At 38.0% G+C, this 72,089-nt stretch overlaps 1 protein-coding gene and 1 pseudogene across 3 annotated transcripts; one reads left to right on the top strand and one right to left on the bottom strand.

Moving 5' to 3' along the window:
* Positions 1-9,566: 9,566 nt before the first annotated feature.
* On the top strand, positions 9,567-10,513 carry LOC121036480 (40S ribosomal protein S2-like; annotated as a pseudogene).
* A 28,085-nt stretch (positions 10,514-38,598) lies between these two features.
* CUNH21orf91 (chromosome unknown C21orf91 homolog) lies at positions 38,599-70,831 on the bottom strand. 3 transcript variants are annotated; one of them, XM_040484150.1, is made up of 5 exons: positions 70,725-70,831; positions 69,687-69,819; positions 45,555-46,091; positions 44,475-44,537; positions 38,599-43,296 (listed from the first exon to the last, which is right to left on the bottom strand). In XM_040484150.1, exons 2-5 carry the CDS (start codon positions 69,811-69,813, stop codon positions 43,130-43,132), a joined length of 894 nt encoding a protein of 297 aa, XP_040340084.1. In that variant the 5' UTR covers positions 69,814-69,819; positions 70,725-70,831; the 3' UTR covers positions 38,599-43,129. The 3 variants fall into 3 exon arrangements, with proteins under 3 accessions (XP_040340084.1, XP_040340083.1, XP_040340085.1); XM_040484149.1 differs by lacking the exon at positions 70,725-70,831 and adding an exon at positions 70,460-70,683; XM_040484151.1 differs by lacking the exon at positions 70,725-70,831 and adding an exon at positions 70,171-70,403.
* Between the last annotated feature and the right edge of the window lie 1,258 nt (positions 70,832-72,089).

The raw sequence follows: 72,089 nt of genomic DNA, 5'->3' as shown, positions 1-72,089 counted from the left end.
GGGCTGAGGGGGAGAAGAGCGGCTGGACGGGGAAAAGAGAGAGCAGAGAAAACAGGAAACAAAATATGAGAGAAGAAAAATATATAAGCAAAGTGGGGGAAAGAGACACCAGAATTATATGTAAAAGTGAGGATAAAGGGAAAAGAAAGCAAACCCAGAGGGAAGGAAGCCAGAAAGATAATCATTTCACATTCACTGAGATGATACGTTTGGAGACACTTTCTCCACAGTCTGGCGTGCGTTTGTCTACTTTCCCAGGAGCCTTTCGTTTTCAGTGTTTCTGCATATTTTCCCCACTCAGTCATTTCAATAAAGCTAGGCCAATATTAGCTCTGTTTTACATGTGAGAAGAGGAAAGCAGGTTTATTGTGAAGCAAATAAAGCTTAAGCTACAGGGCACTTCCCTAGCACAGGCTCTTTCCAAGGCTCTGGGAGGGGCCTTAACAATGTGATTATATCGTCATTGCAGGAGGAACCACAGTCCAGATTACTGTAGTCTTTTTTCCTTTCTGACTTCTCCATCAGGTTTCACCTCCTATCGGGTGACCTTGGAGTATTTTTGGCACCTGGCTGAGAGAAGTTGAGTGGAGGATGCATTTATGCGGTGTGGGATTTTTAGGTTATTTCCATGTGTGGGTAAGTTATTGCTAGCTGTTCTGGGGTAGGAGTAGCTTTTCAGACACATCCTATGGTGCCTTTCTTCTCCTGCTCAGTCTCCAATTCTGATAGCCCTTGGCTCTGTGCACAGTAGAGAAGAAAGAAGGCTTGAAATGAAGGGCGTCAGAAGCTAGTTTCGGGGGATGTTTTCCAGTCATCGGATGTGTAAGAAAGATTGCAGCAGACCATGAAAAGACCTGGAGGAAACTTAAATGGGTATTACTAAGTGAAAGAAGCCTATTTGAAAAGGCTACGTACTGTATGATTCCAACTATATGACATTCTGGAAAGGGCAAAATAGACCCAGTGAAAGATCAGTGGTTGCCAGGGGTTGTGTATGGGGGAGGAGGTGATTAGCCAGATTGCACAGAGGATTTTTAGGGCAGTGAAGATACTCTATGATATTATAATGATGGATATATGTCATTATACATTTGTTCAAACCCACATAATGTATACCACCAAGAGTGAACCCTAAAGTAAACTGTGGCCTTAGGATGATTATGTGTCAATATAGATTCATCCTTGAAATGAAAAGAAAAATGCAGCATTCTGGTGACTGATGTTGGTAATGGGGGAAGGCTCTGTATGTGTGGGGGTGGGGGAAAAAAGGGAAATCTCTTCTCTTTCTCTCAATTTCGTTGTAATTTTAAACTGCTTTAAAAATGTGTTAAAATTGGAAACCCAGCAAAAATACAAAAATTGCAAAAAAAAAAAAAAAGTAAGCAGAGGGGATTCAGTTGTTTTTAAAGCCTAGTCGAAGTGGAGATTCCTTCTGGTCAGGAATATACATGATAATGTGGAACATATACTTATAGGCTACCATTTTTCTTCCTTTTTGCTGGGAATCCCACAAAATAGAGTTTATTATAATGGCTGTGTTTGTAAGGCAAAAACCAATACAAATAGCAAGTACAGCTAAGTGTGAGGTTGCTTTTTTATTTTATTATTATTATTATGAAATGTTTATTTTTGAGAGAGAGAGAGCATGCAGGTATGGGTGAGTGGGGGAGGGCAGAGAGAGAGGGAGAGAATCCCAAGAATCTTGCACTGTCAGCACAGAGCGATGCAGGGCTTGAACCCACAAACCATGAGACCATGACTTCAGCCGAAATTGAGTCGAATGCTTAACCAACTGAGCCACCCAGGCGCCCCGAAGTTGCTTTTTAAAAATGGATGCCAGCTGTCAATAGGAGAAAACAATTTGAATTAATCATGATAGAATTTTTTTTTCTTTTTGTCCCCTTTAAAAAATATTACAAAACAGGGCCACCTGGGTGTCTCAGTTGGTTAAGCATCCAACTCTTGATTTCGGCTCAAGTCGTGATCTCACAGATAAAGCTGTGCATCGCCTGCATTGGGCTCTGCACTGAGCATAGAGCCTGCTTGAGATTCTCTCTCTCTCCCTTTGCCCTTCCCTCCCTCCCTGTCTCTCTCTCTGTCTCTCTCAAAACAAACATTTTAAAAAATATTACAAAATTGTCATCATAGGAAAAGATTATCAAAGAGTATGCAGACAAAAATGTAGGGGGGAAAGTATTATAGCAGTGTGTGAGACAACATAAAAATATCTTATTATTCAGGATTTTGTGATATTTGTGGTATTTGTCAGCTTAACATTTTTTTTAGTTATTTTATTTCTCACTATAAATTTGTATTTTCATGCTTAAATTTGGATTATAATTGTATATTTTTCTTAAAGTATGTTTTGAAATCACATATAATCTTTAGTTCCACAAAACCTAGATTTGATCGTGGAGTAAAAAAAGGTCAAATAGATAGTTTTTCTGAGGTCACATGGCAACTGGCAAAATAGGCCATACAGCACAGAACAGCAGAGTTCTCTTCAGCCATCCGTCTATTTCTTTGGTCTTTCTCTAGTTTTAAGACAAAAGTGAAAGACAGCACTACCTTGAATGTGCAATCCAGAACACACACAAGCATTTAAATTGATGTCACCAAAAATAGAAACATCACAAGAATGTGACCCGGAAGGAAATGACTAATAAGTCATTGATTTTATTAAGGGGTAAATTTAGTTACAAAAATATATATATTAAAAGGTAAAACAAAGTATTAACTGAATTTTTTTAGTTGTTTTCCTTTTATATAGAGATGAATAGAGAGTACAGATGTGTATTCAGTAGGCAATAGGAATAGTGCCAAACTTGAAAACAGGAAACCTTGATTAAAGACCCTATTCTCCTTGTAATGAGCCTGGTAATCATGGCAGATTTTGTTAATTGTCCCCAAAATTCTTTCCCATGTTCTTCTGTGTAGTACCCGTTGCTCAGGTATAGCCTCCCAGCTAGACAACATCCCCTAGTCTTCCTGTAACTTAAGTGCAGTTGTATGACTAAGTGTTAACAATGGATTGCAAGTAAAAATGTTTTTTTTTTTTTACTTGCAATTCTGTATAATGCTCTTATACAGTTCTTATAATATTCAAGAAGAGGTTGTCTGCTCCCGTTCATTTTTGTTTCTTCCCCTGAGCTGGAATGCAATATTAGTGAGCCCATGTTCACCTGTAAGGGCAGAACCCAAGAGGGCAACAACATAGAAAGACCCTAGATGCTCAGACAATTCTGGACTGTGACATGAGAGAGAAATAAGTAGTTAATTTTTTTTTTTTTGAAGAGATGTTAGCTAATGCTACAGTGGTAATGGTATTGCAATATAAAATGTATCAAATCAGCAAGTGCATCCTAAACTTATATGCTACACGTCAATTATATCTCCATTTTTAGAAAAGATTTTTTTCTGAGCCACTGTATTTTTGAAGTCTCCTTGCAAAAATAGCTTGTAAAAATGGTTTGCAGCCTAACCAACACTGAACTAGGAGCAAGTTACCACCTCTCAAAGCTTCCGTTTCCTCAAGTGTAAAGTGGGGACCATAATACCAATTCTGGCCATGCATGCAGCTGCTCTGAGTATTAAATTAAATAATGTAAATCAGAGATGAATACATTACATTGTATAATATAAAATATTATTTATGTTTGGGTGTTACCACTAGTGGGGGAAGAAGATGAAATGAGGTTTTATTTATTTATTTATTTATTTATTTATTTATTAAAATTTTTTTAAATGTTTATTCATTTTTGAGAGAGAGAGAGAGAGAGAGAGACAGACAGAGACAGAGTGCAAAAGGGGGAGGGGCAGAGAGAGAGGGAGACAGGAAATCTGAAGCAGGCTACAGGCTCTGAGCTGTCAGCACAGAGCCTGATGTGGGGTTCAAACCCATGAACTGTGAGATCAAGACCTGAGCCGAAGTTGGGCACTTAATGAACTGAGCCCCCCAGGTGCCCCTGAAGGTTTTATTTTTTATTTTCTTAACAAATTTTTTGTTTTGGAATAAGCTTAGATTAAGAAAGTAAGTGCATAACTTTAGTATACCTTTAGCCAGCACCCCCAATGTTAATGTTTTACATTCCCACAGCACATTTTTCAAAGCTAAAAAATCAGCATTGGTCCATTACTGTAAATCCAGACTTTATTTGGATTTTACTAGTTTTTCCACTAAAGACCTTAAATTTTTCTCCCAGAATCCCATTTATGAGACAACATTGCATTAATTGCCATATTTCTTGATCCCTCTGGTCTGGACATTTTCTGTTTTTTTCTTATTTTTCATGACCTTTAGAGTTCTCCCCCCCACCCCCTTTTTTTAATCACCAAAACAGTTTTAAGTGATATTGACTGGATATTCTGTGGAAAGTTCCTCCAGTTGGGTTTTTCTGATGTTGTTTTCATGGTTTAACAGTAATGATGGTTTGGGGGACTTTATTTTATTTTATTTATTTATTTTTTAAAATGTTTTATTTATTTTTTGAGAGCGAACGACAGAGTGTGAATAGGGGAGGGGCAGAGAGAGAGGGGGACACAGAATTCAAAGCAGGCTCCAGGCTCCGAGCTGTCAGCACAGAGCCGGATGCGGGGCTCGAACCCATGAACTGTGAGATCATGACCTGAGCCGAAGTCTGATGCTTAACCGTCGAGCCACCCGGCACCCCTGGGGGTTTTTATTTTTAATGAAAAAAGTTATGTAGGATAGAAGGGATAAGGGGTAAAAAAAAAAAAAAAAAGCAAGAGAGAGCACACAAGCGAAAATAATCACTCTATTTCAATTTGATTGCTTAATTAGCTCTAACTATTGTCCTAGTTAGCATGCCCCTGTGGCAGAGTAGAATTTTGTACATTAGCCTTATAAGGTACCTTTGAGAATGGCAAGAAGGTATCAGCTTCCTTCTCTCTCCTTATACCTCTGAATGGGCCTAGGTTGTCCATTTACTGTCCCTTCCTTCATTCTGGAAAAGTATCTAAAAAGCATAAGGTTATGATTCTGGAACTTGATGGCAGATGGGTATCCAGTGGCATGAGCATCTTGTCTCGTGGAACAGAAAATAGTCTTTTTTTTTTTTTTTTTTTTTTTTTTATTTAATAAAAAATTTTAACTTAAAACCTAAAAGCCACAGTGGACTGGTTCGCAAACCCTTAGCATATTGAGAAGCCTTTTTTTTTTTTTTTTTAATTTTATTTTAAGAGAGAGGAGGGAAAGGCGGAGGGAGAGAGGAACATTACAAAGGCAAATATCAATTATAGACAAGAAAAAAGATAAGACTTAGTGAATTTAAGATCTTGAAGAAAAGTTTCAATGAACAACAAGGCTAAAATCTTTCCTTGGATGCTGAACTGTAGTCTGACTCCCCTCACATTATAAAGGGAAAGCAATATTTTGATTAGGACAGGAATTAACCTACATACTTCATTTTGTATTTACTTTTTAACTTGATCACATCCTGGGCAAGAACCTGCTAGGCAATATTGTTTTATTTTTATTTTTTTAATTTTTTTTTAACGTTTATTTATTTTTGAGACAGAGAGAGACAGAACATGAACGGGGGAGGGTCAGAGAGAGAGAGGGAGACACAGAATCTGAAACAGGCTCCAGGCTCTGAGCTGTCATTACAGAGCCTGACGTGGGGCTTGAACTCACGAACCGCAAGATCATGACCTGAGCCGAAGTCGGACGCTTAACCGACTGAGCCACCCAGGCGCCCCAGCAATATTGTTTTTAATATTTTAAGTAAAGATATCCATCTTGACTGCCATTAGAATTATTAAAAAAGGTTTACTATGTCATTTCTTCTCTGGCTATATAAAGTCTTGAGTATACAAATTATCATCAGCACACACACACACACACACCTATACTTAAAAAAAAAAAACAAAAAACAAAAAAACCCCCAAAAAACAAACAAACAAAAAACCCTAAAAAGATAAAACTGACTGGGAAGGATCTAATTTTAATTAAATTCCAGAGTCCATTCTTTGAAGAGATCTTTTGGCTAAATCCAATCCAATCCATGGATAGCTCTGTACTGTTATCTTTCATCTTTTTTTTTTTTTTATATGAAATGTATTGTCAAATTGGTTTCTATAAAACACCCAGTGCTCATCTCAACAGGTGCCTTCCTCAATGCCCATTACCCACTTTCCCCTCCCCCCACCCCCATCAACCCTCAGTTTGTTCTCAGTATTTAAGAATCTCTTATGGTTTGCTTCTTTCCCTCTCTGTAACTTTTTTTTCCCCCTTCTCCTCCCCCCTGGTCTTCTGTTGAGTGTCTCAGGATCCACATATGAGTGAAAATATATGGTATCTGTCTTTCTCTGCCTGACTTATTTCACTTAGCATAACACTCTCCAGTTCCATCCACGTTGCTACAAATGGGCAGATTTCATTCTTTCTCATTGCCAAGTAGTATTCCATTGTATATATAAACCACATCTTCTTTATCCATTCGTATCTTTCATCTAAGATCCATTCCTGGAAATCTTGTCTGGACTCAAAAGGCAACACCTCAGAGAATACTTGATGTATATGATCTTTGTCAGCATCCACTTTTCTCTGTCTATACGTGGCTTCCCTCTGACCATTAATCTCCTGTTAAGCACTATTTCCCTATATCCCCATTTCCTCCCCCACCTAATTCCCTCCTTCTTCAAACTCATGTCCCAGTTTTCACCATGTCCTGCTGAGTCTGCTTCTTAAATGCATCTCAATTCCATCCATGTCTTTCTTTCTCTACTATTCGGGTCTAACACTACCACTTTTCTGGTGTGACCCTCTACTACCATTTTTCTTTCTTTTTTTAAAAGTGTATGTATGTATGTATGTATTATGTAATCTCCACATGCAGCATGGGGCTTGAACTCATAGCACCAAGATCAAAAGCCATGCTCTTTGGACTGAGCCAGCCAGGCGCTCCTGTACTACTACTCTTCTTCTGGACTAATGCACAGTCTCCAGTGCAGCGGCAGTGATATTTCTGAGACGTAATTCTCTTTGTATTGGTTCCACATGTGGCTTTTAAGTGGCTTCATCCCCCGACCCGAGTAAGGAAAAAAAAGTCAAAATTCCTGAAAAATACTGATAATAGATCTAGTCTTGCCAGATCTGGTCTACCCATATTTTCCCAGCCAGATGTTTGGCATTTCCACCTTGTTGTTCTTATTCACCATCTCTCTCCTGCTTTCCTCCCTTATCTTGCTCATTTCTCTCCCCACCATTGACCCCTTGGCCATTTCTTTCCGTCCCTAAAAGATGCCCTACTTCCCCCCTGACTCCCCAAGACCTTCACTCACTCTCCAAATCCCTTTTCTCTCATCCTTCAGGATTGCATGCCCCCACTCAGCCCCCAGGAGAATCTCCCTGCCCCTTCTTTTCTATTAGTTTAGGTTGGGGTTCTCAACTATGCATCCCAGACATCCTCATCTTCTTCTTTAATAAACCATCCTCTTTTGTAATCGTGAGCTTGTTAAATATTTTGTAAATAAATACATTTCTTAACTATTTCAAAGAAATACATACATCCTAAAACCCTCATGGACCACATTATAGAGGAGTAGAAGATTCATCAGATTTGCAAAAATATGGCAAGTAAATGGTAGCAGGGTCTAATACCTATCCCTTCTCAGTGCAAAAGTTTTCTTTTACTATACAGATATTATTGAGAACTATTTTGCATTGCACTCTAAACCTGTGGGAAATTTTCTTCTTAATTAGTATGCTCTGAATTTAATTTTCTGTACTTTCCTTTCCTATCCTAAGTGAGAGTCCATTTAGGAGCTCTCAGTAGGAGGAACTGGATAATGTAGTTGAACATGTTATAATTCTAATGGAGAGAGTCAAGCATGCCTGGGATTACTCACAGAAAGTCCTGGCTATATCTGATAACAACCTTGGTTTTGTTACGTGCCTGCATATGCATAGTTACATTCTTAAACTGATATCCAAACACAGTTAACTATAATAACTGTTGTGTGCTTCTAGAGGATGTAAATATATCATGAAACAAAAAATGTAATTGTGGATGGTAGGTAGCAATTCCAAAAAGACTCATAATCACTGATCTATTTCTTCTCTTTTAAACCCTTTTGTGTTTAAGCTTCTAACGTATCTCTACATAACATATTCCCCCACCCTCCACTTTGATAAATATGTTTGATGAACACTTTGAAAACATATGTATTTTTCCTTGATTATTTCTAGAAGAACAGTTTTCAGATTTTTAGTTATTAAAAAACAGCTTTAGTTTAATTCTGAAAAATTTGCTTTTGTAGCAAGACATCTAGGTGTGTTCCTTGGAAGCTACTGAACACAACTCACAACTTTCTGTCATCTGTATCTATTCACAGTGAGAGAAAAAGTGCCTTTAGATCTATATATAGTGTTATGTCACTAGAGATCCTGTATTTTATTCCAACCGAACATAGTAGACTGTGGAAAAACAGACAGGAATATCTTGGTATTTTCATTATGACTGTGATTGACTTGCTGTGGTATTCCATCCTCCTAATGAATATAAAATCATTGCTGAAATGTCCCCATTCAGCAGAAATACATAAACAATGAAGGAAAAGTAATTTAATTTTAGCTTATATTTGACTGAATGGTTACCAGTTTGGGGTAGCAGCCACAAAAAGCCAAGCAAATTCCAATGCTGTCAGGCAGTGTCTGGCAATAAGAAGCAATTACAGTTTTCTTCTTAGAAAAGTCCCCAGATATTTCATCAAAAGTACCTAAGGTCAAATAAAGCATATATTGTCTTGCTTATGAACATGCATTCTAGAAACATCCTCCATGTGCTCTTTCTGGTTTGTGGCTGCTGTCGAGTTCCTTCTTTCCCCATTTTCAGGGACTTGCTTGCTCCACTTGACAAAATCCTCTGGTCATTCATACCCCGCCCTGCACGGACCTGCCACCTCGGCCTTCCTAGCCCCACTGCCAGTACTAACCCATCTTGTCACTCCTCTTCTTGATGCCAGGGGAGAGTTGAGTTTCACAACTCTGGGAATATAATGTACTTGGTATAGTCTCAAATGGAACTCTAAATGTGTTTCCCTTTAGGAATTACATGGTGGAATTCCTCCACACGTGGTGAATACATTCTCCCCAGTGCCTTGGAACCTAATCGTCACATGATAATGGTTGCATAGAAAGTATGTTGAACAACTGACTTGGGGGTGATTTGGGGAAAATTGTAATTGCCTGGACTTCTGGCACTATTCATATTCCTATACTATTTATATTCACTTAGTATCAAAATAAATGGTGATTTTAAGAAATATAGCAGTTTTGAAACAAAATAGACTACTGTTACAGGCGTGGTATAGCCATCAAGTCAAAAGTGAATGGCGAAGTACAGAAGACTGACCTCCGAGTGTGGCCTTCATCCCACATTTACAAAGTATTGTAATTCTAGAATTTCACCAAAAGATAACTGTGTGAAACCTGTGAAATCAAGGTAACTAGGAATAATTTTGACTTTTATTTTTCACCACTCCTGCCCCTAAAACTCAATGTATATTAGAAAGCAGATTTAGCTTCTTCTCTGGGAAAACACCAAATGGTGGATGACACTGGTGGGGCCCTGGAATGGGAGGCCACAGGGGGGCCAGGGCATCTGGGGCCAGGGCAGGCCAGGGTGGGAGTCGGGTGGGGAGGTGGCCTGGTCCGGGGCTGGGGTGGGGTTGGGGTGGGTCTGGGGTTGGGGCGGGGCCGCGGAGCTAGTGGAGGCAAAGCCTAAGGTGAGGAGTGGATCCCGGTCACCAAGCTGGCCACCTGGTCAAGAACATGAAGATCAAGTCTTTGGAGGAGATCTATCCCCATCAAGGAATCTGAGATCATTGACTTTTTCCTGGGGGCATCCCTCAAGGATGAGATTTTGAAGATTATGCCCCTGCAAAAGCAGACCCATTCTAGCCAGTGGACCAGGTTCAAGGCATTTGTTGCCATCAGGGATTACAATAGACACGTCGGTCTGGGTGCTAAGTGCTCCAAGGAGGTAGCTGCTGCCATCCATGGGGCCATCGTCCTGGCCAAGCTTTCCATCATCCTGGTTCAGCGAGGCTACTGGGGGAACAAGATTGGCAAGTCCCACACTGTCCCATGAAAGGTGACCGCCCCTGTGGCTCTATGCTGGTGCACCTCATCCCTGCCCCCAGAGGCACTGGCATTATCTCAGCCCCTGTACCCAAGAAGCTACTGATGATGGCTGGTATGGATGACTGCCACACCTTGGCCAGGGCCTGCACTGCCACCCTGGGCAACTTTTGATGCCAGTTTTGATGCCATTTCCAAGACCTACAGCTATCTCACCCCTGACCTTTGGAAAGAGACTGTGTTCACTAACTCTCCTTATCAGGAATTCACTGACCATCTTGTAAAGACCCACACCTGAGTCTCGTGCAGAGGACCCAAGCAGATTTAGAAGTATACTGTGTTTTATTAGGTTATTTATAAAAATGTATTTTGGTATTTTATTAATTTAAATAAATTTTTAATTCCAATTCATTAATATAGAGTGTTATATTAGTTTCAGGTGTACAATAATTCTAGGTTATTTATGTTTTTTAGAAATTCTTCCTAAAGGAAATGTTGTCTATTGAACTGCTATTGAACTGTCTATTCACTGCTGTCCTTTGGGGGTTAGTGAGAAATAAATGGGTGATAAAGAAAAGAAGTTGTTGTACTGTTGAAATTGAATGTACAGGTTAGAAAAGTTCTGTGGCTTCAAGATTGGCGATGGATTTCATTAATTACAATTAAAAACTTGCAGTGGAAACCACCTAGGAAATAAATCTTTAGAGTAAAGTGCGAACAGCTTTTCAGAAAGGAATTAAGTGATTAAGTGGCCCCAAATGGTCTATCACATAATTGTATAATCATATGGATATTTTCTTTGATGAAAGAAAGACAGATAATTTGAGGACTATAAATAGGGAAGCAGACTGGGACAAATAAGCCAGATATAGGAAGGTCTTTTCTTCTTCAGCCAAAATCTTCCTATTGATGCATTACCATTTTTAATGGATGGTGGAAATTAAGTTTTCTCTAAAAATGAAGTCTCTAGTGTATGAGTTACATCTTTTACTATTCTATTTTTGCAATCTAAATTTTTGCCTTTCTAAAGGCAACTTTATAGAAAGATACTTTCAAAAGTATCAGGCAAATTATGAATAAAAAGCGGTTGGGACAAGCTGAGAAGAACAAGGATGAACACCCAGCTCCTTGGAACTCCCTATCTGCTAAAATGTGATGCCACCCCATTCAAGAATCATTTGATAACATTACTTTGATCTTTAAATGTACTCAGTTGAGTTTTGTTTTTTAACACTAGAGAGAAGGCAGGGTTCAGAGTCCAGGAGACTAGGTATGGGTTTAATGGGTTTGATATCCAAAGATTCAGGTCCATTTTAAGAGACTCACAAAGAAAAAGATCCAAGAACATTAGCCAGAGTTCCAGGCCCTCAGAGATCAGTTGAAATCTGGGTTTGTGGGTGTCCAGGGGCTTTAGCGACAGGAAGACAAAAGGGGTAGGATGTGTGTAGGCAAGAGCAGGCAATGATATGAATGGGTTTCTAATATTTTACAATACAAGAAATGAGTCCTATAAATGTACACAAAAACCTGGCTTTAAAAAAGGTAAAATTAGGTTTATCCAATGATGTTACAGAGAAGTATTCCTGATGATTGGAGGAGACAGGAAACTGAACAAATGGTGTTCACAATACCAACCTGTGGGAGTTCCTTGAGGAATGGACTTGCCTTTGTCACCTCTGGGTCTTTAGGACCTAGAGCTTGGAGCTGAATTGTGGCTTAATGTATAGGACTCTAAAAGTCTTCTAAAGTGACCTTAGGGGAGCAGAAAGAGATTTGAGTAAATTAAAATGGGCTCTAGGTATAGTGAATTGTAGAGTATCAAAGTATTAGTTGAGATGCTGAATTCAGCCTATAGGCTTATGATATATATATATTCTTTTCCTTTGGCTTAATTAGCTCAGATTTTTAAAAAGCAATGAATTTTGATTTCCTGGCAGGGAGATGCACCCTCCAGTTTGCCTTGTTTATTCTATGACACAATTGTTTTACCAGGCTCATACCTGAAGCCCTTTGAGTTTGACCCTTTGTCACTACCTGGGAAACAAAGAAGCACAGTGAGCTGAGTGAGCTGATGTTAGTGAGCTGATGTGATAAACAAAATTTCACAAGTTCAACTAGGATGTTTCCAAACTCACATCACTACCTCAAAACTAGAAGCAGATGGCTACATCCTCTTATTCAGTTAGTGTCTTCAGCACCCACTTGCCTATCAATAGAAGCCTAGAACCTCTTTTTTAAGGACGCACCCAATTGGTTGAAGGACTACAGCCAGGTTGATCATATTTGCAAACAAGAGACTTTGCAAATAGCATCTGATACTGATGATACAGTTGGCACGGTTTTCTTGGTGGTACTCACAGGCTTAAGTGCTCGTTAACTGCTGAGGCTGGGTTTGCTAGTTGCCCACTGTGCTCAAACTAGCACTTCCTCCTCTAACAAACTTCTGGTGCTTCACCTTAGGTCCTCAGTCAGACTGACTCTCCTTTCCAGGTAACAGTCTCCAAGGCCACCCTGGTTCACCCAGTTTTTCCACTTTCAGGGCTCTGTGAGCAGAGTTCGACAATGGATACCTTCTCTCCTAGAAGACTCTGGATTTTTTTTTTTTTAAAGTTTATTTATTTATTTTGAGAGAGACAGAGACAGCACGAGTAGGAGAGGGGCGGTGGGGGGGTGGGACACAGAGAATCCCAAGCAGGCTCCACACTGTCAGCACAGAGCCCAATGTGGGGCTTGAACTCATGAAATCATGAGATGATGACCTAAGCAAACCAAGAGTCAGCCGCTCAATCTACTGAGCCACCCGGGCATCCTGACTCTGGATTCTTTATGTAAAAAGATTCATCCTTCCCCACCCCACCCCACCAAGTGACAGCTTTGCTATCTGCCTTTTCCTCTAACAATAAAATCTTGTTTGGAAAAGAAAAACTACTTTTTCATTCTGTGGAGTCCTTCACTCACCCTATGTGGGTCTGTTGCCCTTGAGGGATTTACTAACTAAGGAAGACCAAAACTTCCTAAAACAGAGATAATTTCCTTTTTCATAACTTTCTCTAATTTATTTTCAAACCACATCAACCTGTTTGTCCCAGGCATAGGCATCCTACTGCATTCATATTTTTCATATAAAGCTTTGCATTGATTCAGAAAACAAAAACTCAGGTATAACAACATTAATGTGGAAAGACGATTAGATTTAGTAATCTGAACAAATTCGGTGAAATACTTACCTGAATTACAAATTATGTGAGTGAGGCTGTGGAAATTCAATTCTTAGAAGGCTCTTTTTAACCAAATATAATAATTAGGTCAATTGCCATAACTTTGTAGATGTTGAGGGCTTTCCAACAGGGTCTTATATATGCTCCCTTCTATTTTATACATAATTTAAAAATCTCAAAGAAATTACCCTGGGAAGACTATAAATGGGAGCGATCAAATCCTAGCCAATTAATTTTTTTTTCTTTTTTTAAATCAGTTTTACCAATGTGATTCCATCTGGCTGAATTGAGAAGGTAATTTATTGCATTTGGTAAAAGGGCAGCCCTTTTACTAAATTATAAATATGTTAACTAAATGGAAATATCATCTAAATTACATGCCTGTTCCCTTCCTGATGAACTGCAAGTCTGAGCTTCCCAGAGAAGCATTCAATAAATAGGCTTTAGACATAGGGCTTCTACTACTGGCCATCAAAATAATTAGGTATAGAAATGTTTTAGAAAAATACAGACATTTATGATTTTAATTTACTTTTTTTTAGCTTTGACTCTAAAAGCAGACTTAATTATGGCCTAATTTACATGTGCTTAATAGAGATCATGTTTAAAAATGTATGAATTTTTTTTAAAAGTTCATTTATTTATTTTGAGAGAGAGAGAGAGAAACAGAGAGGGAGAGACAGAGTGAGAGGGAGAGAGAGAATCCCAAGCAGGCTTTCCACTATCAGAACCGAGCTCAATGCAGGGCTAGAACCCATGAACCATGAGATCATGACCTGAGACAAAATTAAGAGCTGGATGCTTAACTGACTGAGCCACCCAAGTGCCCCATTAATTGTTATTTTATTTATTTAAAAAAAAATTTTTTTTAACATTTATTTGTTATTGAGAGACAGAGAGAGACAGAGCATGAGCAGGGGAAGGGCAGAGAGAGAGAGGGACACACAGAATTCGAAGCAGGCTCCAGGCTCCGAGCTGCCAGCGCAGAGCCTGATGCGGGCCTCGAACTCACAAACCGTGAGATCATGACCCAAGACGAAGTCGGACTCTTAACCGACTGAGCCATCCAGGTGCCCCAATTGTTATTTTAAAAATAACAACAGATCTGTTGATTAAAAATACCTATGCAATTCTGTACACTGAGAAGGCTCTTTTCCACCCAATCCTCCCTTGGTTTCCCTTTCCTGATTTTCCTTCTCTTGTTTACCCTCCTTCCATAAAGATAACCACATTTATTTCATTAATCCTGAAATTTTCTTTTTTCTTTTTTTTTTTATCCTGAAATTTTCATTGCATTTTAATGGGGGAGATGGGGAAGGAGACAAATGAGAATTAACTTTATAATACATAAATAAATACAAATGTTATTCTCTGCCCCTTTTTACATAAATGGCAGGCAGCATACTGTACAAATTGTTCTACATCTTTTTATTCATATTTATTAATATATTTGCCAGATAATTATATAAGAGTACATGAGTAGCTTCCTCTTTCTTTTTATAGCTGCATTATATTATGTTGGATTGTTTTCAGTTTTATGCTGTTACAAAAAATACATCTGTGAGTAACTGTGTACATCTACCACTTTACATATGTGCAAGTATTTCTGTAGAATAAAATGTTAGAATTGGCATTGTTGATTCCAAGAGTATATTATGAATTTGTTGTTCTTGGAGATGTTGTCCAATTACATCCATGAGGGGTTGTACCAAGTTATACCCCACCAATTTATGAGAGTGCCAATTTTTCCACAATGTATTTTCAACACTGTGTATTATCAAACTTTTAATTTGTTAAATCCATCCAACAGATAACACGGACAGTTTTAATCTGTATTCCTTATATTACAAGGGATATTACACATCATTTTCATATATTTGAGGCCCACTTATGTTTCCTTTTTGGTGAATTATCTATTTATATCCTTTATCCATTTGTATTGCTTTTTTTCTTGTTTGCTGAAACACACTTTATATTTTAGGAATATTAGGTCTTTGTCCACAGTACATTGCAAATATACTTACCAATTTGTCATTTGTCTTAACTTCGCTTATGGGCTTTTTGTTTTTGATTCTCTGGTTTGTTTTATCACACAGAACTTTTGATTATGTGGCTGAATTTATCAATCTTTTTTCTTTTAAGACTTCTGGAGGTTGGAGTCATTGTCAGAAAGATCTTTCCTTGTTTTCTTCTAGTACATTTATAGCTTTATTTTTTTACTTCATTTTTTGATTCGTTAAGAATTTTTTCTGAGTTTCACTGTGAAATTTGAGTTCTATGTTAATTTTCCCCCTAGATGGGTACCCACTTGTCCCAACAGCACATATTAAATAGCTTGTCTTTTCCTCTACTGATCTAAATTGCTATCCTTAATCCTATTATGTATTTTTATCTGTTTTTTAGACATTTTATTCTGTGACTTGGTCTGTTTATTCATGGGCCAGATAACAGTATTCTAACTGTTAAAGCTTTGTATTTCAATGTCTAGAAGTTCCAGTCCTCCTACATTGCTCTTCATTGTCAGTTTTCTGTCTGTTTTTGCCTATTTTTAAAAATGTACTTCGGCATTATCTTATCTAGTTTTAAAAAAGGTCATTATTTATTGTATTAAAAGAATAAAAAAACTTACAGATAAATGTCATTTATATGATGTTGAGTTTTTCTCATATTAAAAGTATGCCTTTCCTTTTGATCAGTTCTTTTGTGTTCTTCAGAGGGTTTTACATTTTTCTACTTTTAGTTTTTATTTCTTAAGATAATTCCTAGGTGTTCTGCAGTTTTTGTTGGTATTGTAAATGAGATCATCCCTTCAAAGTTATTGACACGCGTAAGGACAAATACAGATTAAAAGTAAGAGGTTTAATTCTTCCCATTGAAAATAAGGGAAGAGGTTTTCCTCCCCTTCTTTTTCTTAAAGCATTTCTTTTAGAAACCTCTAATTGGAAATGCTTCCTTTTCTCTTTGAACTGTATATAAATTCTTATGAAAACTGGATAGGCCTGTTGTCAGCTTTTCAACTCGGGGAATGCCTTTCTCAAGAACTCAGGAACCATCTGTTTTCCACGTAAACATCCAAGGAAGATAGCACCCTATTTCCAAGTTTCAGCAGAAGGGTAGGAGCCTAACTGGAGCTGACCTGGCTCCCAGTTGTAAAACTACCTCCTATCACAAAAATATGAGAAGTTTGTTTTTCCTTTGTCAGTTAAGTAACACAGATTAGCACTTCAGTTGCCAGGTAAATGTAGGATGAACTATGTGAAATAGAACGTTGCTGTCAAGTCTGATGGCTTAAGGACTAGTTATTGTTTATCTTGAGAATGTGTGCATAATGAGTTGTATCTGCCTATGTGGCTGAAGGGTGGAATTTCTCTCTGCCTCTGCAGTCTCCTATCAGGTTCCCTGTAATGTGTATCATATTCCAGTTTAATGCTTATTCAATAATAAAATTGTTTTCTTTTTCTACTGCCTTCGTGGAGAGGATTTCTGGACTGGAAGAAGATTTTGTTTTTCATTCTCTTTCCTCACATGCAGTGGAGTTGTGTCCTTCTCCTTCTCCCTCTTCATATTTGGGCATGTTGGCAGAAGCTGTGGCTATCTTGGATTCTGCAGGTGCCCTTGAAGATGGAAGCCTCCCTAAGATGGCTAAAGTGTTGAGGAAAGAGGAGAATTTTGGAGCCTGATGATGATGGAGCTTCTGTACCAGCCCCGAATTGTTTAGCTTTAGATTTCTCTCATGTGAGAGAGAAATAAAATTTTCTTGTCTCAGCCACTGTTATTTTGGTTGTTCTGTTAAGTGAGGCTGAATCAGTTATTCTAACTGATCCACTGCCAGAAAGAATAACTTCAGATAAAATAAAGCCAAATCAGCTTTCTTATTTAAGCATCCTTTAACATTTAACTGTTTTTGTTGTTGTTGTTGTTGTTGTTTGGTTTTTGGTTTTTGGTTTTTTTGCTTACACCCATGTACTGCAAGTCAACTGACTTAGTTATCAAGACATGCATTTTGCAACCAGTTTATTTTTGGTCTTTACCATGAAGCCATTTGGTCAAATTTCAATGTCCTCTGGGTGCTTTTCTGGCTTTAAAAAAATGACTAAGACGGACTTTTGATAATACATAACTTTATCTCTTACAGATAAAAATACTAAACTTTGGTCACATTTTGAGCCTCCATCCACCATTAATGCATATGTTGAAATGGGCCTAAAATGTTCTTTAAGGGGAATCTTAACCCTCTTATAGGCTCACTTCTGTGGATAGTAGCTAAATCTTCTGTTTCCACATGGGGCTGGAAGTGCCTTCAGCTTCTGTTAAAGGATGTTAATTCAGTTCTGGCGTTGCTGATGATTAAAACCCATCATTCTGTCCTACAGCAGCACCAGAGAATATCTCCAGGCACTTGTCAGGAAGTATAACATTAAATTCACAGCCACTCAGTATGAAGCAAAAGCCCTCTGAGAAGAGTAATATTTATGGAGGACAGCTTGAAGAATATGCAGTCCTTCCCTTCTTCAGATGATCTGAAATCCATCCTTAACTTAAACAGATCCTCTCAGGGCTGTTTGTCTGGATTCCATAGTTTTGGTCCCTTGTACAATGACTTTTATATAATTATGTTTTGTTGTTATGACTTCTGCGTACATCTAAAGATATTATAAATAATAGCTACGTGAACTTATTTTAACTACGATAAGGCTATAGTTGACTCAGTTACTCATTTCATGGCGTGGTGGTTTCTTTATGAGGTCACATGCAATAACTTTCTCTGGTTTCATTACAAAACTGCATTCATTAAGTGACTGGTTACTTTTTATTGGTTTGTTTTGTAGATCATGTATTATTTTGTGTATTTTTGTGTGGTATATAGGGTACTAAGTCTGATGACATCTTTTTCTGTAACAGGGGCATCAAAATAAACCCTTGACTTAACGTAGCTTCTTGTTTCACATTTCCACAAATTGTCCTCCTTTTTCATGATCCCTATTCCTGTGACTTTTCCTCCTTGGCTCATCTCTTTGGTTTTGTGTCTGTGGATTAAGGATAAAGAAGGCTAGTTGGATTCATTCTGTTTTTCTTAGCAGTATAAAAAACAAACAAACAAAAACACTTTTTTTTGTTGTTGTTAGAGTGGAGTTTCATTGAGGTTTTTTTTTTTAATGTTTGTTTATTTTTTAGAAAGAAAGAGAGACAGAGTGCATGCAGGGGAGGGCAGAGAGGGAGACACAGAATCCGAAGCAGGCTCCAGGCTCTGAGCTGTCAGTACAGAGCCCGATATGGGGCTCAAACCCACAAACCATGAGATCATGACCAGAGCCAAAGTCAGACGCTTAACAGACTGAACCACCCAGGCACCCTGGAGTTTCATTGAGCTTTTAAGAAAAAGAGCTTCAAAGTTGACAGTCTTTTAGAATGACTGTTTTAAGAAAAATTGGAATTTTGGCTTTATTTTTCAGGCTAATAATTTAGTTATTTTTTAAACCTGTTTAGAATTCTTATTTTACTTAACTTTTTGAAAGTTGGTAATATAAGGGCACCCGGGTGGCTCAGTTAACTAAGCATCCAACTCTTGATTTCAGCTCAGCTCATGATCTCACGGTTTGTGAGATCGAGCCCACATCAGGCTCTGTGCTGACAATGTGGAGCCTACTTGGGATTCTCTTTCTCCCTCTCTCTCTGCCCCTCCCCCATTCATGCTATCTCTCTCAAAATGAATAAATAAACTTAAAAAAATTTATAATAAATGGGGTGCCTGAGTGGCTAAGTCAGTTGAGCATTCAACTCTTGATTTTGGCTCAGGTCATGATCCTAGGGTCATGGGATTGAGCCCTGTGTAGGGATCTGCACTGGGTGTGGAGCCTGCTTAAGATTCTTTCTCTCTCTCCACCTCTCTTCCTTTGCTCCTCTTCACTGCTCATGCTCTCTCTCTCTCTAAAACAAAATTTTAAAAAATGAAAAAAAAAATAAAAATTGATAATACATCCATACAGCTCTAAATGCAAAAGGAACAAAAAGTATAGAATGAAAACTCTTCTAGTCCCCAGTTCCTTTCCCTTAGAAGTTGCCAATACTATGATTCTTTTGTGTTATGTTTTTGGTATTTTCTTTTTTTTTATATAAGCAAACAAGTATATATAAACTATTTCTTCTGATTTTTTATGGTAACATATCCATCACATTGTGCTGCCTCCCCTTTTGTCAGAAATGGTATATACTAGAGCTTTCTCCATATCAGTACTAGAGTGCTTCCCTATTCTTTGTTCCAGTTGCCAAGTATTTTAGGGCTATACTTTATTTAACCACTTCTTTCTTCATGGTCCTTTTGGTTGTTTCTAATCTTTTAAAATATTATTAGTATGAACAGTATAACCTTGTACAGAACCAGTTTGCCTATTTGAGTTTATCTGTAAGATAGAGCCCTTAGAAGTATAACTTTCAGCTCACTTTGTACATGTATTTTAGGTTTTGATGGGCATTGCCAACTTGCTGTCCATAGAAGTAGCAGTAATTTACATTTCCCTAGCTATTTTTGTATTACTTCTTAAATGAGGATCTCAAAGCATCAAATTACTTTATATCATTTAAGTGCTGTATAGAATTAACCATAGATGGTCTTGGTCCTTAGGAACTAGCATTCAATAGAGATGTATTTTTTCCAAGTACATACATATTTTTTAATTGACTGTTCAGCTTTTTGTAATTTACTTGCCCCCATTTCTTTGTCTGGCTTTAGGAAAGTTGGGAAGAGTGAGCATGTGAAACTGGCAGAAACAGCTAGAAAGGTGGTTAACAAATGGTAGTCCTCCCTTGCCCCAGGGCCCATCATGTTGTCTTGGATGTCTCTTGCTCCTGGATTTAAAAAGGCCTGTGGCTGCAGGACAGGAGGGTGGGGAGAGATGAGCTGGAAGTCTGGTATCTAAAAGCGGAAGCTTAAACATAGCCTCGCTCAGGAAACTGTCCAAACTACAAATTACTCTTAAAAAAAAGAAGAAAGAAAGAAAGAAAGAAAGAAAGAAAGAAAGAAAGAAAGAAAGAAAGAAAAGAAAGAGCAAGCCCCAAACCATTCTCACGAACGATTCTGATGTGAAAGAATAAAAAAGCAATTTTCAAACAATGTCCTGTGCACTGGCTGACTACAGCCATGAAGAAATCTAGTTTCCCGGGGTGGTCCTGGCAAAACAGCTCTGTCTCCAAATGGTTCTAGACCTGTTTCTGCCCATCTCATTATACCTGTGAAATAAAAGGACAAATATGTCTTTCTCTTCAGTAAAATAGAGTCTCAGAGAGCTTGTTACAGCAAATACTCAAGAGCCCAGGAAGAGACAAGCCACACACAATTGGGGAATCAGGAAAAGACTGTTTATTGCACACCGGTGCTGGCCCAGCAGAGTCACCTCCAAAGGCTGAGCCCCAAACCCTGGCATTGGCCTCCTTTTATGGCTGGGATGGTAGGGGTTTGAGAGACAAAAGAAAAAGGGGAGAGGGCGCTTATCAGCGATGCTATCCGGGCAGTTGGTGGACAAGGGAGGCAAGCAAGATTATCAAAGCCAAAAGCATGCAAGGAGAATATCCAGCCTTGGACATCTGACTGTGCCCTTTATCTGGTTTTTGTAGCTTTTCTTCTCAAGCTTTGCACTGGGATCCCACAATGGAGATGTGGCCAGAGGAGCAAGAATTTTTTTTTTTTAATTTTTTTTTTCAACGTTTATTTATTTTTGGGACAGAGAGAGACAGAACATGAACGGGGGAGGGGCAGAGAGAGAGGGAGACACAGAATCGGAAACAGGCTCCAGGCTCTGAGCCATCAGCCCAGAGCCTGATGCGGGCTCGAACTCACGGACCGCGAGATCGTGACCTGGCTGAAGTCGGATGCTTAACCGACTGCGCCACCCAGGCGCCTCTAGAGGAGCAAGAATTTGAAACGGTTGTGCTGCCTGCCTCCCTACAGTCCTCACACCTCTGTTCGCAGTCTCATGAGAAGACAGAAGAACTCTGCCTCAAATTCAGGGCCCTCCCTCCAAAAGTAGTTCTCACACTATTCTGACTTATTCTCAGATTTATTCTTTTCACAGAAGCTGCACTCCTAACACACAGAATTATGTGCTCATCTGGTAACATACTCTGTTCTTTTCCATGTCATGTCATTATGCTTCTCCTGTGCCTGGAAGATTCTCTTCCCACTTACTACACATCAAAATTCTAGCTGCACTGTGCATTCATTAAGTGTTCTCTGACTTTGCTCTGACAAGCTCTATGTCATCTCTCCCTTGGCCAAATGCACGTTGCACTTTCTCATACTTCTCATCTGGCATTCTGGGCAGAGCATTCTGTTTATGAATTTGCCTCTTGTCTTCTCTTGCATTGGATTATAAGCCCTTTTATAGCACAAACCATTATCCTTCTATCCATTGCAGTGCCTGACTCACTTGAAGAGCTTAAACACACACACACATACACACACACACACACACACGTACACACACACACACATATACACACACACACGTGGATGTATTTAGCATATGCCTAAAGCAATTATGACTGAAGTGAATGAATGAATGAAGACGTGTAACTTTCTTCTTGTTAATTGAATGGTGGAAAGCATTTCTTACAATTGATGCAACCAGAAGATAATGTTTCCCCCATTTCTGATAAGCCAGTGGTTCTCAATGCCATCAGGATCATCTGCATAGATTGTTAAAACTCAGATTGCTGGGCCCCACCCCCAGACTTTGATGCAGTACATCTGAGATTGTATATTTCTAACAAATTCCCAGGTGATGCTGATGCAGCAGGTTCAGGCGCCACATTTTGAGACCTACTGTAATAAGCTATTAATTGTGTAAGTATCATAACATAATTATTCCTCAGTCACTTTTGTCCAATTAGCTCTGGTCTGTTTACTCAGGAGGGGATGTTTGATACATTCCAGAGACAGTTTGGACTGTGCCAGTGTGTCAGTAGACTGTGACCAATGAGACCAACCTTCGTGGCTGGCATTGTTTGGAAATTGTTGCTCCTTTGAACCTGTGAGGGAATCTAAAGAAATCCTTTTCCCCTGTTCCTTACCTCCCTGAGGAAGGACAGTAGACTTGAAGGTCAATCACTGTTTAAACTCAATACTCTGTTGTGATAATGCCTTTGGATGGTATACACCACTATTTAAACTCAATACTTTGCTGTGACCATGCCTTGGGATGGTATACAAAGAGCTACAGCATTGTACTGACATGGAACCTGTGTGGTCCTAATGCCTAGATTTTTAAAAGAATAAGTTAACAAGAATATAATCTGTGGGACCCAGCACAAAATGAAAATGAGGGGTCTTTCGATAAAGAATGATGATGAATTTCAAGGTGGCAACAGCAGAGGATAAAGCCAAGTGTGAGGCCCTTCTCAGTGTAGAGCCTGTGTGACTGCTCAGGTAGCGTTTCCATGAAGTTGGTCCTGATCTTGGCCGTGGAAGGGTTTCCAGCCATTTCTGGAAGAGAAAGCAAATGCCAGGGAAAGAGACAGGGCGAGGCAGAGGAATTGTACGATGCATGTGGAAATGGTGGAGCAGGAGGCTGGAGTTAGAGCTGACTTTCTAGGCCCTTCTTTCCCTCCACTTTGTTACTGTGCTGCTTTTCCCCCCTCAGAATACAGAGCACTGAAGGGATGGCGTGTCCCTCAGGAGATACGGCCCATGATGGGTTAAGAAAGAATGCCAAAGACACCACCAACCCGCCACCCCTTGCAGAGTGCAGTGAGGAGCCTGAGAAAATCCAGGTTGGCTGGGAGCAGTAGGTCAGTCACCCCAGGAGCCTACCTGAACTTAGAGTGGATGCAGTTCTCCCCTTTTAGTGTATCTTTTTCTTCCAGTGCTTCCTTTAAAAAAAAAAATTTGTTTTAATATTTATTTATTTATTTTGAGAGCAAGAGAGCATGAGAAGGGGAGGGGCAGAAAGAGAGGGGGAGGGAGAATCTCAAGCAGGCTCCGCACTGTCAGTGCAGAACCTAATATGCAGCCCCATCCCACAACCCTGGGATCATGACCTGAGCAAAAATCAAGAGTCAGATGCTTAACCAACAGAGCCACCCAGGTGACCTTTAAATTTTCTTCTAAAATGACATATATTATTTTTCTGTGGAAAATTTTTTTCTTGGAAAAAAACCTTGTATTTATTAAAAAAAAATAAAGGAATCCATAGGTTTTCCATTAAGCGTCTACTAGATGGCAAGCTCCTTGGAAGGCAGGATCTGCTCCACACGTCTTGGTGTCCTTGTTCTCAGCACAGCACTAGGCCCACAGACAAAGCGAGGTACAATTATGTTGAAAAATTGAACAGAATTGCTTCTGACATTTGCTCTAAAACTTCAGATGTTCTCCGTAGTGTCTAGCACAGTGTCATTGTTTAAATATTTTAAAAGAAGATAGCTAGTTTGAGGCACACATTTGGGTTATGAGTAAAGTTTTGCCAGCTTTATTATGGAATTTTTCTTTGTTATAATAAATTCCTTTGCTAGAATATGTGTGCAAAAAATTTAAGACCATTAAGATTTAATTTGACACAAAGTAGCTGTGTCATCTGTATAGCCAATTTATAAGTCTGGGCCTTCTTTTTCACATTCATTATTTGTCATTTAACTGAGCAATCAATTAATTAACATCCATTTATCGAGTCAGGCTTTGCTAATAAGCACAGGGGATCTTAACACACACAAATAGACATAAGTACTCATTCTTACCTTATCATCTGGTGATCATGGACATGTAAAGAAATAACAGTGTGGTTATGACGTGTGCCAAAATGGTAGTGGTAGTAAAAGGGCTCTGTGAACCTAGGAGAGGAGCCCCTGCCCTCTGCCTGCAGAGTTGAGATGAATTTCACAGAAAAGGTGCACCTGAGGAGTGTCTCCAGAAGTGGTGGATGGGCTCCCTGGAAATATCCTCAGACTTCTTCTAAGTATGTCAGCCAAAATGGAAGAATCCCTAACGTTCCTTGCAGAGGATTGAAGAGATGGCCTGAAAACGTTTGGGAGCAAGCGCATATTTCCACTGACCCTATTTGTTTCTTTCAGGCACTCAGCTGTTTGCAATTCCGACACATAACTCTTTTGACCACATGGTTCTGTTTGTTGTGGTGAGAAGACTGTCCTTTAATATTTTTATTAAGGAGCATAATTTCTGTCCTCACCACCCTCGTATACTGGTTTCTTCTTTGCTCCTTTTCTTTTTTCAAAGATCCTTGAAAAAGCCCTGTTTTACAGAACGCTCCTGAGGAAGAGCTAATTAGTTTTCTCAGCAAAATTAAAGGTGAATCATCTTTGAAACTCATAGACCTTTATACATTTCTTAATTCTTCAATTTCTAGTAAGAGTCCCCTATCTTCTGATGAAATTTCTTTTGCTGATGGTCATTTGTGATGCAAACAGATTCCTTAACTCTCTCTACAGAGGGTGAAAGAGAATCTGTTTCTAAAGAAACCATATAATACTGGGGCGCCTGGGTGGCGCAGTCGGTTAAGCGTCCGACTTCAGCCAGGTCACGATCTCGCGGTCCGTGAGTTCGAGCCCCGCGTCAGGCTCTGGGCTGATGGCTCAGAGCCTGGAGCCTGTTTCAGATTCTGTGTCTCCCTCTCTCTCTGCCCCTCCCCCGTTCATGCTCTGTCTCTCTCTGTCCCAAAAATAAATAAAAACGTTGGAAAAAAAAAACTTTAAAAAAAAAAAAAAGAAACCATATAATACTTAAGACTTTTATGGTTATATTAATTTGGGGAAACATTTTAATGGGACCCTTTTTAAAAGAAAAAGGGTATAATAAAGTTTCATCCCTCCAATTCTTCATAGTCTGAGGACTTGTTAAAAAGGGAGGTTCCTTAAGGCAGTTTTGACCTTGAACAGCAATTCTGCGTTCTCAAAATTGCTACAATGGAACTTTGGAAGTTTTGTGGGAATGAGGACAGTAACTTCTTAGTACCTGTCACTTCAGTTTTATTCCCTCAATGTTGTTTTGAATAATGGGAATGGGGGGCATGGATAGGTGGGGAACATACCACGTATGGGTTCTTTTTGTTTGATTTTATAGTGTAATACACACGAGTGTTTCATAAAGATATTTTGGTGATTGTGTTCATTATCGAAGGAAGCAGGGACTATTGAAGGAAGCATAGAGCTACTGAGTTTTGTGCTTCCCTATTTGGTGCAAAGATGCCTTGCTCTTCATCTCCCAAGTTCTGCTCCAACTTTGGGGGTGGAAGTGGGTTGAAAAAACTCACAGAAATAGGTTTCATGGGAGGCCAACACTCTCAGCCTTCCAGGAAGCTACCATTCTCCCTTCTGCTCCCCATGGTCTTTACGCAACTTAGGCAAAGAATGGTTTTGTCTATTTTATGGCATTGCTCTGTCTCCTCCTTTCCTCATCACTTCCCCCTGAAAAATCTGAAATCCATGAGCAAAAGATATTGCTACCTATACTCAGCAGTTTCAGGAAAGCTGAAAATGTTGAAATATTTGGGTTTCATTCTCTTCCTCTGCATATTTATCCATGGATTTAAAAGCACAGTCCTAAGAGTTATTGAAACAGGGTTTACTTGGTAAGTGTCACAACTGCTAGGGCACCAGTGTTCTCTCAGCTGACCTTCCTCCATGTAGCAACTTTCTTTTAAATATTGCTTCCACTGCTAAACTGAAGACAAAATAAAGATGAAGTATGATGACAAATCCCTAAGAAATGTTTCACAATTTGCTCATTCAGAGTAAGGTAGAGTCCGTCATTCACTTAAAAAACAAAAACCATCCTCCTCAGCAGAATTTGCTTTTGTTTTTCTCTCTGTAATTTACTGCCTGGTTAGGGTTTAATAACACAATATACTCTAGTTCACTGCCACCATAAAACTTGCAGGCAGAGAAGCAGCTACAGTTGAATACGTTCCCACTCTGAGTAAAGAAATGAAATCCCGAAGTTTAATCTTGGTGGCAGTGGAGCTGTGAAATGATAAGACAAATCAAGTTTACCAGACATTTTTGCTGAGATCAGGTTGCTAGATACTCAAGCACTGCAAACCTCCTGGGGGCCTATCTCATTCAGCGCACTCCACTGCTCTCACTTGGTTTAAGTTCTGAACATTTATTTGTGTTGATTGTTAGTATGAAAGTGATGTAATATTGCAAGAATTATGACCAAACCAAATAGTGCTTCCCGAGCTTTTCCAAACAGAAGACACTTTGGAGTACCAGAGGGGTGAAAGCTACAGAGATTTCAACATGGTTCTACTTTCCGGTTTTTTAAGAGAAGCATTTTTCACTGTTGGATTAAAGGGAATGCAGGATGTGATGAGGTGTAGATCACTGAATTGTAGGAGATGCCTGTGTATGTGTCTGTTACAAAATGGGAGCTTTTATGACCTAGGGATAGGTTTATGAATAGGAATGTGAATGCTGGCTGAAGAAATAGCATCTTTTATTAGTTGTCTCCTAGTATTTAAGCTAAAAGATCATCTATGATCTGGCCCATTTAATTAATATCACACAACTAATTGGATGTATACTATCTCCTTTCATACTCCTTAGGCGTGAGGGTTATTTGCAAGGCAGATCTGCTGATGCTTAAAAACCCAAACAAATGGGAAGAATCACAAAAGGATATAAGATAAGGATACTTTGTACATAGATACTAGAAATTACTAAATGTTGGAGCTAGCAGCTGAGCCCAGACCCTGTTAACCAGAATGTCTAGTCTCAAGTCCCAGCTTTACCACTTAGAACCTCATGATGTGGTCAACTCAGTCTTGTGCCTCAGTTTCCCATCTGTAAAGTAATAGTACCCAGGTTTGTTAAGAGGACTAATTCATTTACTGTGTGTAAATCATTAGAGCAATTTGTGGCACATGCTGTTCGTTGCTTTGTTATTATTTGCTATGATCATTTACTCCAAGTTCCTGATGTCTAGTTTAATGCTCTTTTATATGACTGCTGCCCAGAAAAGAACCTAATTTCTAGGTTCAAATGAGCTACATCATGCTGGTAAACACAGAAACTGGAAATATATGTGTATGTGTGTGCATGTGCATGTGTGTCTCAAATATAGCAGTCTATACTTCAAATCATGCTACAGCAGGGACCTTGAAAGAACTGTTTCTGTCTCCTTCCATTGAGGAAGGCCATCTAGAATATCGTAGGTGCCTCCTAAGTGATGTGTCCTTTAAAGGCCATCACTCTCACTGCCCTCCCCCTGAGTGGCCTTTCATACAAATGTTGAGCCTCCTCTTTTAGTGGAAGTTTTAAGGTCACCAGTGATGTTGTTAGCAGTTGACAAACCTCAAAGAAACATCTTGGCCCAAGAGCTTTTTCCAGGCTCTCTTTGCACAAGTCATCTGAATGGGACTTTGGAATTTGCAACTCATCAGTAGTAATAATAGTCCCAAATAACCAGCTCAAGACCAGGAACGTGCCTCCAAAAATTGTACATTTTTAGAAGCGGAACTAGGTTTTCATCACTGACCATAGTCAGCATTGGATTTACTGTTTTAGTTTGCAAGACTCTTGCTCTTTTCTGAAAACAAAAAAGTGCCTTTACCTTACGGGCAAAATGTAAATGTGTGACATGTGCTTTTCCCCAGGCAAGTGACTCACTGCAGATGTAATGACAAGCAATCCTTCAGTTTGATAGTAGATCAGTGAACTCGATGTAGAAGTGCAGGAAATGTGCAATGTTAGGAAATTGGATAAGCAAGTTTATCTCTAAAATAAGCCTCAACTTGTTAAAAGTACTACTGCAGCCAAAGTTAATGGCTATCAAAATTTAGAAAGAGTATATTCACAGATCCAATTCATTCCCTCAACATTAGTTTAATGAGCATTTACTACAAGTCTCTCTACTAGGGTCGAGGACACAAAGACAAGGAGATACTGTCTTTGCCCTTGGGGCATTTTGAGTCTTTGGCTGAAACTGATCCTAAATAAATGCTTTCCAAAATGGATCCATAAGTCTAGTGTTAAGGGAGCACAGAAATTTGGAGAAATATTTTCAGAAGATTAAACACTTAGAGTGGGTCTCAAAAGGGAAAAATAAATTTCTGGAGAGAATGGGGGAAGGACATTCCAGAAACAGCCAGAGAGCATGTATAGAGGCAGAGAGAAGGGGTTGCATAGGATGTGCTTGGGGACTTGGCTGGAGGGAACATTTCATTGAAAACTATAGGGAGAAGTAAAGTTAGTAATAGTAATTGGGTCCAAAGGTACAGAGCTTTGGATACCCTGGTGGGTTTAAAACCCAACCTAAGGCAACATACCATCACACTTTTTTAAGTATGAATGTGATGTGGATAAAGGTCTTTGAAAGCTGACTTGGGAGATAGGCTGGTGTATGGATTAGGATGGGGAAAGTCTGGACAGAGTGGGGGTATGTTGGTCAACTCAGGCTCTGTAACAAAAACCATAGACTGGGTGGTTTAAACAACTTATTTCTCACAGTTCTGGAGGCTGAGGAGTTCAAGATCAAGATACTGGGTGATTTGGTTCTTGGGGAGGGCTCTCTTCCTGGCTTACAAATGTATGCTTTCTCACTGGCTTCATAAGGCTGAGGGGGCTGAAGGAGGGAGGAGGTATATGTGTTGGGCGAGAGAACATTCTAGTCTCTCTACTTCTTAGGAGGACACTAATCCCATCATGACCTCATGTAAACCTAATTACCTCCCAAAGGCCTCACTGCCTAACAGGAACCTAATTTGTAGGTTCAGATGAGCTACGGCATGCTCCCATACTGTCACATTGGGAGTTAAGTCTTCAATACATGAGTTCTGGAGGCACGCAAACATTGAGCACGTAACAGAATTAGAAGGCTCCTTAATGACCAAGGCATTAAATAGCAGGGTTAGAATTAAGGTACCTCAGTTTTCTGATCTGTAGAGTGGGGAAATTAATTATACCTACCTCATAAAGAAATTTTGAAAGTTAAATGTCACAATGTGTATAAAGCAAGAGGAACAATGCTTGCTTTTTAGGAAGACTCCATACATGTCAGTATTTTATTATCTACAATGACGAATAATAGTACTCACTAACTTTTTGAATTGCTTTTTTCACATTGGTTAAATTTGAAACTCTAAGGATCAGGATTTGTATTTAGAGCCATTATATGATCCCCGCCCCCCCTTCGTTTCAAGTGCTTTGTTATCACAGAATAGTCTTTCTTTTAATTTTTAAAATTAAAAAAAGTTAACATATAGTGTAATAATGATTTCAGGAATAGAATTTAGTGATTCATCACTTACGTATAAACCCAATGCTCATCCCAACACGTGCCCTCAATGCTCATCACCCCACAGAATAGTCTTTTTTTTTTTTTATAATTTTTTTTTAAACGTTTATTTATTTTTGAGACAGAGAGAGACAGAGCATGAATGGGGGAGGGTCAGAGAGAGAGAGAGGGAGACACAGAATCTGAGACAGGCTCCAGGCTCTGAGCTGTCAGCACAGAGCCCGGCGCGGGGCTTGAACTCACGAACCGCGGACTGAGCCGAAGTCGGATGCTTAACCGGCTGAGCCACCCAGGCGCCCCAGAATAGTCTTAATTCATAAAATTTGTTGTTTCTTTTCTAGCTTTCAGTGAATAAGCCCTAAGAATAACAGCCAAAAATTTTTACCAAATGTTTTCCAATTTAATATTTTTATCAGTTTTACATTTATATCATTAAAAAAAAAATCAAACTGCATTTTCTTATGGTAAATAGCAGTCCCGTGCCTCTTCCCACCCCACCTTCACCCTCCATCACTTAATCACCTGATTAAGGTGGGGCCTTAAAGTTATTCTTTTCCACTTGTTAAGTCATAATTATTTAGGGGAGGTGTTTTGAGATTATGTAACTCCTCTATCTCTCACGACAAACTCAATTTATTCACTTTTTAAAATCAGTATGGATACCTATTTTCCCATTTATTCAAATGATTCACTAATTATTTTGATACTCAAACTGTTTCTGATTTAGCCAATGGAGTCCTGTTAATGTGGCTTCTGTGTTCTTTTGACATGCCCACATCATGTTTTAAACACTTTTGTACTTTTGGGAACAAAAAGACTCATCTTGTTCTTTTCCTGCCCTAGTCCTAAAGTCAATCATTTCCCCAAGGGGCCTGATTTAGTAAAGAATGGTTTGTAGAAATTAAGGTTTGGGTTCTAGGTGATGCTTATTGCTTTTGTCCAGGGTCAGTCTCCCAGCCCCTTTCAGTGGACAAGCACATATAAATGTGTTTACACATATGCACCTGTATTCCTCTATCTACTTAGCTATCATTTATCTATCTTAAAAATTATGAGTCCACTCTATTATCTTCAGTTCCAGTCAAGCCCATAGAGTTCATTCTAGTATTCTCCCTTTCCAATTTGTAACTCTTTCAGGAATGAGAAACCAGGCTCCCATTATCCTTAATATATTCATTTGATCAACCTCTGTGTATGTAACCAACTCTTCATCGCCACTCTTTCCCCCTTCTTCCTGCAGATGCCCTCTTCAGCCCACTGAGGCTCTAACACCCCACAGCCAGGCCTTCATCTCTCCTGATGCCCCCTTGGATGCCCTCCTTATCTCTCTGGCGGTCTGTCAGACTGCATCAGCTGCCTCCACCCCCCCAGCTCTAACACCTCGCACCAGCAGCACCCTCCACCCTCTGGACAGCTGGCTTATTTGTCTCACCTAGTAGTTCCTATGCTGAATTGGTCTAGAAGGAAAGGGGAAGAGGCAACACAAACTTCCTGAATTTTCTTAGGGCATTTTGCTGGTGCTATTTCTGGCATCTCCAGTAATGAGATTTCAGTGAAGTTGACTGCTCAGAACAATTTAGCACAGCCAGACATGTGGCCAAGCTGCAGGCTGCTTTCAGACATGAGTTCTTTCTTTATAGCAGTCTCTCATTCTCTTCCTGTCCATTAGCATGACAGGAAACCAAGCAGTGGGTAATGGGATAGGTCCTCATTTTACTTCTAATGAGCATTAAGTTAGTGGTAATGACTAAGAAGAGGGTTACTTAACTAACAGTCTCAGATCTTGTTCTAAAGTTTCTTTGTATCTGGCTACACATCTGTATCAAATTCACTTAGGTATGGGATTGGAATTTGGCTTACTGAGTTTTGCTGGTCCACCTACCTTAGCTTTCTTCTCACTGGTTCTAGAGTGTGGTACAGAAATATGTCATTTCTGCAAAAGAATTAATATAATATAATATAATATAATATAATATAATATAATATAAAATATAGAGTGGGACATTTGGGACTTTATACATGCTGTTGTCATTTTCTTCTGTTGTCAAGGAAATCCCACCCACATTGTGCATAGCCCTTTGAACATACAGCTACAATAATATAGGACTTTAGCACCTCTGTTTTGAAGAACCAGTTAGGAGCAATGGGCATATGTTTTCCTTTTTTTCTAGGTAATTGCAGTGGACATTTAGAAGCTTCCATATTCCCTAGGAATGAATTTTGCTAAAACTGGCTTTTTGATGTAAGGAAGGCACTTGCTGTCTTCAGGTTCTGATAGGAACTGTTCTTATAGCCTATCCTGGTTGCCCTCCCAGTGAGGACATCTAAGATACTCTCTGGATTCACTAGCAGTTGTCCTGGTTCCAACAAAGCCTTGCTTTAACTTAGCAGGGAAAACTTACCCTGTTTTTTTCTTTTCCCTGTGTTTTTCTCTTCTGGCTGTTTTTGTGGTCGATCAGAGTGTGAAGAAATATCCTACAATTCCATTAGATGGAACATCTTATATGATAGAGATAAAAACTAGAAGCCTGGATAGAGGTGGTATATCACAGGAATGCTGGAAATGGAATGGGGAGATTTGGGATTTGGTCCTTGCCTCTGTGGCTACTAAGAGCTGTAGAATGTTTGGAAGTTTCTTAAGCAATTTAAGCCACTTAAGGGGATGAGACTAGTTAAGCAGTTTCTTATAGGGCTTCGTAGATACCCAGGGCTATAGATCACTCAGAGCTGACCTACAGCTTTGGTGTAGGTGACAGTTTGGGGGACCTGGGGGTGGGGCAGTCACTAAGAAGGATGTGAAGGCAGTTTGTTCCAAGAATCTCCACTGTCTTTCATGCAGAGCAGTAACTCTACTTTCATACGTTACAATTTATGTTCTTAGAGGACTTTTTGTTTTGAAAGGCTCTCCTAAAATAAAACAAAATCAAGTCAAATAAAGGCTAAAGGACTCTTGAAGTCCCCTTTAGCACTACATATTTAGTGGTTTCCTATGATATTTATGTATCTCACATGCTGGTTCACTTTGTTCTCTGAGATGAGACCAGTCTGTGTCAATCTGGGACAGAAATCCCCTCCACACTTTGATGAAAAGCAGGGTAGCCCTGCAGGATGTGAACTTTCTGTTTGCTAGTGCTTTGTTCACACAGGTATGAAGATGAAAAGAAATGGAAGAAGCAAAGGAAATGTGGTTTTACATGTCACTAGCTCAACTCCGCCTACATTTTCTTTTCTGTTAAAGGAAACTCCCCGATCTTTCTTTCAGAAGGGCTTCAGCAGTGCACAAGGGCCCCACATTTCTTCTGGTGCTTTTCTGAGAGGCCGTGTGGCAGCAACTTAGCAGGGGGCCCAGATGCTGGATTTTCTAGTTTCAGAGCTATCTGATGAGAACAGAAAGGAACAAGTTCCCCACAGTGAGATAGCCAGAAACTTACTTACTCAGTTAATTGTGGGGAGCACCCAGGAGTAAGCAAATTTGTTTCAAGGATGTTGGCTTTGGGGTGATGGTGGTTAAGATTTAGTGGTATCTCTCTGGAGAATTATTTGTGTGGTAGAGGTAGGAGAGAGCAAAGATAATAAGAGATGTACAAACAATCAATATTCTAAAACCTTCAATAATTTATCTAAAATTATTGGGTAGTGATTTTAGTAGGGTTAATCATCTACATAAGCTTGTGGTTTTAATTTTTACCAAATAAGGACTCAAAATTTAAGAAATAAACCCAAATAAAAACCTACCGTCTACTATTACTATCACTTTATGAAAGAAAGAACAATTTTCCACTCCCATAATAGGAAAGATATAATCTCAGAATAAAGGTGAGATGTATTGATGGAATTATGTTCTACTACACAGATTACCATACTGCTTTACATTTTCATTTTCCATGCCCAGGTGGAAATGTCCAAGCCAGTTATTAGGGGCTGAGCTGTAGATGACCCAACTTCTGACTGTGTAACAGAATCATCCCATTGTTACTCCTAAGAGAAATACTTTTCCTTGATTAAAAAAAAAAAAAAAAAAAAATGTGGGACAGTAATAAGGTGTCAAGACTTAGTCTTTTTTTTCTTTCTACAGACAATACATAGAGAACTGTATAGCTGTTTATGAGCCAGGTTGATTCTGCTATCTTTTCTCTTCTGTCACAGATGATCATACAACTATCTTGCTGTAAAAGCACCTCACAGTTTCTTCTTAAATGAAACCACACTTCCTTTATATTCTTTTCAGCTCAGTTCTGCTGTTCATGCCGGGGCTAGGGAGATTTTCTATTGCAGGCTTCTTAAAATTCATGATCCTTTTAGGATATGAGCTGGCAGTTCCCCTGAAGATCACCGAGTTCAATGCCACCCTTTACAGATGAGAACACAGAGCCTAAGAGAGTTAGAGTGGTGCCCAGCAGTGACAGAAGAGGGTCAGAACCTAAGTTCTCGAATGTCAGTTTAGCAATCCTTCCTCATTACAACTTCCTCTTCTGCCTTTACCGCTTTCCATTCAGTTGCCTCTTTTTCCCTAGAAGAGCCCTTCTCCTTCACGTTGCCTTTTCTTGGCTTTGAAGTTGCAGATCTGAAACTGTGTTTAGCTAGGCCTTGGCTTTCCTCCACACTCTGTATCCCTACTAGCTTCTTCTAAACTGCTTTTTATCTAGGGTAGATACTTCCCACTTCTATGCTGAAGCTTGACACCAACCGACCTAGACAACAGAGTCTTAATCCACTCTTCAAACAAAAATAATTGCTTGAAAATGATTGCTTAAGTCAAAGCTACAGAGTTCATTTTTTCTGCTACACACTATTTGCAGTAACTTTTCAAATTTCTCATTTCCCCCCACGTTTGGAATTTTATCTAGTGGGTAGGGTTTTTGTGAATTTTGTTTTTGAGTCACAATGTTATCTGAGTTTCAGATTCTATTTTCAGCAGTGCTTTCAGCTGAGTTTATAATTGCAAAAATATTCCTACTCTGTATGTATTTACAGCAACAAAATCTGAATGCAAATTGAGAAATTCAATCAATGGCGAGTCATAGACCCCAGTTTCCACCTTTTCTAAACAGTCTGGCAACCTTGCCTCTGGTAGCCAGGATCTCTCTCACGCCTGAGAAAGCAGCTATTTAGCACTTCACCATTTCTCCTGAGCCTCTGACCCCATCATCTTTTTCTTTTCTCTCAGAGAAAACAGAATTGGCCACATAGGGGCTTTTTCAACTTACTCTTCAATGAATCTCCCTCGAACACGTGCATCTGCAGTTTTGTCTTCTCTCCGATGTGAAAGCCTGAGACGATCCTAAACTTCTTCAAAGACAACCTGTTCTAGATATGCTAGCCTGTTCTGCCTCTTCAGTACTCTACTCCTTTGATTATGGCTACTTCTCCATCTGTAGCCTTTCCACTAATCTGTCCTCTTAGTATTTACTCATGATAAAGTACTTCTCAACTTAAAAAGCACAACCACATTCTGACTTCACCTTCATTTATCGTTAAAATTCTTAGAGATCACACCCCAGTTCCACTATGCTACCGCTTTACCCACACTTCAATTCATCGTGCTCTACTTTTTTCTCCCATAGGTCCATTGAAACACTTCTTATTGAATTTTTGGTTGCTAAATCTGATGGACACTTTTCAGTCCTTATTGACTTAAACTTGGTGTGTAATCCTTTTCAGTTGACCAATAAAACCTTATTGGCTTTTGTATCCTTTGGACCCAAAGCCTACGGGGCGTGTTAGAATTCCTGGCACATAAAAGTCTCAGTTTGATGACAAAATTTAAATGGAAAATAGGCAGGAGCCAAGTGGTGAAGGCTTTTAATGCTGAGCTCTGAGGATTCGTTTTGATTACACGAGCAATGATAATCTAGAAAAGACTGCGCAGGGAAGTAGTAGTATTACATCTTGTGGGAAGTAAACTCTGGGGCAGTTGATGGTTTAGAGCAGTGGTTTGCAAAGTGCTCTGTAGACCAGCAGCATCAGCATCACCTGGGAGTTTGTTCGACAAAAATTCATAGGTCCCACCCCTGACCTATTGATTCAGAAGCACTGGAGGTGCAGCCGCATGATGTTATGTTCCATGAAACTCAGAACCAGCATTTTGGAGAAGAAATAGAGACAGAACGAATGTGAGTTATCAAAGTCCTGAAATAGTCATGAAGGTGTGAAAAGTGGGATACGAGGAGAGGTGTATTCAATCACTGGATGAATGCCTTAGGCATTGTTTTGGTAACTGATTTACCTCTAGAGGGCATGCAATCCTAGTGTTGCCTATGAAGTCTCATTCACTCATTCATTCTATAGATGCTTACTGGGCTAAAGGTCATTATTTCCAGGGAGAACACAGGCAAAGCCCTGAGCTAAAATTATGACCAACACTCTTTCTATTAGTTTCTATTTGATCACCTCTTCTTCCAAGATCCTGGTAGATACAAACCGTAAGCACTTTCAGTAATCAGTGGAGGGCAGTGAGAAGTTCTCCAAAGTCACTCCAAGTGCGAACAATGAAAATGTTTAATTGGAAATGACACCCACATTACCAAAAGGTTTACTTTCTCTTCAAAATTTTCCCATCAGATTCAGCTAACCCAGCAGGCAGACCTTGTGGTCCTGAAGGCTTTCAGTTCACTTTTAGAAACGAATGTTGTTAAGATTTCAGAGCAGAACATTGGACATGGACCCAGTGCATGAAGTGAGTAACTGAGTTCTCAGTTGCAAACCAGAGAAAGCAACCACTTCACTTAGGCTGAAAAGGAACTTATTCAATGGGCAGAGATCACGCAAAAGGCTTGGAAACCAGAAGGAACAAAATGTACAAGATTCATGACCAGATTTACACAGAGCAATGGCTACTCAACACCAGATGCCAGGAGCTTACCTGTTGCCCCCACTGGATACTGGATGTAGGATGTTTGTCCTCTTGAGGGACATTGCTGCTCTCAACATGGACCTTTCCTACCCAGTTTCTTTGCTTTGCCAGTCAGAGTGGGGTGTCCCAGATGTAAGAGAGGTTGGGATTAAGTTTTTGCTTCTAGAAGTCAAGGTGGTTTGTGCCATTTGAACACTGGAATGGAATTCAAACGGAGCACGAATGAGAGAGAGAGAGAGAGAGAGAGATCCATTGATATAAACTTATGAGTCATGTGTAATTTAAGATAGTAATGATCTCAGACATGATCTAGATCAGATACCAAAAGTGAAACCTCTTACTAATACTCAGAATCCAATATATAAATGATATAGAAAGGATATTATTCTGATTGCTGCTCTCCCTCTGTTCTGTCCAACACATGCACACCTACTTGCTAGGCTCTAAATTACCTGCAAAGAATTCCAGGCCCTATCATGACATTTAAAGATGACGGAGAACAAATTTTATTAGTTTTAAAATTCCCAAGAAGGCTTGGCAACTGGGCAGGAACAAAGGTTGGAAAAGGGGCACTAAGCTTGCATTCTACCAACTATTTGCTCTAGCTTGGTGAATTCAGGCTTAGAAAAGTTAAGTGATGAATTTCCCTTAACATCACAAAGTAGTTAAAGCTAAAACAAGACAGCAATTTCACTTGTGGTCTCATGCTCTTTCCAGTATTTTCTCCAAACCAGACTCCATTGGTCTTCACTTGCCTCTTCTGGAAAACAAAGTGGTCTGACTTAGACTGTTAGACATTGAAAAGACCTTCAAGGATGATTACTATTCTCTTAGCAACCTGTTAAATGTTTCAGTTCTCAAACATCCCTTGTTTTGTATTCTGCCTCTGATCTTTTTTGTACAACTGTCCTTGTTTCCTAGTTTTAAATTACCACAAAAGCAGGGGCGCCTGGGTGACTCAGTCAGTTGGGTGTCTGACTTTGGCTCGGGTCATGATCTCACACTCTGTGAATTCAAGCCATGCATCGGGCTCTGTCCTGACGGCTCAGAGCCTGGAGCCTGTTTCAGATTCTGTGTCTCCCTCTCTCTCTGCCTCTCCCCTACTCACGCTCTGTCTCTCTCTCTCCTTCAAGAATAAACATTAAAATAAAAAAATTTAAAAATAAATAAATTATCACAAAAGCATATACATTACTTTAAAAATCATTTGTGGGGAAAAATTGTAATTTGTGAATATTTGGATTAATAATGCTAACCACAATTAATGACCTTGAATAATTTCTATTTTAATATTATTTTAAAAGCCAATTTAAAAATATTCACAACAGCTTTATTCATATTAATCCCATACTGGAAACAATTAAAATGTCCATTACAGGTGAATGGATAAACAATTTACAATACATTCATACAATAATAGAATACTGGTCAGAAGAAAAAAAAAAAAGAGGGTACAAATTAGTGATCTTTTTGTTAATATGGAAGAAATTTCAAAGCATCCGGTTGCATGAAAAAAGCCAAAGGCAAATGAGTACAGTACATCCTGTGTAACATTTATGTAAAGTCCTAATATAGCCAAATGCAAATTACAGTGATGGAAGTCAGAACAGTGGAGGGGAAATGGGGAGTTAAGACGACTGGAAAGGGTCACAAAGGTTGATGGTTACACAGTTGTGTACCTTTGCTAAAACTCAAATACCACTCTTAAAACCTGTGTATTTATTGTATGCAAAGTACACTCCAATTTAAAAAGTTGCACAGACACCCAGTAAGCCACAAGAATCTTATTTCCTGTTTCTGGGCTCTTGATACAGAGGGAATATTAACTCTCAAAGAGATTCTCACAAAAAATTAAGATAAATTGCTAGAAGATGATTGTTAAGTATAGACTCCCTAAGCCTGCAAAACAAAACGCTTCATATAGGTCATCCATTTAAGGAAAGAAAAAGAAAGTACACGTAAAAATATCCACTGGGTGGCTCAGTCGGTTAAACCTGACTCTTGATTTTGGCCTAGGTCATGATCTCATGGTTCAATTCATGGGGGATAGAGCCCCGCATTGGGCTCTGCACTGACAGCACGGAGCCTGCTTGGGATTTGCTCTCTCTCTTTCTCTCTCTGCCCCTCCCCTGTTTGCACTCTCTGTCTCTCTCAAAATAAATAAGTATTAAAAAAAATTCACTGAAGCTAACAGATAACAAAATATTTATTTTATTGTTGTAAAATTAAAAATAGACAAGCATATGCAGTTACAGTTCCAAAGCAGAACAATACAAATATATAAATTATTGCAGTTTTAAAAGAAAAAATAGCCAGTAATGTCTGAAACCCTCTTAAAACCAACTTGTTTTTTGCCAGTAGTTTCATTTTCTTTTCCCAAAGACCCTAGCACAATTTTGTAAAATAAATTTCTAACAGCAAAGAGAGATAACTTCAATGATCGTAGTATATGCTACTTTAAAACAAGGTTAACACACACATACGGACTATAAAAGTAGGGATGGCAGCATTTAAACAGAAGTCACTACTGAATACTTTGTAAAGTGCCTCTTTTGGAGGCAGCAGACGGAAATAAACATTCTACACAAGTTTGAAAAAAGAAACACACATTTGCTAAAATTCCCTTTGCTGTGTGTGCAGCTGAGGAAAGTTCAACTAACAATTTAGGGGGGTGGGGAATACTCATCTTCATGATTTTTTTGTTTTACTTTGGTAAGCTTAAAATTGTGTACTAATTCAGTATTACTAAAATGCATTTGTAGGCTGGACTCTTTTTAAACCAAAAAGAATAGGGAAAAGTAGGTTACAAGCTAGGTGCTAAAAAAAATCTAATGCTAGAGACTTGCTATGATTGGTTCATAGCAAGATGACCAAGTTGTGTAATACGTTAGACTAAATTCTATAATAAGGGCAATTAGGAAGGGATGAAGTGAATGGAAGGAAATACTGAGATGTGGGACTTATTCCACAGTACTAGAGCCCTCCTCCAAGGTACCTTTCCTTGTGCTGGAGCTCTATTACCTTATTATTCTGGTAAATAACCTCTTTCCCATGCTACCACCACAAAACTTAACATGGCAAGAATAACCTTTTGAAGATTTTATCTCTCACTGATTCTCACCACAAATTTCCTCCATAGTTATTCCCACCAACCTGAAGTTAATAACACAATTAAAATTAAAATTAAATCAAAAAAATTGTAGAGTACTAAACTTTTTATTAAGTACTTAAAAATACTCAGATATCTTACTTCAGTATAAGCAATATCTGTCAGTAAATCAGAAAAAAAGAAACACTATTAGACCTTTACACTGTCCCATTTGAAAACTTTTATGTCACAATTTTATGGTCACCAACTGAACCTCCTTCTAAGCGATACAAATAATTTATTCTTTAATAGTTCTTACTTAAATTTAGAGCGTATACATTTTAAATTGAATTTTATAACATTAATACAAAACAAAGTAAAAGCAAAACTGGTAAACATTAACACAAATAGATCCTCAAAAATTAATTAAAAAAATCCTAGCAAAAACTGAAAGTCTCAACAGTGTAAATGCCAAGGTAAAAAATATCTAAACGAGAAAATAAAGCACTTTAAACCATTTTCAGTGTTAAACAATGTGGTCAGATGAAAACCCTAGGAAATCTCAAGATGCCTGTCAAGACGCCAATAAAATATATTTTGACTATATTTTTGAAATCACTTCCCAACATGAACTTATTATTTTAAAAATAATTCTCAAGTGTATGTAAAAATGGGCACTTTGTGGTGAATTGCGCATAAATTTGAAAAACTAAGAACATTTCTTTGCTCCAACATTTAAGAACTACATAATGGAATGAAACACTATTTTGCTGTCTGTATCACCTAAGTGATGTCCTAAGTGCATACCTTTTTTTTCTTAAAAAAAAAAAGGAAAGACTAATTTGGATATTAGATGTTAGGGTCAAAGGGTGATAACCTCAAATTAAAATAGATTTTTACCTTAATTAAAAGTCTGAACAAATTTGAAAACTTTAATCTCTAATGTGAACAATCTCGTGTGGTCAAAATCACTTTGGACTTCAAGTTGATTTTTAAAACTCCATCCAATTTGTCTAAAATTATGAAATCTAACATGAAAAAAACAGTTTTATTTCACTCCCCTTAATAATATAAGCTCTGGAAATGTTAGATTGGCCGTCTTCTCCCTTTTGCCATTTTTGAAACTGATGGTATATATGAGATTTTCTTCTAAACTTCCTCAAAAAGTACTAACAACTGTACAGAAGAATAGCCAAGGATGGTAACAATATTTGTAGTATTTCATATTCTCTCAGAACTCAACTCTGTCCCTTCTCCTCCTTTTAGCATATACAGTAACTACATCTTCATTCAATCAAGAAAACTAACAAAGGAATCAAAGTTTACCAAATGGTTGGATAAACTATTGTGCAAAGTCCTTCAAGAAAAATTCTTTCACTACAGTATTCATTCAAATAAAGGACTAATATGAGTACCAGCACCGCAGATTGTTTACAGCATCTTTCCTTTGAAGAGCTTAGGTAGAAATATCTAAATGAAATAAATCGGAATCCTCAGTTAAGACCTTACTTAGTACATGCACAATCCCACCCAATTGTTCCAAACTCATTAGTAAAGCTACATATTTGCCAAAAACAAAGCAAACACTTTTCTTTGGATTAACACTGTTGCATTTAGGACCGCACCATATGGCTCAACCTCTGGAAATAGGCTACTACTGATATCAAATGCAACACATCCCAAACTTTTATGACTGTCCCTAAGTGATCTAAATAGAAGCACAAATGTGTGCAAGCACACTGGCTGGAAACATTCTTGATGAATTATGCCAAAAAAGAGTAAAGTCAAATTTTAAAAATGTGACCTAACAACTAAGCACTTACTAAGGTATTTACTGGCATCATCAGGAAATGTCTTTATTTGACTTGTAAATTTATAAAGATTTTGATATTGCACACGTTCAGTTTAAAGCTTATCAAAACTAAGGCAATGTATCCCCACACTCCCTGGATTTCAAATTCATTTTGGATGCCTCGAAAAACTGAGAAATTCAAAGTATTTTTCAAAAGCTCCCTCTGAAAAGCAGTTATGTCAGACTTAAAAGAAAACAAAATGAAATCAATTGAGATATCAATTAATACTCTCAGGCAAATTTAACACGTTAGTATTACAAAAAATTGTTTTCTACTAGACTGAGGCGTTTCTTTGCTTAGTCAAATACTGTTTGTGTTCAGACTAAACTGACCCAAGCCAGAGCAGGCTGCCAAATTTAAAATAGAAGTCATTCATATCTTTATGCATGAAGCCGCCAAGTTAATGGGCTTTTCTGTAGATTCTTTCAAGCAAAGATTTTACCTCATAAATATATTCTAAGCACCAACACAAAACAGAATTTAGAGCCCATTTTAATTCTGTATTGGTTATAGCTTTTACTATATAACACATTGTTATAAAACTTACCTAGCTGTCTGAGACGACATACTAGTTCAGAATTCTTTGGAAACATCAGAGGTAACTTACAAGAATATCCTTTTAAAATGGGCTTATTTTTTTGAATTAGAGTTTTGCTTTCCTGTGTCAAGCAGTCTTCTCTTTCTCTTTAAGTTCTAAAGTTTAGAAAAACACCTCATAATGCTTTTTTCAGGTCAGTAATATTGACAAGAGAATTTGGACAGTTTAAGGATTCTTGAACCTATGTCTGAAGTAGCACACAGAAGAATTTTTCAGTTTTTTTTTAAAGATAGGACAACAATTTCGCAGCATATTCAATTTGACAGATGTTACACTGGACTTGGAAGTGAGGCGTGACTTACTCTGTCCAAATTCTAACACATCAAAGTCATTAGAATGGAAGTAATAATGAAATATAACAGGCTTTTACTTTTATAGAGACAAGCTGACATATGAAAACTAGATTAGCATTTTCTTTCTGAACAAACTCAGAACTGCTTTTGTTAGAAAAAAATAATGTACTTTTTTTCTTGGATATTTGCTTTAAAAAGTTATTAATTCCTCTTTCCTAAGAGTTATTAGAAGTCAAAACAATTCAACTAGATAGATTTCTACTTCAAAATACATTTATCTTTGGAAAACAATAGTAAAAAGAGTATATTAAGAGAATAAAATGCAGTGATCTGAAATATGAGTGAACGTATTCACACAGGAAAAGTGTAAATATAATATACAGAGGCATTCAAATACACATTTATAAAGAGAATGGAAAGGTACCTAAAATAGCATTTATATATATAAAACTTTCATATTAAAATATTGCTCATAATAAATAAGAGGTGTATTATGAATTCCACTTCCCTCTTAAAAGTTATCTTTAGTAGTTCAGACTAATCTAAGGAGTTTAATTTTCTATTGTTTTGACAGGTGAATTGCATTAAAATGTTTAATCAAGTCACACTGTAACAGTAGTCACATGTGGTAAGTTAGGGAGGGCCATTTAGTAATAATGGGAAGAAAGATTCCCAAAATGAACCAAAATGATTAATCCTAGAAGACTAGAGTGTAACGATCTGCTTTATTTGACAAAGATGTTAAATACTGCCTTCAGCTTTGCAAATTTAAGGACCATAAAAAAATGGGACCAATAACTTTCTTCAACTTCTTTAAAGTTATCATGCCTGGCAGACCAGTACATGGTAGGGGCAGGAGGGCCAAGGAAGGAAATGTTAAGTCTGGTTTAGTTGTTTATGGGTAGGTGTGACTTTGTTCCTGTTCGCCCCACTTGCAGACATGGTAACTTGGAATAGTTCTTGAGGAGCTGTTCGATGGCAACGTGGCGGACGTGGAGCTCTGAGGCCAAAGAATCTTTTTCTTGCACTTGGTGTGTTAACTCTTCAAAAACTTCTGTAAAGATTTAAAAGGTGGATGAATATATAAATAGGTTCATTTATGACTTATGGGACAGGAAGTGACCATTAATACTCAGGTCTGGAAATACCTCTTAAGAGGTTTTGGATTCAGACTACCTACATTTTTGAATTCTTGTTCCTACACTTTTATAAGTCTCAGGCAAGTGACTAAAACTACACGCTTTAATTTCCTCTTATGTATAATCTTGGTATCAATACTAAGCAATTCACAGGGCTACTGTGAGGATTAAATGAGGTCATATTATAAAGTACATTCCACAGAATAAGCACTTGATAAACAGAAGTTGCTATTACTATTATTATTGTTACTATTTTATTATTCTCAGCTGATGTGTGATTAAGACCACTGGCCATGGAGTTAAGGCAGGGGTTATATAATCCTTAATCTGTTACTAACTGAACGCATGATCTTTGTAAGCAACTTAATGTCTCTGAAATGTAATTTCCTCACCAAAATGAAAATCAGTTGTTTAAAAAAAAAAAGGGAACAACAGGGGAATATCAACATTAACTGTTGTTAGTGTTAGCGTTGTATTTGATGATGTTTAAAGAATTACTAGCTATTGTTGTTGTTTTTTTTTAGGTGTGATAATGAGGTTGTGATTACCTTTAAAAGAAATTATCTTTTAGAGAAAATCCTGGAGTATTTGTAGACAAAACAATTTGTCTGGGATCTGTGTCAAATAATCCATGTTGGGCATGGGGTGAAAGGAATGGGTATGAGCAGAGATGAGGGGAAATTAGCTATGCTTTTGATAATAGTTGAAGCTGGTGAAGATGGGTCAAGGGGTTCACTAAACTATTGTCACCACTTTTGTGTTTGACATTGTTTATAATTTAAAAAACTCCACAAAACAGGGCTAATACAACTTTAAGGAACTGTTAGGAAGCACACTCATACAGTGTCTGGCATAATAATATGCTAGGAAGAGATATGGGTTTAGTTGTCTCCATTTTTACTTAAAAAAGAAAAACTTATTTCCCCTTTATTTCATAAAGAAGTCGTTTTCTTAATCTTTTGCTCTGGAAGTTCCAATGGGTTCTAATCCCCTTTCCGAATTTAAATGCAGATAAAGTTAAGAATGTCCTGTCATGAGGGATTTTCTGTATCAAAATTTTCACATGCATAAAACATTGACACTGAGTCTTTACCCTGTATTTCCTGTCGGAGCTTTGCATTCAGTTGCTTTACCTCACCAAGAGTCATCGAATTCACTGAAACATGAAAATATGTGAATTATTACTACAGTAACCTGGAAAAATAAATTGTCTACATCACTAATACAATATTCTATTTAAAAAAATATTCACTTAACTGCCATTATAGTATTCACCCGTCCTCCAGGATTTATTCATTAACTCCTACAGTGTGGAGGATATTTTCAAATTCTAACTACAGCTCACAGCAAGAAACATATTTTACATCACTTCCAGTACACCTCCACCTGAATCAAAAGTTTTGCCAAAGAATACTTGGTAAACTGCTAGAAGCCACTACTCATCAAGCTGATTATGCTTAAGCACTACATAGTTTATGATCCACAGTTGGGAAAACACTAAAGTACTGTGGAAATAGTCTGAAAAACTGATCTATCTCGTTATATAACCTTAGATAACTCATGTGTAGAATTTAGAAGTTGCATTAAAGATACACCAATGTCCCTTCTAGTTCTAAAATCACTTGACTTAAAGTCAATTAGAATTATCTCAGTTTCTGTGAGTTTTTGTGGAAGTAAATGAAAACTGAACGGGTCACTTTTCCCAACTTTAAAATAAGTGCACACATTACCTTTGTCCTTTAGTGAAATGTCAGCTTTTTGCTTTTGAAATGCCACCCCCAGTAGATTAATCTTGTAGCGATGAGCAACGCGACAATGTATGTTAGCCAATGGTTGAAGATGTACTTCTAAACTACATGAACTTCAAACTTCCAATTGTTTGTCAATTCCATTTAGTTTAATACATTTAATTTATTAAATTTATTTATTTTAAATTTATTAAAAAAGATGATGGGACTGAATTCAAATGCTTTAGGACATACTAAGAAGTATTTGAGAGAACTGATGGAGAATTTAAGACACCTCATTTTTGCTAGGGTGAACCTGTCATTTAAATACTCTATAAAATCCATAATTCTAGAACAAAATTCTTGACATATCACATATGTAAAAATGTAAAAAAAAGAAAAGCCAACAAAACTGCAACCTTTACTTTTCTCCCCATTTTACTTACATTCCTCTCTGCTGTAATGTGGATGCTGGGCCTGGACGTTAGCATCTGGATCAGAGATTATTTCTTCTTTTTTCTGTGCCTGGTTGTGACTATGAGGCCACAATACACTACTGTGGCATAAAGTGGCACCTGAATCTTGCAACACCGCAAGCTCAAAGTCTGTATTTTCCCGCTGCTCCAATATTCTTTGTGAACAGTTTGAGAGGCCGCCTGCGCTTGCATCTATCCACTTTGCAGAATACTTTGGTACTTGAGAGTCAAACTGTGGGAGTAACTTTTTATCTGGCTTATGCCTGCAATTTAACAGGTGATGCTGGGTATTTTTAGAACATTCAGAATCTGAATCCAGATCCTTATTTTGTGCATACTGTACAATCCAGTTTATCTTCTTACTCAAAAGAGTTTTAACTTCTTCGTAAGTACTTTTTGAAAGTTTAGATCGGGGACAATCCTGGTTTGCAATCAAATGGTATTTTTCAAAGCAGTCTTTATGGCCCCTTAATGATCTGGTGTGCAAGAGATTAGATTTTGGTACTCCTATAGAGAAAAAAAAAAAAACAAAAGACAACATTTTGTTTTTTTAAAAGCTGCGATAAGAGTATATACAGATCTTAGTAAAACATGGATCTCAGTCATCAGGTTTGTAAATTAGAGGAAAGATGCTAAAGAATATGGGTGTTAATAACATAAAATATGGTCTAATAATTTCTGCTTCAGTTTAACTATATAGTTCAGTAATATTAAATTCTTATGAATAATAAAGCCTTTCCAAGGACTTGATTCATTTTAAACCTTGCTCCAGAGGGAGGTTATTGCATATAATATAAAAAAGTAGTACCAAACTAGCAATTTACATTTACAAAATGTTGGCCTTTATAGTGTAGTGCTTTCTTTGCTAATCCTCCTGAAGTACACACTTGCAAAAATTTCTACTTTAAGGCTCAGTAAGAGAAATGCTTGACAATTTTTTTCTAACAAAAACATAAGTTGATCATGTTCTTAAATTATAGTTATATTTTACTGGGGAAAGGTATACCAGAACCAAAAAAATACACATTAATAAAAGCCTCACAAAGTCAATGAAGTGGGTTTTCTGTCTGTCTATCTATCTATCTTGATTCTATCTAGTAGGCCTCATGCCCAGCATGGAGCCCAATTCAGGGCTTGAACTCATGACCCTGAGATCAAGACCTGAGCTGAGATCAAGAGTTGGACACTCAGGGTCGCCTGGGTGGCTCATTCGGTTAAGCATCTGACTTGATTTCAGCTCAGGTCATGATCTCATGGTTTGTGAGTTCGAGCCCTGTGTTAGGCTCTCTGCTCTCAGCACAGAGCCTGCTTCGGATCCTCTGTCTCCCTGTCTCTACCCCTCCCCGCTTGCTCGCGCACTCTCTCTCTCTCAAATAAATAAGCTTAAAAAAAAAGAAAGAGCTGGACATTTAACTGACTGAGTCACCCAGGTGCCCCTAGATTTATTTTTTTAAGAAAATGAAAGCATCTAAAATGTTTTCACATTTGTTTAGCTTTGTAAAACTTTATCAAGATAATTGTATCCTCTAGATGAAATGCATTACACACAATTTTCACATAGCGATAGATTCTATCTGCTCCAATAACTAGTATAATTCTTCAACAAATCTTCATGATATCCTATAAATAGTAGATATGTTCTTATCACATTTTTCTATGTCCTAACTTTTTAGTAAGCTTAAGTATGCTATTTCAATTGTTTTTTAAAATACAGATTATAGAACACATTTTCAAAGACATAATACATTTCATAATACAGAATACCTTATTACATTTTTATAAACTCAAGCCATATTATTAAAGTCAAACAGCAGTATGTTTATACTGAAAGTGAATAAGGGATGTGGAGCTGAAAATTAATGCCTGCCAGAATTAACCAGTCTAAATCTGCTTAGCTTTGAAAACAGGGTAAGTGGAGTGCCACTCAGGTGGCAGGTTAAAAAAAAAAAAAAAAGTTTTAGCTGACTTATCAGAAAAAATTAAACCCTGCACTCATCCTTTGTTTTAAAAATTGAAGTTGTAACAATTTTATTAACTGAACTGCAAACTTTGGCTAGTAGTAAGATAATGAAATACTTGCACTTTAATGGTATTAAATCAGGTATAAAACGGTATGTAAGTATTAATTTGTTCTAAAATGATGTAACATCAGCCAATAGTGGGACCTGCTGAGTTTGCCAAAACCACTGCTAAATGGGCTATCCGTTGGCTCACAAGTGAGCTATGGGGATCCTGAACAATGATCATGTAAGCATGTGGGAACAGCTGCTCTCACGAAGCAAACTCAAATATCTCAGTGTTGTCTTCCACCAAGTACAAAAACAGACCTGAAATGGAATTTCATACACATTTTATTTATCCCTTTGCTACTTATACTGCAGTTGTGTGTGTATGTTTTTTTTTTTTTGTTTTGTTTTGTTTTTTTTTTTAACCAGTTACTGTCTGATTAGGTCAAATTTCCAGCAAAATTAAGATACTTAAGTGCAAATCTTCAAAGCTCTATTTGATAACACGAGCGTACACCTTCAAGACTGGGTAAATTAACATGAAAAGGAAGTTCACAAATCTTATTAGAATGAAAATATTAAAAGTTTTGTTATTATATATGTTTAAGGCCATAAACAAGACAAAAAAGTAGCTAGTACAAAAGTACAGCCCAAATAAATAGCTCCACTCTGCTGTTTGATTCTAATACTTACTGCACTGGATAAACAGCAGGCAGGCAGAGAACTTGAACTTGCTTACTTTACTAACTCGGGAAGATTTTTCAAGAGCTGCCTTACTCTGCAACCTCCCTTCAGTCTCACTGCCAACAGATGGCTAACCAATCTCCAACGGTCAACTGTCTTCACAGACCACTGCCACAGCTCTAAGCCATGATTTAGTTGAATCTATTAAACATAGCAAATTTTAAGTTTCACTGGTCTCTTATGAAAAGAAATTCTTTAGCATATAAAAAAATGGGTTTAAATTATGCTGCAGAAGTTAATTTTTGCTGTTAAATCTTGTGGGCTTCTGGTATTTATTTAGAAACGTCAAAAACTGTACTGATAAAAGATACAAAATTATATGAAACAATGAATTTCCTGATGTGTCCAGAGCTTCAACAGCAGGCTAATAGATGTCTATTTGAAGGATAACGTGGACTTTTAAAGTTAAAGATTTTTCTTTTCCAATGTTCCTTCTTAGTTATTTGTGCAACATAACTTTTCTTCAAAAATATTTTAATTTTTAAGTTTATTTTTATTTTGATGAGGCGGGCAGAGAGAGAGAGAGAGAGAGAGAGAGAGAGAGAGAGGTGGAGGGGCAGAGAGAGAAGGTGGGAGAGAATCCCAAGCAGGCTCTGCACTGTCAGTACAGAGCCCTATGTGGGGCTTGAACCCATGAACCATGGGATCATGGCCTGAACCAAAATCGAGAGTTGCTTAACTGACTGAGCCACCCCATGTGCCCCAAAATAATTTTTCTTTTAGTTTTTACTTAAATACCCAAATTAATGCTAGGAACCTGGATAAAAACATGATTACATGCATATAAATAATCTTTTGAGATGAAAAGCAAATCAGAGAACAATATTCAATTTACTGTACAAATACACAAATGTAACATAAATTTCTTTCAGATATTCAGGAGTAAAAGTCACCTGTAAATGACATGAGGGGCTCCTGGGTGGCTCAGTTGGTTAAGCGTCTGACTTCAGCTCAGGACATGATCTCATGATTCGTTGAGTTTGAACCCTGCATTGGGCTCTCTGCTGCTAGCACAGAACCTGCTTTGGGTCCTCTGTCCCCTCTCTGCCCCTCCCCTGCTCACGCTCTCTCTCAAAAATGAATAAACATTTTACAAAAGAAAAATAAAACACATGAAAAAAAATGTCATGGGCAAGAAAGAGTTCTGAGTATAGGGAACACTTATACTTAGATGGCCCATAGGCTTCTCAAACACCTACCTCCTGGACGAAATGCTTCTTCCTCTTCTAAGTGCCCAAACCTTAAACCTGATTCTCTTCCTGAGTCTGGCACCACCAACTGCTCAAGAAACCTAGGTGTCCTCCTTGACAGCTCCTCCCCTCACCTATCCCAAATGTTTTGCTGTCCATTTTAAAGGGTTCTTTTCCCCATAAAATCTAGCGGTACAACATCCCAAAATCCTGCTTCACCCGATCACCCCTCTCACTGAACTGTCTGGGTCATTACCATCTCCTGTCTGGTTCTTACCCCAACACGTCTGGGTTAGCTGAGAACACCAGATTTCACAAATGCCTCTTCACTGGCCTTTATCTCCGACTATGAGTAAGTTCTGTGGGAAAGAGCACATGCCTGGCACATGGGGAGTACTCAAGAAAAAGCAGTTAAATGAATAAAGGAAAATTTAAATTATATTAAAACCAAATAAAACAAACTTATTAGCGATTGTCATTCAAGGTCTACTACAATGAACTTTTGCCCATCCTGGGCAAGGGAAGCAGGATATGCAGTTTTGCCAGGCTACTCAGAAGTTAACTGAAGAAAGCCACCTTCAGTGGAATTACTCCTATGTTTAGTTTAATGGACCACTAGTCTGAAGAACTGATGAGTGGCACTGATACACAGATGGCAATCTTGTGGCATCGTTCAATCTGCCAGGCAAAACCATGAACTTCTACTCAACTGTATTAATTTTAACAGAAATTTACATGTAGAGAATATAAAAGGCTATTTTACGTGAACTGTACCTCATTAATACCTTTAATTTCTTTAAGCTCACTAAGTTTTAAAGTTCAATTTGAAAATGTTTGTTTTATAAACATGGTTTAAAATATCCCATGCAGTAGCACAGGAAACAAAACATTCAAAAAGTATAATATACTGATTACTTCATATACTTGAACAAATTACCTTTTAATCTAGAAAAGAATGTGAGTAGCCCACTTAATTTGTATCAGCAATATACGTGCCATTTGATAAACTCTTGAAGTGATTTTGTTTTCTTCACTTCATCAGTTCGAATTATTATAAAAGAAACAACTATTGCTATTATCAGAGATCCCAGTGAGTTTCCCTACTGACTTTTCAATTTTAATTGCATTTACAAGTGTAAACAGCTCTGAGCACCAATTTGTTTCCTTAGCAGCTTTTGAAAAGGAATGAATCTAAATGCAATTAAATGAGTTGATATTTTTGAAGAGCTGAGTTATAAGGAGTTTCCAAACCAGTTCAACAAAAACTATGCTACAACTTCCTCACTAATAAAAATGTTGAAGGCAAACGTAATTGACATCCTAACTATTATGAAAACTTCTTTAAATCATACTTCAAAAAGGTCCATGTAATTTTTTTTTTTTTTTTTGGTCATGAAGTCATTTTTATTAGTGAACCAAGACCTTAATTGGCAACCATGACTGCTTTTTTTTAAGTACTAGCTGCTCTGGAGAGAGGCCATTTAGAATTACATAGGCAGTATATTTCTGTATGAACGGGGGTATTTTAAAAAGTTAAGCTGTTCCTATTCAATAGTTTTTTCTTTTTTATCTTTTCCCACTTTCATCTCTGATTTTGTTATACCATTCTCACATACTTTGAAAACCCTCCCACTAACCCATCTGGCATGCTATCCCCATTTCTATTCTTTAAGTCCCTCTTTAAGATCAATTTACTTTTAAGAAAACTTGATTAAACCCACAGAAGAGCAAAGTCACTCAAAAATATAGACTTTTCTGTCTACCTGCCACGGTTGCCCTTTTAAAATAAGGATATTTCCATGCTTATATTTAATCTGCCTATCGTAGCAACATGTCTCTTTTTCCCTAATAAGATGAGACTCTTAAGTGGCACTAAAAAATAGGAACAAAACCCAAACGCTTAGCAAGTTGTATTACATGTCCCATTATCCTTGGATTAAAAAAAAATTTTTTTTTTAATGTTTATTTTTGGGAGAGAGAGAGAGACAGAGCATGATCATGCAGGGGAGGGGCAGAGAGAGAGAGAGAGGGAGACACAGAATCCAAAGCAGCCTCCTGGCTCTGAGTTGCCAACAATGAGCTCAATGTGGGGCTCAAACTCATCAACTGTGAGATCATGACCTGAGCCGTAGTTGGATGCTTAACCGACTGAGCCACGCAGGCACCCCATCCTTGGATTTCACCTCCAGCCTCTTGAAGACCTTATTTGGGATTTGGTGGTAATGAGGTAAACAAAGCAATCTTTTCTTGATGGCTCACCAGTTGGTCCTGTCAAACAGCACTGTTTCTCAGTGGACTACACTGATGCCACATGGCTTTCTACTTTACACATCCCTGAATCCCGTCATCTGACTTACTCCAATCCTGCCTTACTGGACTCCGTCCATTAGAGTTCATTTGAATTTGATTACTTAACTTCATTTCCCAGTCAAAGGAATGGCTTCATATAATTTGGTGCTCCTTAGGCAGAGCAAACAGAACACAACCAGTCGTTGGATGTAAAGCTGTGAATACACACGTTAGCACATCAGTAGGAGACTGGACAGCTCTAAGAGAGCAAGCTCTTCAAGTTTTACTTCAAACAAAACAGAATTAGACAACTGGCAGTGTTGGTATTCCAAACTGTGGGTTTGTGTGTTCTTTCTTAATATTTAAATAAGGCAAGGAAATTTTAGTTATAAATTTAAGTTCCAGGCTGTTAACATGCTGTGAAGAAATTTGAAACATTTCGCCTTCAAACATGACCAACATTTGTGCAACAATTCGTGTGGTATTGCTTCAGAATCTTTTCTATGCAAGCTCACGTTTTGCCCAGTTTAAAGAGTTTTCCAAGAGTTAAGATGTTTTTCTTTTTATGATGATCTTATCTTAGTTGCTAAGAAAGGGAGTACAAGTACCTGCATGTTTATGTGCTGTTCATATTAAGAAGTAATCTTGAGCTTCTTTAAAGTGTTAATTGTAAAAATGGGAGGAGAGCTAAACTTTGTTGTGCTAAGAAAGACTAAAAGGATTAAGATGTTACTTCTTTGGGAGGATCCAATCCCATTTCTGATAAAAGGAATAGAGGAAAAGCTCTGTAAATAGACGTAGCACACCCACACCCATACTGCAGACAAGTTTTGTTTAGCCTACAAGTGTATTAAAAGAAGAAAAAAATTATATCTACTTATAGTTTTCAGTTTCTTGGTTTCTCTTAAAAGCCAAATCTGAAGATCTGGCAGCAACTGGCTAGTAGTGAGAAGCAGCTGCCATCTGAAAATAGGGCAAGTTCTCTTTAATCCAAAACAGTCCTTATCATTTCCTTCCTGAGTGTGCAGGATACCTATGACCCAGCAGGCTCTGCGGCCAGGCTGCCAACTAGTGACACGTGTGCTATATACCAAGACTGTGCAGTGATACAGATCTGAATTGCTTTGGTGCAAAAACTGCTTGTCCCAATGATGCTTTGACACCTAACTTGACCAGGCTATTTTGCATCTGATGAGCAAGCAGGAACAGGCAAGCTAGGATTCAACAAGAGTTATTACCACTGTATCTATTGCCCATCACAGCCACTCAGTGGGAGGATGCTCAGATTGTCTATCCTGCCATGGGGCTAAAGGTGGGAAATTAGACCAAAGGCAGGAAGGCAAGGATACATAGTTGGAGCACCCACTTCCTTTCCACACCCATAATAGGCCAGGCTTCTATTTTTATTGGATGCCCAAGTGCTTTAATGACTACTATGCTAACAGTGTCCTATTCCCTCCCACCCCATGCCTTTAGCTAACTCAGGAGCCACTGAAGAGTATGTCATATTCAAGTACTGAACATACTGTTAAAAAGTAATAGGTAATTGCTTATCTCTGCATTTAGCAGATGGAATTGCTGGCAACCACAGTAAGCCAATATACAGATGGGTTCAGCAACCTGCTTTTCTACATTTTGAGAACCAATGCCCTAAGGGAAGATATATCAACAGGTGGTCTTTAGACAGCAGACTGCAGTTTAGAGATGTTTATTCCATTCTCAAGTTACTGTATGTGCTAGGAGAAGGATTAAGCCGTTAAACAGCTTAATCCAGTAAATGAATTATAAGGGCAAATTCCAATAAGCAATGAGTTCTGAGAGACAATGTTAAAAGATAAACCTCAATCTCTAATAATGAAGGAACTGAGGTCTGGTAATGAAAGGAGATCTATAAACTGCAAATGACTTGTCAAAAAGAAAACCTCTCAGTGAATTTTACTTTTTCATTTTAACAGTTGGAAAACTGGGGAAACACACCTACATAACAACTGTTTATTACTAATGGTACAAAAAATAAGTCCACATTCAATTCTATTCCCTAATTTAGCTACCTGTTTTTTTTGTTGTTGTTTGAGAGAGAGCATACACAGGAGCAGAGGAGAGGGGCAGGGGAGAGAGAGAGAGAGAGAGAGAGAGAGAGAGAGAGAGAGAGAGAGAGAGAATGAATCTGAATCCCAACATGGGCTTCTATCTGATGACTCTGGGATCATGACCTGAGTCAAAACCAAAAGTCGGATGCTCAACTGACTGAACCACCCAAGCACTCCTAGCTACCTGTTTTTTAACTAGCAATGTCTAACAGAACATTCTGCGATGATGGACATGGTCTATAACTGTTATCCAATAGTAGCCACTGCCACATGCAGTTATTAAGCATTTGAATGTAGCTGGCATGACCCAGAACTAAAATTTTAACCTTATCTAATTTTAATTAAGGTTAATAACCATACTGTGGTAAGGCTACCAAATTGGACAGGGCAGTCTGTCTGGAAGTAATTAAGCAAAAGTGTACTTGGAACGAGAACATGGATAGAAGCTGTCCATGTTCTTACTAATGGTTTAATATGAGCTACTAAGCTTACAGCAGCCTACAATATAAAAGGCTAAATTTGTTTGTCTAGTACATTAAAATATGTCAAATTTAGACTGTAATTTTTTGGTGGTACAAAAAACATGATACTATAAAAAGTTTTAAGTCAATAATCCAACTGACTCAAGTAAACATCTACTTGTTTCATTTTCCCCAAAAGAGCTCTGAGTATACTGACATTAAAAAATTGTTTTTGTGCATGAAGCTGTATAAAAGACTCCCAAAAAGTTACTCAAATCAGGGGTGCCTGGGTGGCTCAGTCAGTTAAGTGTCCAACTCTTGATTTCAGCTCAGGTCATGATCTCATGGTTCAAGGGATCAAGCCTCACACTGGGCTCTGTGCTGACAGCATGGAGTCTGCTTGGGATTCTCTCTCTTTCTTTCTCTCTCTCTCTCTCCCCCCCGCCCCCACACAGTCTCCCCAGCTTGTGCTCTCTCTCTCTCAAAATAAATAAACTTAAGAAAAAAGTTACTCTAATTAACTGTAGTATGATTGAGCTGTTTTATATGTGGCACAAAGAGACACTAATTTGCAGAAAAAAACAAAAAATCCCAACATTCCTAAAGATACATAAAGTTAAAATGATACATGTTACTTACACAAAAGAGACTGTAAAAAAAAGAAATCCACTTTTATAGTAACACCAGATAAACAGGGAAAATCATAATGACAAAGTAAAATTATAGGTCCAACGCAAGAAATGTGATAGACATATGAATTCTTTACCCTTTATCTCCTGAAACCTTGTCTGCCCAGTAAAGGTTATGAATGATTTATTTTCTTACAAATGAGGGGAAAAAAAATGAAAAGCTGTCCTACAGCTATTTTAAAACCTCAGTTTTGCATTTCAACTTTTTGCATAAATTTGAATCATGGTTCCTGAAACTCTAGTTGCCTATTCCTTAAATAGATGCTAAATGGTAGCATCTAATAGGGATATATTAGCTAGTGAATTTGAAAACATGTATAAGTCACTTACTACTATAGGTAGTAAATGGTAAAAATTCAGGCTGATGGAAAACAATCATTACAATTCACTAACCATTTGATAAGAAAAACTAACATTAAAAAAAATAATTGATAAATCATATTGCATGATGCTAAACATAGAAATATTATGACTGTGTTATAATTGCATCATAGTAATTCTAGAGTAGAAAGAACTAAACAAAGGGGTTGGTGAACTGACATAAAATAAAATTTTCCCATGATGAAACAAATAGTTTTTTGTTTTGTTTTGTTTTGTTTTGTTTTGTTTTTAACTGGAAGATTACATGGTCCTAATTCAGCAGTAATGGAAGCCATTGAAACAAATGATAGGACTACAAATTGGGACAGGACTCTGATCTAAAAGTCTACCTCTGGGAATTTAAACTACAATGAAATGGGAATTTAATCAGACATGCATAAAAAATGTACATATAACAATGTTTTAGTACTGGTAAACTGCTAAACATTTAGCAATGGGATAGTGGTTAAATGAATTAGGGTACAATGGACTGCAACCTTAAAAAAAGTAGAAAATTTTACCTAGCATGAAAAAGATATTCCTAACATATTAAATGAAAAGGCTGATTATTAAATGCTATATATAGCTTGATTTCATTTTTAAACACAATTTACTACATATGTGTGCATGCACATACACATACATAGTCTACTACAGAAAACAATTTAGAAGAACACACCAAAAATATCAAGAGATTGTTGGTAGATGAGTGGCATTATGAATCTTAATATTCTTATTATTTCCTATATTTTGATTTTTCTGTAATAGGCATTATTTGCTTTTTCAGTGAAAAACATTTTTAAAAATGTCTAGGAATAAATACATTTTGGTTTGGGAAAGAACACTGCATTCCTTAGTCTAAGACAAATTATGCTTTTAGTATTGGACTGTATGTTCTATTGAACTAAGTGAAAGAAAAAAGATGGAGATACTGATAATGGTAAAAGACACACATACCTAAGATTCTTAATTTTTTCAAGACTGTGAGAATTTTCTTAGGCGAACAATGTATCTAGCAAGGAAAAGTATTTTCCTTCAAATGAAAGCAGTTCCTCTTCTCCAAAGAAAAATGTTGTCGTTTTATCTGGCAATCCTCAGTGATGACCCAAGGACCCAAAGAGAGTAAGGGAAAAAGACACTGATAAGTGAAGACAGTTCATACTGTTGATTAAAAAAACAAAGAACGTATGGTGAAAGGATTTGCTGAGCAGCTGCTACAAAACAGAAATGAAAGCTAGAGCAGAAAAACCTAATGAAACCAAATCATAGAAAGGTAAAATCAGGTAAATTCAAACCTCCTCAATGTACAATAAAACATTAAATTATTTTTGTCAATGGAGAAGATGTTCAATATACAAGCAGTATTTCATCTTTTCAGATCCTTCTAATATTTGAATTTAAATACTAACATTTGTTTCATATACTATATTTACCACAAGGCTCCTCTATACTCATCATTTGATGTGACCCTCACACTGCTCCTTGAACACATGCATTGATGTTGTTTATCATCGCCTTTATTTAATACATGTACTCTAAAAGTTGAGCAGTTGCATACTAGGAGGAAGGAGAAGGAAATGGCATTTAAGACAGAGGAAACTTAGAAAGACATGGAAGTGAGAAAGAAGTGGAGGGAATGAACCAGAGTGAGAAAGACAGAGATAGAGTTGGCACACAGACTGGCTTGTAGAGTGCCTTTGGAAGAGTAATGAAAGATGAAGGTGGCCAGTTGAACAGACATAACCCAGCCATGACATGTTTTATGTGTTGTGTTAGGAAGCTAATAATCTGAGTAAAATAGCAAGGAGTCAATGGATAGTTAGTTCTATGACAGTGAATGGCATGATCAGATCTTTAAAGTAAAAGACCTTTCTGGTGATACTGAGAAAGAACTGGGGAGGTAGGGTAGCGGTGGGGATAAAAAGATTAAATCTATGAAGCTAATTAAGTAGTCTTGGAGTAATATTGGTAAGGAGGAAAAAGGGCCTGGACAAAAGTATAGCAGTGGGAATGAAAAGTAGGAAACAAATGGGAGAGAATCAATAGGACTCAGGGACAGAGTGCAAAGAGAGGGCGGGTGGAAGCCGTCGGGTAACAGACAGGACCTGCTGCTAGGCCATAGGCCAACTTGCCTTTATATATTGGAAAGTCATCCCTACCAGGGTACACAGCTTGAACAGCAGAGCCTAGATCAGATTCTGGGCTACATTATCATTGTACCTACACAACTCTACATGGAAAGTCCTGAAGAACCAGGAACCATTCATTCACTAATGGCAGTTTTTCAAAGTTTGGTCCTGAGGTCATTTGCAGAATAGTTAGCTGGGACTCTTGTTAAAATGCAAATTTCAAGATCAACTCTAGACCTATGAAATCAAAATCTCTGCATGTGGATCTCAGAGTTCCATTTGAACCAAAGATGAATGAAATATAAAATGCATGTGTATATGGAAATAGAGATCCATTTAGTTCTGAGAAACTTAAATTCAAGACAGGTACAAAATATTCAAATGGAAGGCACAAAATATTCAAGACAGTTGAATATACAGGTCTGGCACTCAGAAGAAAGATTTGGTTTGGCCTGGCAATGTGTCTGTGGTATAGTACAGAGGTATAGCTAAAGACATGTCAATGAAAGAAGTAGATGAGTGCAATAAAAGAAGGACAGAATTCAATGAAACACTAGTATTTTAGGGACTTGTACCTGGCAATGAACCCGAGAAGACAGAAAAGTGGGCAGAAATAAGAGGACACAGCTCTTTTCTCACAGAACCCATGGAGTCAGGTGTTTCAAAAGAAAATGTTAAATGTCAGATTTTGATAATGGCACGAACATGAGACTATTTACTGCATTGACTATAAGGAGGTCACTAGTGAGAGTAAAGGAGGATGGCAAATTGTAAGGGCACTGAAGGATAGGATGGGAGGACTGAGTAGACCCTGAATGAACACGGCTCTTCCAAGAACTATGGTTTCAGGGAAAGAAATCATATGGTTTATGATTTTTTCTTTTAAGTATGGGAGACATGAGCATTTCTGCCACTCTAACCATCTTTTTGGTCAATCTGCCAGGATACAGAGATAGTAACTGTAGGTAGGCAAGATGATGAGTAAGCAGAAGTTACAACAAATGGAGGAGAGAGTAAATAAATGAATTAAGAAGAGTGGGTGGTAGAAAAGACAGTCTGTAAAAAGCATGATATTTTTCTACATCTAGTCCTAACTGGATATAGAATTGTGAGATTTTAGTTTCTTTCTCAAGATACTTGCGGCTGGTATTTACCAGACACATTTAGTTAATACACTGGTAACCTAAAACTGAGTTTTTGGGAGAACTTTCTGTTACAGTATGTAGGAATTATATTTTTTCTATACTGTTATATTTAATCTATATGTATTTATTCTACTTCGTAGCAGAAATACAATCAAAATGTTGCTTGGCACGGAGTTGAAAACTGATTGTTAATATCCTGAAAATACTCTGAATAAGCCAAAGTAACATAATCAAGATTATAAAGAATATTTTTTTTTTTAAATTTTTTTTTCAACGTTTATTTATTTTGGGGACAGAGAGAGACAGAGCATGAACGGGGGAGGGGCAGAGAGAGAGGGAGACACAGAATCGGAAACAGGCTCCAGGCTCTGAGCCATCAGCCCAGAGCCCGACGCGGGGCTCGAACTCCCGGACCGCGAGATCGTGACCTGGCTGAAGTCGGACGCTTAACCGACTGCGCCACCCAGGCGCCCCATGAATATTTTAATAATAAACAGAAATGTTATCAGGACAAATATATTAACAAACAGTGTTAGTAAGGAAGTAGAAAGAATACAAAAACTTGAAAATATTTTACATTGTACCCAATACTTAAAGATCTGTAAGTATTTAAAGATAGAAATACAAAAATATGAAGAGTACTTTATGTTAATTTTGAAACACTCCCCAATACCCCTAAACTTTAACATATGGGTTCTGTTTTCAAATCAGACTAGCAATTTTTGTTCACTACATTCATTGTAGATATTATTCCAACAGTTATCCTAAGTTTTAGATATTAAAAATGTCATTTAAGTATATTTGAATAGCACTTTAGAGATTGGAAGGTGCTTTCACTGTCTACTTAATCTCCACGTTATTTCATAAGAAATGAACATTAAGTGTAAATTTCAAGTAAGGTAATACATGGAAAAATATACTAGTGATTTAATCTATACTTCATGAAGGCAAATAATCCCATATCCTCTTCCAACATACTATATAATTAATTTATTCTATTGTCTTTTCCCTCCTCTCATATAAGCTTTATGAGATTTATGTTTGTTTTATTCCATGTCTTATCCTCAGCTACTAGAATAACTTCCAGCACAGAGTGGTTGCTTAGTTAATATTTACTGAATAATTGTGCTTAAAAATTGCTATGGACCCAACCACACAGCTTTAATTATGAGATTTAGATTTTAATGGGTACACACAAATTATTCTGCTTTACTGGTATACAATTGAGACAGGAATGGCAAAAAATTACCAGAGATACGCTAGTTTAAAATTATTTGTAAACAAACAGGCAAGTTTCCCTTATTACAAACTATAAATCCAAGGCTGTGTTTAATGGGTTTATTCCCCTTATCAAAATCGTAATGGAGCATATGGTGTGCCAAATTGGATTAGCATAATTTAAATCCACTCTAATTAGAACTATAGTTACCACATTTTGATAAGTTTTCAGTGTTAGCCTCTTTGATTTTAATCACTTATACATTTTTCATGTATTACTATATTTGAAATTCACAATGTTAACTTCCTATATAATGTGGAGATTAAGGTGCTGTAAAAGCACCTTTCACTTTCTAAAGTACTATGCAAATATAAAGGTATGAGGTCTTTATTTTCAGTAATAAACACTGGAAAATTTAAGTTTTTTTTAAGCAGAATATCAGCAGAGGTGCTGTATTTCTGAATATGTTCTAAGTATTTCTAAAATCTTCTATTGATGTAGTTAAGTTCAATGCTCATTACCTTCTAAACTCAGAAACTAGAAAACTCATCTCATAAACTACCTATTTTTCTCTTTCTGAAAGTGCCCCAGGCACTTATAGAGGCCGATGAGCAAAAGGACCATGGTGTGCAATTTCCAGGAATGGTGCTAACATTTTCACTTGTGTTTGCACTGACTGCATCCATTTACTCAGATCCCTATTCCCTCTTGAAAGACTGATAATCAGGGTAAGCCTGCATTACCCAGATGGTTGGGAGGACAGAGAACAGTGTTAGAACCACTGCCTCATTACCAGTCGACACCTGCATGATTCTCTAGCAAATGTCAGTCTACAGCTCAATAAGCTTATCCTTTCTGGGCAGGAGCGGCAAGATAGTCACAGGTGTGTTCCCTTCACTCTGATCGTTACCAGCCCAATCCAAGGGTTCTAAAAATTGTATTTTCTTGACAGATTGTTGAGATTACAACATATTGAGATTACAATCCATGTGGAGACTGCATCATCCTACTCTCTTAAGTCATCAGAAATGTATATTTTCAGATATTCCACTGAACATGTATTAATATCATGGGGAGAAATAATTTTAAAAAATTTTATGTCTCCTGAGACCCAGATTTTGTTCCTTGCCTCAATATTCACATTTGTATAATTCACCTCTGACTTTGCCTAACTTAATACCTCCTAAATTTTAATAGTTCATGTAATTTTCTTTGGAAGCAGAAATGATTTAGGCACTTGGTTTTTTGGAATCAGAGACCTTGGGTTTGAACTTGTAAGCTGTGCAATTTTGGACCAGTTACCTAGCCTGTCTGCTCACTTTCCTTATTCATCAACTTGGGATAACAATAAAAACAACGCATGTAAAGTGTACAATACTCAACAAACAATACCTATTATTTAAATAAGTCTCTTATCTGAAAGTGTAAGTCCCTTAAGTATTTACTGACAGTTGAACTAGCTTCTTCCTAACTTGAGAGTGATAGTTCACTTCTTCCAGAGAACAGAGAAACCTATCTTTGTCTTCTTTCTTCACAGGACATTATTTTGCATGTGATAGAAAAATTACCCTTTTATTTCTGGGTAGCTGATTTCTCTTTATCAACTTTTCAGTAACAGTTTTAAATTATTTTAAGTCACATAAATCATATCCATTTACTAAGAATAGATAATTTTGACCTACATATTAAAATATTTTCAATCTAGATTTAATTTATTTCCATATCTCATAAAATATTTTTCATCTTTGTCAACACAATGGGATGAAAGAATTATGAAGCTGAACCAGAATGCCATATTTTTAACATTCTGACAAATCCTTTTTATTTATAATTATGATGTTCTTATTACTAAGATATTCTGGGTTGTATATTCTGCTTCCTTGTTTTCAACTTTAAATCACTGATTTAACGAATATATTTTTATCACTGATTTAAAGAGGACTCAGGGTCATCAAATGCCTAGGGGTCATCATTATGAGCACACAACACTATGTTGGGGTGTCCAGAAAAAGAGAAATGCAATGCGTAAAATGAATCTAGAAACTCCCATTCTTGACACAGCCCTGTTAAAACTTCTTGCTCTGTAATTGGGGAAAAATACTTATGTCTGTTTTTTACCCTGACTGAAAAAGAACCAATTATCACTATTAGTATTATTGGCTACATCTTATTTTTTTAAATATGGTACAAAGTTCTATTAGTTAAGATTCATAAAACTTCTAGTAGACTCCAAAAAGATCTCATGAAATTCTCTAAAAGGGCAGAAAAATAGTAGAAAAGTTTCAGTGTGAGCAAGTTTAAAGGAAAAATAATGTAAAGAGAAACAGTACTCTAAAGTCTCCTTTAGATTGATGCAGTCTTCAGTCAAATATTTATTCATTTCTCTTTGCCAGTCCTGTGCTACTGCTGATTATGTACTAGCAAACAAAACATACTCTAAAATAAATCCATGTCCTTACAGAATTACAAATGGGGGTGGGGAGGGAAGCACATTAAACAAACACACAAGCAAAGAACTACAGTAAACAATTATAACAAGTGCCATGAAAAAAAAGGGTGCTATGAGGAAAAGAATATTGGGGAGAGTAGTGGTGGTGGGGAGGGGCTGGGGGGAGGAGAATTAAAAGGCAGGGAGGGATCCTTTGAGAAGTAACTTTCTAAGAATTAAGAAACAGGCAGGCTCTCTCTGTGGAGCTAACCTGCACAGATTTTAGTTAGGCATCTAAGTCTTTACCTTCTCCACCCTTGACTTCCAACTCTGATATTTTTGGTTTCAGGGATAGAAGGGGAATTTACTTATTTATTCATTCACTCACTCTGAAAAGAGATATGGCTAGGGTAGGAATAACAGCTTAAAGCTTTAGACATGTAACTTGGAAGTACTTATTGGTTACATAGGTGAAGACGTCTAAGAATTAGTTACATATATTGATGTATAGCTGGGGGTGGGGGTGAAGGGAAGGAGGAGGAGGCAAGGGGTTGTTTTGTTAGTTTTCATCATATAAAAGGTTATGAAAGCCCAGAGTGAGGATGAAAAGCCTAGGACAGAGGAGGCCAACATTAAATTTTTCTTTTTTAAAGAAACCTATACAGATTATCAGGACCACTCAAAAACATTAAGAAAACCAGTGAGTGAATGAGTGAATGGCATCATTATAGAGGTGCTGGTCTACAATTTAAGCTGTTAAAATATGACAAAGGAAACAGAAATGTCCATTTCACACAGTGGTACATCAGCTCTGATATGAGACACCTGATTGGAATCCCTTCTGTGTCGTTTACTGCCTATGTGACTTTAGGCAAGTTTACTTGACCCCAGAGCCTTTATTTCGCCACATATATATTGGGAATATTACCACTTACTTCTTAGTCCTGACGGGAGAGCTCTGTTAGCTCTAATAAATGCTTGGTTATGCTTAAAAATCAGTAGGCAAAGTCAGGCTTTCTAACCTTTCTAGTCATTTCTACAGGTATTTTAACTATACACTGTATCACTAAAGAAGAGAAAATAAATCTTAATCATTTCCTACTTAAAACTCAGATAGGCATATGCCTCCAGCTGAATTGACAGGATCATAATACACTTAAGCAACTTGCCCAAGTTCTCCTGGTTGGTGAATGGGAATTTGAATTCAGTCTGGCTCTGCAGTGTGTGCCCCAGCTGGAGGTGTTAGGCCTCTGGAGCAGTTTTAGGAACCTGTGCTCCCAATCACTGCTTGCTACTCTGCAGCTTCATCCTCAGCATCAAGAACAAACAAACCTGAGATCCACTGCTTATTTTGCCAAGTGCTCTTCTTGGAACAAATGGCAACTATGGGAGTTCAGCCTTCGGAATGAGATTCTGGCACAATAATTTCAAGGTTAAGAAATACAAATAGGAAATTGCTCTTACTGGTGACATTTGAGAACCAGTATGACACAAAAACTTAGATATCTTGCCAAGAAGACCCAACTAGTTATGTGGCAGGGTCAAATGCAAGGCCAGGTCTGAGTCTAGGACCCACGTGCTTAATCAGCAGAACAGAAGTGAGCAGTGGCAGATGCACCCGGCTGCGGAAAAGCAATCTTCCCTGTAAAAGTATGAGGGAGGTAGAAACCATGTGAGTCTACCATGAACAGAGTCTGGGAGAGAGGAGGGAAAGGTTTTCCCAAGTTCATAATCTCTAAATTGCTTAACCACACAAATTTCTTCCAGACAAAAATTGGGGGACCTCTTTCAGAACAGTAACATCAATCCTTACATGATACATAATGAGATAGGTTACATACTTCAAAACTCTTACAGCTTTCTGGCAACAAGTCCATATGTGATCTGCCTGCATGCCCATCCTCAGAATACAATCCCTCATTCCGCTAAAATCCCTTCCAGTTCTAACTCCAGGACTGGAAGAATCATCAGAGCATTACTTGTTAGTATTAGCTGTAGCTCAAATAGTTTGTCTCCAACATGGAATAACCTTTAATTACTAGGAAGGCCCCTCTCTACCTGATTTTACTTCTTGCCTACTCAATATCCTTTGTCCCATCTTTGTGAAACACTGACGTTATTTGGAGCAGCTTCTCTTAGGGGCAATGAAATGTGTAAGAAACTATTAGCTGGGACTTCACGAAAAACCCCTTTTTAGATGCAAGACTGCTAACATGCATCTTTTGTCAGATGTCCTGCTGTCCTTTCTTTCTTGTCTGAGAACAAGGAAGCAATGGCTGGAGTTCCAGCAGCCACTTTGGCTCATGAGATGACCTTGAAGATAGTTACGTATGTGGTAAGGGAAGTGGAATAGAAAAACAGAAGTAGCTTGAGTCCTTCTGATCAGGGAGCTATCATACCAAGTCCAGGTCCAACTTATTTTTATATGGGAGATAGAAATATCCATTCCATTTTATTTCACCATTATTATTTGGATTTCCTGTTATTTGCGGCCAGATCTCATTCCTGATGGATGTATCTTCCCCATCAAAATTTGTGTACGATCTAGGTTTTATTTATTTATTTATTTATTTAATTTTTTTTTTTCAACGTTTATTTATTTTTGGGACAGAGAGAGACAGAGCATGAATGGGGGAGGGGCAGAGAGAGAGGGAGACACAGAATCGGAAACAGGCTCCAGGCTCTGAGCCATCAGCCCAGAGCCCGACGCGGGGCTCGAACTCACAGACCGTGAGATCGTGACCTGGCTGAAGTCGGACGCTTAACCGACTGCGCCACCCAGGCGCCCCCGATCTAGGTTTTAAATTCATCCTAGACTTTAGAATTAGAAAGCTTCACAAAGTTAAAAGGGAGGAAAAGCTGGGAGTAACTAAAAAGAGGCAAACATAATTAGCACAGGGATGATTCTAGAACCTGGCTCCTTATAAATGGGTTGGTAGTTAAGTCACAAGTCTTCATTAGATTCTGTTAGCCTAGATTCAATTATTTTTCTTTTAAAGTATTCTATAATTTAAACTTATCACCAGTTAAAACTACTTTCCACTTTCATCCCTCCCTACTCCTGTCCAAATAATGAGGTGTTACTGTTGCAGCCATTTAAAAAGCATTCAAATTTATTTAAAGTGACATTAAAAGGCAGTTAAAGAATTAACTTTGTGCCTGTATTTCTAAGTATATCAAAGATAGCCAAGTTAAAGTTTAAAAGTCACACTGAGCTTTATATTTACAAGTATTCTCGGGGCACCTGGGTGGCTCTGTTGGTTAAGTGGCCGACTTCGGCTCAGGTCATGATCTCGCAGTCCGTGAGTTTGAGGCCCACATCGGGCTCTGTGCTGACAGCTCAGAGCCTGGAGCCTGCTTCAGATTCTGTGTCTCCCTCTCTCTCGGCCCCTCCCCTGCTCACACTCTTTCTTTCTATCCAAAATAAATAAGCATAAAAAAATTAAAAAAAATAAAAGTATTCTCTTAGTTAATACCAATACATCACATTTGCAGTTATATGAAACAAGAGGCTAATGCCAGATACAGTTAGCTATAAATACAGTTTCCCTATCACAAGAGGTGGATCTTTTTACTTAAGTGGAAAGATGCTAGTGTGTCAGAAGCAGGACAAAGGAAGAGCTATTGGCAGACTTTGAGTAGTAAATGACCAGTCTTGACAACCAAACTGAATCAGGATTTAGGCTCCGAGCTGTCAGCACAGAGCCCAATGCGGGGCTCCAACTCACAAACCGTGAAATCATGGCCTGGGCTGAAGTTGGACGCCTAACCGACTGAGCCACCCAGGCGCCCCCAATCCAGTTTTATAAAAAAGTTTATCTCCACAGAAAAGAGAGGAAGTCAGTTATTAGAGGAAGGTAAGAATGCTCTAAAAATTATTTGCACAGTCTTTTGGCAGAAAATGAAAACTGTATGAAGTAACAGATTGGAGTCCTGGACTTTTGTCCCCTCTAGCTTCATTTCCAACTTTGTTACATTACAGCTGAGTTTTATTATTGGCTCCTGACTATCCTGGGCTATCTTCTTCCCAGCCTCAATAGCTTAGGGAAAGGTAGTAATATGGTCACTAATTGTAAAGATTTTAGTATCATGAACTATGATGCATATTAGAGTATCTGATTATACATGCATAAAAAAGTTTATAGTGTCTTAGAGCCTAGGATAGGCCATGAGTATTAGGAAGTTTATGCATCTGTTTTCTAATCCTAGAAGTAGACAAGTTATTTTAATGTGAATTACAGGTACAAAGAAAAATCAATCTTGCAAGCATTTCAAAACAGTTAAGTCCTCAAAGTACATTTCTTAGGTCCTTGAAGTATACAAGGAAGTATAAAAAATATAGGTACCATTTCCTTTTAATTACTGTGACGTCACAGAAAAAAGGCAATTTAGAGCCATGCTCAGAATACGAAATCTCTCCAAGAAGATTTGACTGTCTTTTGTTATTTCTTTCTTCTTTCGTCTTCATTTATAAATATATGCAGGTACACAGCTTTAAACAACAGGCCATTTGATTGGACCAGTTTTGATTTGATGTAATCAAAAACCCAAAAGATACAAAATTTCTTGTTTACTACAAATGTGTGGACTCAAAATTAGGTAAACTGTTATTATTCTTCAAACTGGTCTCTTGGAGAATATAGAATGCTTTAGAACAAATTTAGCAATTAGTAAACTAAGAAACCAAGTAAGAGCAACATTACCATACTACAAAGACTTACACCAAACTACTGTAGTTAAATGCCATTGTTTTTAAAAGTTCCTCTTATATTCTAATATTTATTGGCTGGTATTGTGCTAACAACTTCATAAGGAAGAGAAAATTTAAAACACTTTAAAAGATTTATTGACAAAGACCAGAATATACCTTGTTATTTTTCAGGTATGCGATTACTTTATTATCACTTTTTTTCATTGAGTTTTAAAGACCTGTATACTGATATGAAAACTGAAATTTTGTGGAATTCAGAGTTCTCATTCCCTTTCCTCCTATAATAATCTTATGACATTAAGTTAAAATGGTTATAATAGACTAGCTTGTCACTGTAGTTAAGTATAAAAATGTATATATTTGGAAGAGCAACATCAGATAAATGGAGAAGAAAATTTAATTCTGAAATAATTTTTCTCCATGAAGTTTAATTCACATCTTAAAATATAAAATCTTCAGTGTATGTAGAGCATAAAATGAAACAGTTCTGATTCAAATTGAGAACTCTTTGTTTTTTAAGTTACACATCACTATTATTTCAACATGACTTATGTTATGCTTATGTATTAAAATAGATGTTATCAGAGATGAAATATTTACAAAGGTGGTACCTGAAGAATATTTGTATGTTCTCTATATAATGACAGAAAACAAGTTGAAAGGCATATTTTTGAAAGGCTAGAAAAGCAATTATGGAAGTTTAGGTTTCTGTGGAAAAATTCTATCACAGCATGAACATCACTAATGATGATTTATTAGGAAGCACTGGTTAGGAAATGTTGGCTGACTGAATAGCAAGGATAGCTAATTAAGATTCAGGAAAATGGGTTTCCGATATTAAAATAACTATTGACAAAAGATCAATGGACTTAAATATATACTGGAAGGAGATCACCAGGCTTCAAACCCCAGCATGTCAATTACTGCTGTGTGACTTCAAAGTGCCTTTCTTGAAGGTCTCAATGGTTAGGTCCCATTACCTTTAAAATGGATAACAGAAGCCATCCCAGAGCTATTTTGAGTTCATTCAATACGATAATCCACGTAAGGTGCTTACTACAGTGCCTGGCACCTAATGACAGTTTGCCATCACCACTGCAACCTTGAACAGTTCTATTATTTGACCCTCAGTTTCCTTCAATTAAAATACAGGTTTGGGCTGGATCATTTCTAATGCCTTTGCCCATTCAAAATTAAAATCTACAATGTAGAAGAATATATAGGGCCAACTCTATTTCCAAAGAACATAAATTTAGATCTGTCACCTTGGCATAATTAAGGACATGGTAATTTAAATGCTATAGAGGAATCATATTTTTAAGTCAGTCCTTTCAAATTAGTTATAATTACTACACTTATTAAGGCCCAAGTTATATGTATTCTATTTATTCCCAAGAAATCCATGATCTTCCATCAACTATCATGCTCAGGAACTACAATTCTTCCAGAAGGTAAAATGGCAAAACTAATATAACCAATACGATCGTAAGGGGAAGATGAATGTCATGCAATTTATTATGATTTTAGTGTCTACTTATGATTATAATTTTGGCTTGTTACTACAGAATAGCTAAATATATTAATTTGGTGCCTACAACAATATCTGAAAAGTCCTAACAGGAATCTCAAAAGGAAACTGAAAACAGTAACAACAAATACATTAGGATTAACTATAAGAACATTTCACATCTCTAGTTACTTAACAGAAAAAGTAAAGGTAATGAAATTTTTCAAATATACAATCCAGGAAAAAAAAAATTAAATACTGTTTTGAAACTGCCCCAAATCTAAAAGTCTAACAAAATCTCTGTACTGATATGTTACAATTCAAAATTCAAATGACACATAAACTTTTTAATCACAAGAATATTAAGATTCGTTTTAGTTTGAGTCATAAATATTTTTTTTAAAAAATCTGAGTTTTATCATAATATCAAGATTAAAGAAACATATCCCACATGTTTCTTGGGGGCAAACTACTAATGTCCATACACATATTAACTGTACACGAATCCAAACAAATAGTACATTTAAAACAGACTTTTTTTTAATAGTTGGAGAACTCTTTCATATACTTTCAAAATCACTATTAAGAAATGTAAAAAACCTTTTTAGTTTTTAAAAAATATTAAAGGTGTGTGTGATCACCTTTTAGAAATTATCTAAAAATTTAAAAATGTTTTTCCAGATAAGATATGACTGGGGAAAAGAGTTCTCGTTCACCTCAGTCAGGTACCAGCATGAAAGGCCAAAGGAATTAAATTACATTTTCTCATCCATGTAAATGTTTGGTTATGTTCATTCTTAATATACAACGAACAAAAGCATCCACCTGACAACTTAATAGGGTCTCAAACCAGAAAACACGTTTCCTACTCAATGCTCATACCTTGTTTTTATATTAGCAAAAATGGGGTTAGTACCCTGGGAATTAAAAAAAGGAAAAGATTTATCTTAAATTCACAGCTGTGAGAACTTCGGCCTCCCTTCCATCAATTTTTATCTTCCACAGATCTTCACACATCATAATTGGCACCAGTGCCAATCATTCAAGAAATTTTAGTTTTACCTTATTGTTAGTTCAGCAAAAGTAGTTGTGTAAAGTTCATGCCATTAAAATGAATCTACACTGTATCCTTACCCTCAATATTTAGCTCAAAACAAACGTGGCAGAAGGAGAGTGTTTCTTTGTCTGTTCCCAGTTTACAAACACTGCAAATGTTGTCATCATTCAAATCAATGTTTACAAACTGCTCCTCTTCGTTCATAGTGCCCCTGTTAAGAAACAGAAAGGGTAGGTTATGCAATTTCAAGAACTTGACGGTATGGCAATAACAGGAACTTCTAGGGGAAGGATGCTGTTTATCTAATGTCACAGCCCCATCAAACAAGCATCGCCATGCTTGTACTTGAGTATCACGCTTTTATCGCGTAAAGTCACAAAGCTAGTAAAACTTAAAGCCTTGCCATAGGCGTCACTAAGCCTGAGCGCCTTTTTTGATCTCGTACTTCATTTGGTTGAGGAGGTGAGCTGAAGGAAAGCGGTTTGCGGGTGTTCTGCTCTGCCCCATCCCCGGCCCTGGCACTGAATGCTTAGCAGCGCTGCCAGGGGTCTTTCAACCTACTTCACACTGTTAAATTCAGGAAAAACGATCTCTTCGGGACACTGTTTTGCTAACTTCATTGATGGGTTTCGCTAACTCGATGTAGCGAGGCTTCCTATCAGAGATACGCGGAAGAAAAACACACGTGCCAGCGCGAACACCCGAAAAGGGCGTCCCGGCAGCGTCCAAAGGACCCGCACCGAAGGCCGGGCAGCGTCTCCACCGCACGGGTCGGACACGGCCGGAGCCGGGGTGTCCAAGCCGAGCTCGTAGGAGTCTTGGGGACCCCTCGCCCTGGACTTCTTCCCACCCAAGAAGGCGTCCAAGTGCCAAGGCAGCCGGACAGCCCGGGACTCAACGCCTCGGGGAGCCAGGCCCCCACTCCACATACGGCGTTGGGGGGGCGCGCCCGTCCCTCACGAAGCCGCGGACCCGAGTCCGACTCTCTGTCCATCCAGGCGCCCCGCGATGAGCAGTGCGAAAGGCCGCGGGGCTCGGAGCGCGAAGGCGGCGGAACCGCGGGATCGCGGGGCCGAGGGGCTTGCGGGTCTGGGACCGGGACGCGAGGTCTTTACCGTCGGCTCCGCGCGCCGCAGCAGCCGTTCCGCACGGCTCGGGCTCCTCCACTATTGTTTCCGGCCGCAGCGGAGGCGGCCGCAGCAGAGGAGGCAGCGGCGCGCCCGGCCCCGCCCCCTCCCGCCGGTGCCATCCCGCGGAGGCTGGCAGGGGGACGCGCCGCGGGGGACGCGGCCGAGAGCAAAGCTGCGCGCTGGCCAGGCGGCTGCGGGCCCTGCTTTTCTCCGCTTGCTCCGACGCCGCGTTCTTGGCTAGGATTTTCTCGTGATTCCGAGTCTCTTGGCCCACATCTCTTACGGTTCTCTGGAACGTGGCTGCTGATACACCCCCCTCCTCGAGGCAAGTAGATACCGGAGTCCGTTACCACCTCCCCCTTCAGCGTAGTGGAAACTACTGCCCTCGGGCGGGGGCCGCAGGGGGCGGGGGCAGAAAAGTGACGAATGGATCGGAGAAGGGGACAGAAATGCGTGGGTAGGATTTTGTTTGAAATCACTAGACTGAAAAAGTAGTATCACTGAACGTCGAGTTAGGTTCCAGTTGAAACATTTAATAAGGGAGAAGTTCAGATTTCAGGTTTCATCCTTTAGGGATAATGTTAAATACAGAAGCTTACTTTTTAAATGGGGCTTCCCTTCCGTATAATATGGTCTATTCCTTGCACGCCCACGGGATAATCCCAGAGCCCCGCCTCATATTTTTAGGTCCCTCCCTGTTCTCAAACTGTGTGGTACTTGAAATCTTCTGCCTACTTTGCTTGACATTTTAAGTCATTATTTTTTTAAGGTTGTACTTCGTGCTATACTTTCGCTTACATTTTCTGTTGTAATCTTCACAACAGTTTAGGAGAAACCGGAACTATTCTCTCATTTCATAGCTATGAATGACTAACTCAGATTATAGTTGGTTAGAAGCAGAACTGGGACTTGGACCCAGGGCTGCCTATGTAAAATCACTGTTATTTTCCACAGCATCATAAGCACCTGCACTGGTTACATTCACAGACAGGAAGCGGGCTGGGTTGTCAGTCTGCATGTAAAGGATGATAGGAATGGATTCCATAGATCTGCGAAACTTCTAGACCAAATTGGCACTGGATACAAACCATCGATGCCTCAGTAATGTTATTTGTGTTCTTGCTGCGTAAAGTGTAGTGGATGAACCAGCAGCATCAGAATCACCTGGTGTTTTGTTAGAAATGTAGAATCTCAGATCTTACCCAAGATTTCCTGAATCAGAACCGGCATTTTAACAAGACCTTTAGGTGATTCCTATGGACATTAAAGAAACATTTGAAATAGAAGTTTGAGAAGCATTAACTGAAATAGAATAGTCTGTGCCTTTTCTATTTGAATTTTTCAGTCTAG

Source organism: Herpailurus yagouaroundi, unplaced genomic scaffold (genome assembly GCF_014898765.1).
Source record: "Herpailurus yagouaroundi ecotype Mexico unplaced genomic scaffold, PumYag 162, whole genome shotgun sequence".
Taxonomy (NCBI): Eukaryota; Metazoa; Chordata; class Mammalia; order Carnivora; family Felidae; genus Herpailurus; species Herpailurus yagouaroundi.
The sequence above is the reverse complement of the archived record's forward strand: the minus strand, read 5'-3'. Positions and strand labels throughout refer to the sequence as shown.

Excerpts from the sequence above, each read along its gene's own strand:
- CUNH21orf91 (XM_040484149.1), bottom strand. The coding sequence starts at position 70,603 with ATGGACAGAGAGTCGGACTCGGGTCCGCGGCTTCGTGAGGGACGGGCG. Across the intron at positions 46,092-69,686 it reads TTTTGAGCTAAATATTGAGG|GAGTACCAAAATCTAATCTC; the intron begins GTAAGGATACAG and ends TTTTCTCTATAG. Across the intron at positions 43,297-44,474 it reads GCTCCGACAGGAAATACAGG|AAGTTTTTGAAGAGTTAACA; the intron begins GTAAAGACTCAG and ends AAATCTTTACAG.